This window comes from Gopherus evgoodei, unplaced genomic scaffold (genome assembly GCF_007399415.2).
Source record: "Gopherus evgoodei ecotype Sinaloan lineage unplaced genomic scaffold, rGopEvg1_v1.p scaffold_71_arrow_ctg1, whole genome shotgun sequence".
NCBI lineage: Eukaryota > Metazoa > Chordata > Testudines > Testudinidae > Gopherus > Gopherus evgoodei.
Window position 1 is genome coordinate 436,146 of NW_022060092.1, and position 68,689 is coordinate 504,834.

Consider the following 68,689-nt stretch of genomic DNA (forward strand, 5'->3'; position numbering starts at 1 on the left):
AGCTCTATCAGCTGTCTGCATCAGCTACACAGGGCTGAGCAAGGGCATCCGCAAAACTGGAGCACCCCAACATCACATCCTCGGTCACCTTCAGCATCTAACCCAGGACCAATATGTGTTGCGGACATAGCATCCAAAATTCTGACAGTATTTCAAAATATTACTTGGGGCTGACTTCTGCTGTCAGTTAAAGAAGTGCAGATCTGGAGTTACCCCACTGCAGCCAGGGAGTGACTCCGGATTGACCCCAGGGAGCTGAGATCAGTACCTGATCAATCTGCTCTAGTATTTGGCACTCTTTAGTAAACGTGGTACGCGGTTATTTGACAATATCCAGCAATTTATTTTGTACTCACCATTGTCTCTGGGGTGGCTGTTTTCATCTGAAGATACAAGAAATCGAGAACGAAAGTGTTACGAGCAACTACCCAGCTGGTTTCTTTAACAATTGATCCATCCCCGTAACCCCAAACCTGTCCCCTCCTCCTCAAATTCATCTTCCTAGCTTCCTGGGCCCATCCCCACCTTCCCATACCTCCCAATCCCACCTCAATGTCCGATCCACTCTCTCACCCCTTTCAATCTCATGTCCACCCCCAAATTCACACTCCCAGTACCCCAACTCCTCTGCTGACTCCACATTCCTAGCCCCCCAAACCCTGGCTCCCACATATCCACCTTCTGCCCCCGCTCCCCAAATTACCTGCAGTCAGAGCATTTTGCACATATCTGTGGAAGTCCTGCAGGATGCGGACAGGATCCAAGTGGTGATTGTTGATGCTTTCCTGGGAAGGAAGGGGAAAATCCATCAGATCTTCTCTCTTCCCACGTCACAAGCCATCAAGGATCGAATGTGGGACAAAGCCCCAAATCACAGGGCACAACAAATTAATCCTGCTGGAAGGTTAAAAAGCTGCGAGATTCCTGATTTGGGTGGTAACTAAGAGACCTGCCTGCAGTATTATCAACACCAAGCTTTACAAATCTGGAGCTGGGCCCCCAAAATACGTTAGTACCGCTACTTTTTCTATTTGTTTTTAATTGAAATAGTTCATCTGGAACATCATTGAGGCTGTGGGTCGGGACTGAGGGGAACCAGCTGTGAGGGAGAGCCCAGGGCTGGGCAAGCAGGGGCTGTGGGTTAGGAGTGAGGGGCACCGGCAGAGCTGGGGGGGGGGCAGGACTGGGCTAGCAGGGGCTGCAGGTCAGGAGTGAGGGGCACTGGCAGAGCTGGGGGGGCAGGGCTGGGCTAGCAGGGGCTGCGGGTTAGGAGTGAGGGGCACCAACAGAGCTGGGGGGGGGCAGGACTGGGCTAGCAGGGGCTGCAGGTCAGGAGTGAGGGGCACCGGCAGAGCTGGGGGGGCAGGGCTGGGCAAGCAGGGGCTGCAGGTCAGGAGTGAGGGGCACTGGCAGAGCTGAGGGGGCAGGGCTGGGCTAGCAGGGGCTGCGGGTCGGGAGTGAGAGGCACTGGCAGAGCTGGGGGGGCAGGGCTGGGCTAGCAGGGGCTGCGGGTCGGGAGTGAGGGGCACTGGCAGAGCTGGGGGGGGGCACGGCTGGGCTGGCAGGGGCTGCGGGTCAGGAGTGAGGGGCACCGGCAGAGCTGGGCTAGCAGGGGCTGTAGGTCGGGAGTGAGGGGCACCGGCAGAGCTGAGGGGGCAGGGCTGGGCTAGCAGGGGCTGCGGGTCGGGAGTGAGGGGCACTGGCAGAGCTGGGGGGGGGCACGGCTGGGCTGGCAGGGGCTGCGGGTCGGGAGTGAGGGGCACCGGCAGAGCTGGGGGGGGGGGCAGGGCTGGGCTAGCAGGGGGCTGCGGGGCAGGAGTGAGGGGCACCGGCAGAGTCGGGGGGGCAGGGCTAGGCTAGCAGGGGGCTGCGGGTCGGGAGTGAGGGGCACCGGCAGAGCTGGGGGGGGGCAGGGCTGGGCTGGCAGGGGCTGCGGGTCAGGAGTGAGGGGCACCAGCAGGGCTGGGCTGGCAGGGGCTGTGGGGCTGGAGTGAGGGGCACCGGCAGGGCTGAGGGGGCAGGGCCGGGCTGGCAGGGGCCTGCGGGTCGGGAGTGAGGGGCACCGGCAGAGCTGGGGGGGCAGGGCCGGGCTGGCAGGGGCTGTGGGTCGGGAGTGAGGGGCACCGGCAGAGCTGGGGGGGCAGGGCCGGGCTGGCAGGGGCTGCGGGTCGGGAGTGAGGGGCACCGGCAGAGCTGGGGGGGCTGTGGATCGGGAGTGAGGGGCACCGGCAGAGCTGGGCTAGCAGGGGCTGCGGGTCGGGAGTGAGGGGCACCGGCAGAGCTGGGGGGGCAGAGCTGGGCTGGCAGGGGCTGCGTGTCGGGAGTGAGGGGCACCGGCAGAGCTGGGGGGGCAGGGCCGGGCTGGCAGGGGCTGCGGGTCGGGAGTGAGGGGCACCGGCAGAGCTGGGGGGGCTGTGGATCGGGAGTGAGGGGCACCGGCAGAGCTGGGCTAGCAGGGGCTGCGGGTCGGGAGTGAGGGGCACCGGCAGAGCTGGGGGGGCTGTGGATCGGGAGTGAGGGGCACCGGCAGAGCTGGGCTAGCAGGGGCTGCGGGTCGGGAGTGAGGGGCACCGGCAGAGCTGGGGGGGGCAGGGCTGGGCTGGGCTAGCGGGGGGCTGCGGGTCAGGAGTGAGGGGCACCGGCAGAGCTGGGGGGGCAGGGCCGGGCTGGCAGGGGCTGTGGATTGGGAGTGAGGGGCACCGGCAGAGCTGGGGGGGCAGGGGGACGGGGGCTGAGCCCAGGACCTCGCTCGCAGGGGCGGGCTCACCTTGAATTTGTCTCTCTCCGCTGCCCTGGGCGCATCGCAGTAGGCGGTGGCCCCCTCCGCTCGCAGCGTGTCCCGCTCCAGCACCACTCCGCTCCCGCAGCGGAACACCGGCAGCGCCGCGCCCCGCCCCGCAGATGTAGGTGGGGAGCCGCGTTTCCAGGGCGCTCGGGTCCCGGACCGGCCTGCGGCCCATCAGCCGGAGCTCGGGGGGGAAGCGCAGCGGGATGAGAAAGTGGAAGGCGCTGGCGCGGCTCTGGACGTGCAGCTCCTGCTCGTGGCTCCCCACGGGCCTGGCGTCCTCGGGGTACAGCCACTCGATCAGCTTCGCCACCGCCTTGCTCAGCACCTCGGAGCTGCTCCCGGCGCGCCAGTCTTCGCCTTCGCCCTGCACGAACACGCGGTGCGCGTAAAAGCGCTGCAGGGCGCGTTCCCCGGCCTCAGCCACCACCCCTGCCGCGTCGCGTTCGGGCCCGGCCGCGGCTCCTCCCTCCAGCTCCCGGCAGGCGATCGGCGCTGCAGGCAGCCTCGGGAGCTGGGGGGCGGAGCCCGGCCAACCTGCCGCTGGAGGCGCTGAGGGAGCCCGGGAGGCTCTAGGGTCAGGCCGGTGATCCGGAGGGGAGCCCGGCTGGGCTCTGAGAAGATGGTTTCCCACAGCAGGGTCATCACACCAGCTGCTGTTTTTAATCCGGTTCAGTCTCAGCGGCCTGGTTTCTCAACCGCAATGTCAGCCTCTGAGGAGATCTGCAGGCCCCACACAGGGTTTAGGACAGCAGCTGGGATCCCCCGACATCCCCAGGCCGGGGTCCCAACCCCGAGGAAGCGCACAGGGCTTGGAGCGCTGTTCGAGTGACCCAAAGGCAGCCGTGTTGAACGTGGTGTGTGCTCAGCAAGGGGCGTGACGCCAACGCTTGGGATTTCTATCACACGCATCAACATAAAAGCTCCCAGAGTCCTGGGATTAGGGGAGAATTTCAGTTGTTTTTTAAAGTCATTTTGTATCCTAGGTGGCTGGGAAGAAAATCATGAAAACGTGACCCCAGAACTTTGAAAACTCAGCAGACTGAGAACCAGACCACAACAGGCATTAGAACTGCTGTGCCTCGTGGGGATCCAGGCGAGGGTTAGTGTCCAAACTGGGGTCCCTTAAGCAAGCTCGACCCACAAATACACCTCACATCAGCATGTTATGAGCCCCGGGGCTCAGACTTGGCTCTGCTCCTGCCCAGTCTGGTCTCCCCTGCCCCAGATTGATCTCAGCCAGCGTCCAGCCCCCACTGCCCTTTGGGAAATGACGCTGTCTGGGGCAATGATGGTGACGCCAGCTGGCTAGAGAACGGGAAGTGGGCACAGGCTGGCTTGCAGGCTGAAGGGTTTGCAGACAGTGGGTCCGGGTGGCGAGCTGTGCCCAGGCCGGGTGGAGAGCTGAGAACAGGCCTGCTCGGTACATGGCACAAGCCCACACGCACTGGTAGCACAGGGGCGGGGGCAGGAACACCCATGAGGTGACAGGGACAGGTCACATGTCTCCATGCCAGTGTCAGGCTGTGTCATCTCCATGGGGCAGGCTGTTCTCACGCCGCTCAGACCTCCACACCTCTGCCAGCCTCTCATGCTGCAGGTGGGCCTGGAGAGCCCCTTCCCCCTGCAGCAGGCCCACATCTGGGGGAGGGGTGCTGCCTCACCACCCCCTGCCTCCAGCTGGTCCATGTGATCCACCCACCCCACCCCACAGACCCTGCAGCCTTACCTGGGCACAGCCCCGCGGGGCCGACTTTTCCTGACTGTCTCCCTCCTTGTGCCCTGGAACTCACTCGCTGGCTTTTACAGCCTGGTTCTGTGTTTGAACCCTTCGGTGCTGTCCCCACAAACAGTGCTTCTAAGAGCACCAGAGCTGCTGGCCTGGGGCGGATCCTGGGACATCTGGCCAAGTTTCCTGTCTCTGACGGTGGCCTGGACCAGTGCTGGCTGGAGGACCAGCTCCTTGCTTAGCGTGGGGACCAGTGTTTAATTTGTGCAGGGGCTTGTTTGTTTACACTGGTGGGAGATAATGTGGCCCGCTTCTTATTTACAATGTCACCTAAAAGTGAGAACAGGCGTTCGCATGGTGCTTTTATAGCTGGCGTTGCAAGGTATTTACATGCCGGATATGCTAAAGATTCGTATGCCCCTTCATGCTTCAACCAGCCTTCCAGAGGACATGCGTCCATGCTGATGACACTTGTTTAAAAAAATGCATTAATTGCATTTGTGACTGAGAACTGGGGGAGAATTATATGTCCCCTGCTCTGTTTTACCCGCATTTTGACATATTTCATGTTAAATCAGTCTTGGATGATGACGCAGCACGTGTTGTTTGTTTTAAGAGAACTTTCACTTCAGATTTGACAAAACACAAAGAAGGTACCAATGTGAGATTTCTAAAGATCGCTACAGCACTCGACCCAAGGTCTAACAATCTGCAGTGCCTTCCAAAATCTGAGGGGGACAAGGTGTGGAACATGCTTTCAGAAGTCTTAAAAGAGCAACATTCAGATGTGGAAACTACAGAACTGAACCCCCAGCAAGAAAATCAACCTTCTGCTGGTGGCATCTGACTCAAATGATGGAAATGAACATGCGTCGTTTGCACTGCTCTGGATTGTTATCAAGCAGAACCTGTCATCAACAAGGAAACTGAGGAGGGGATGTGTGGGAAAGGGGTGGGGGTGAGGGTCTGGAAAGGGGTCCAGTGCTTACCTGGAGCTCATAGGCAGGGTGGGCCGGGAGTCTCTGTGTGCTGCTATCCCAGGCACTGCCCCCGCAGCTTCCCATTGGCAGTAGGGGCACTTGGGGTGGGAGCAGTGTGCGTGGACACAGACCTGACCCACCCTGCCCAGGGGCCACAGGGAGGGGCTGGCTGCCACGTGGAGCGAGCAGGCAGGGAGCTGCTCATCTGTGCTGCGTGCCGGTGGGGAGTGGGGTCTATGGGCCATTTTAAATGGCGCAGGGGCTGTGTGGCGGAGGGGGAGCGCCCAGGGGCAGAAGGCGGGGCCAAAAGAGAGACCCGGCCTCTATTGCTGGAGCCAGGCCCAGGCCAGGAATATTCCTGGTGCCCTGGCACCACGGGCTTATAGAACTCGCTGCCCATGGTTACAGGCAAACAAAGCACCTGGGGTTAGCACCGAGGAGTCCACAAGCCATAAGAACTAGACAGAAATAACCCCAGTCACGTCTTTCTAAACATTCCTGATCTACTGCCGCAGCTGGGCCTTCCAGAGAAGTAGTTCTAGGTGTGAGCTGATGCTCTATGATCATACCTGGCTTAAAGCTTCTCACAGTGTAACTGCTCCCTGTTCCCCTCTAGCCCAGAGAACTGCAACAGAGAAAGGGGAAGTTATTTCCCCATTTTAAAAAGTTCTAGCTCTCCCACTGGCTTTTACCGGGGGGACTTTGTTACCCTTTACAGGTAAAGCAAGCAGAGAACAGCCACCAAGAGGGACTTTATAGCTACTGGCTGGCTGGGTGTCCATCAAAGGGAGCTACCCGCCCCCCTTCATTTATCATGGGGCGGGAAGGAGTGCTCAGAAGAGGGGTGGGATCGGCTTAGTGCCCTATTGAGGTGGAGAGACATAACTGTTACCCCCCAGCTCTGGCAATCACCCAAAGCCCAGTACTGGAGCATGTGGGAATTTTTCCATTGAAATGTTTTTCTTGGTCCACGTTTTCCATTTTCTGCAGAAGCCAAAAGCCAGGAAATGGACCGGTTTCCAACCACAACGTTTCTTTGTTTATTTTGCGTTGTCATAAAAAAACTGCAACATTTTGGTGGGAAATTTCAAAAAGAGAAAAACAATTTTTCAACATTTCCACAGGAAAAATAATTGTTTTCCAGCTGGTTCTGCTACTCCCCCCACCCATTTCCTTATTCCACCTTCCCACCTTCCTACGCAGCGTATATAGGTCAGAGCCAGATCCCCTGACTTGGGGCTATATTTAGGGTGACCATCGCTTTAATTCCCCTCCTCTCTCACAGCTGCCCCGTGTCCCCGGGGGAGAGGAGGACAGAGCTGAGGAGCTACAAGGTTACCAGCCTGGACTCAGCATGGGGATGTTGGAAATCTGGGAGAAGGAGGCAGGGATTATGGGAGGGGTCTTGAGTAGAAAGCCTCAGTTTACAGCTGTGTATATGTGACACGCGGTACCTGAAGGTAGCACTCTGTGACCCCCATATTCATTATTCATATGTGGTTGTGATATTTCATTCAAAGCATGCCAGGTACGGTATCTTATGAGAGGTCATGATCTGCTGAAGCCCGTTGTTCTGTCCAGATATGTATGTCATTAGTGTGTATGAAGTTATGAGAGTTAATTTGCTGTATGGTTGTTTCTGAAATATGTTGTAAATTTGAGTCTCTACTGCTAACCACTCCCAGGAGGGTGTTAACCGACCACTAATCAGCAGGGGAGGTGTAATCGAGGGGTTTACAATTCAAGGACGGCTACCCAAGCACCACACAATGGGGACTGTTCAACCCGTGACTCAGCAAAGCCCATCAGGGCATGTCCGGGCAAGTGTCTTCTAGGCACGTGGACCGAGGGTATAACATAGGGGACAGTGGCAGCCTGCCTTGGCCTTTCTCCTCCCCCACATATGCTGGAAGCAACAAGAACAGCGAGAAGATGAAAACTTAAACTGGTCCCAGGCTTGAGAGGGAGGCCTGTGTGTTAAGAACTGTAACATCCAGTGCGGTGAGAAAATCGCTTGATCTAAATACTGCCCAGTGTACTAAGGTTTAAGGTTTATACAGTGCACTTACCTTTTATTTTCTCTGGTAACTATCGCTGACCTTCTGTGCCTACTGCTTATAAATCCTGTCTTTCTGGCGTTCATTAATCTGTTATATTTTACCTAAACCAGTGTGTTTTGCTGGAGGTGCTTGGGAAGTCTCAGCTCAGGTTACAATGGCTAGTTCGTGTCCTCTCCACATTGAGGGAGGGGTGGACTGGGTTAAAAACTTACACTGGTCGGGCTTCTGACCAGGGCGAGACAGTACAGTTCTGGGGTGCAAGGCTGGAAACTGGGGGAATTGGCTGGTGCCTTTCTCCGTGTGATTTGTGAGTGGCCCAGGGACCATTCATGCAATCCAGCTGGGTGTGGGGCTCCACATGCTGACGGCTGCGAGATGACAGTGCCCAGAGGGATTTGCTCCTTGTCACTAGCAAAGCTTTGTGAGAGACAGCCCAGGCTGGAGAGTGAAGAGGGCAAAGTGGTACCCCAGTTCCAGGGGGACCCCGTCACAGTATACATGTCTGCAGCAGTGCAAGGGTTAATCTGAGGAAAGGTCTCAGCAGGCTGCAGATTCCCAGGGATCTGGATGGAGAAACTGAGTTACGACTCAGGATTCTGGGGAATTATGGCAAATATTTTTCTTTATTGAGCAAAGTAAAATAAAATGATCAGAGAAGCACAAGCCCTGGGCTGGAGCTCAGTAGCCAACAGCAGTTTGCAGACAGTGGTATAAAGGGATACAGGAGCGAGCGCATTCTGGATCAGTGTAAACCAAATCCAGTGTCAACTCTGAATCTCCCTGTCCTCGCTCTGACACTGGTTTTGCCTGCAGTGACTCCAGCAGTCACTCCTCATTTGCACTGGGGAGAACGTGGGGAATCAGCCCCGAGGCCCCTGACGGGTAACTCCTGATGTGCATCGGTGCGTGTGAGAGCAGAATTCAGCCCTCCCCACGAGCTTGTCCCTTCATTCGTGCTCTGGGTGGGAGTGTTATGGGAACTTTGCACAGGTGAGAATGACGACACCAGGTGCAATCTGGATTCCACTCTTGGGTTCTCTCCCCAGTGTGGGAGCGGAGTGGGGTCTAGTGGTTGAGGGGGGCAGGCTGGGAGCCAAGGCTCCTGGGGTCCTTCCCTGGCTCTGGAAGTGGTAACCTAGATACTGTGATAATAAGAAACATTTTTTATCCTACTCAAGACAAATGCATTGGAGGAAGGACCTTGGCCAGGGGGTGGGAGAGGTGTTGCTGAAGGGAAAACTCCTCCAATAGCTCTGGGTAGGGGGGTGAATATACTGTACTGAGCGAGTATCACATGGTCTCAGCTCGCTGCTTTTTCACTGCCCCTTCCTAACCCCCCAGCCTGTCTGGGGTACGTCCAGACTACCCGCCCGATCGGCAGGTAGCGATCAATCTGTTGGGGATCGATATGTCACATCTCATCTAGATGTGATATATCGATCCCCGAACGTGCTCCCCTTGACTCCAGATCTCCACCAGGGAGAGCGGCAGAAGTGGAGTCGATGGGGGAGCTGCAGCCGTCAATCTCGCACCGTGAGGACAGGAGGGAAGTCGAAATAAGATACGTCGACTTCAGCTACACTATTCCTGTAGCTGAAGTTGCGTATTTTACATCGACACCCACCCCCCCACCCCCGTGTAGACCAGGCCTGAGCTAAACGTGCCGGCTTTCCCTGGTCGCTGGGTGAGGTTCGTGCGGCTCTCAGAGCAGTGCTATGAAGCTGGCTAGCCAGAGGTATAAGCTGGTAGCCCCAAGGCTGGGACTGCTTTGGTCCCCACCCCCACTAGCGAATCAGCCACTCACAGGATTTTAAGGGGCTGGGTGTTGCTCCCATTGTTGTGCCAGCAGGGGTCGAAGACGGGGTAGACACGGGTGTCATTGAAAGCAGCATGATAGAAGGAGTACAGGGGGATCAAATTACTGGGGTCATCGGCGTTGTAGAAGGTCACTTCCCTGTCTGTGTAATCAAGATAGACCCCGATGGTCTCAGGGTGGAGGCTGCAGTCAAAGGCCATCGGATTGGTGTCAAACGCCCAGTACGGCTTCCCGGCCTTCCGTTGGTCATAGCCGATGAGCCAGTAGCCCTCAGTGCAGACCTCACCAGACCCCGGCCATAAGGATTTCATCTGGATCAATCTGCCCCGTCTCTCCGCTCGCTCCGAGATGACACCCAGGTTCCAGCGCGGCTTCCGGCCCACGAACACCTCCCAGTAGTGCTGCCCCGCGCTGAAGCCCTGATGGGTCACTACACAGTTGGCTGTGTCAAATCGCCTTGGGTCGGAGATGGCGGTCTTCTTAAAACTCCCACATCTCACCTCCTTCCCGTCCGCTAGGATCTCCAGCAGAGGATGGGCCGTGTCTGGGTCCAGGGTTAGAGCCTCCGTCTTCACTGAGAAAGGCAGAGGGGGTTGGGGGAAGGGTTTTATTCTGCACGTTTATGGCTGTTTCCATCACAGCCATCCCCTGATATTGATTTTTGGGATGGCCACAGACGTCTGACCCCTGCTGTGAGCCCAGCCTGTCTCACACTCAGCAGGACTGGGCCGGTCGCGGTCTGGAGGGGAGATCTCCCTGCAAAGCACTGTGAGTGACTCTGCCATTGGCGTCAGCCTGGTGGTGGTAGGGGACGTGTTGCTGCAGGGAGCCCGGCGGGGGGCTCAGTAAGGGGTGCTCTCCCCTGTCAGTCAGTGCTGGCCCCAACACCCCAGTCATGCGGCACTAGAGGGCGCTGAGCTGCTGGCAGTGGGGTGTATATACAGCTGCCCCGGCCCAGAGGTGGCCGCATCTCACTGCCAGCTGACGGATCCCTGTTATAGAATCACAGAATCCTAGAAATGTGCGGCGGGAGGGGACCTCAAGAGGTCACCTAAACCAGCCCTCTGCATGGGGACAGGGACAGGTAACCCTAGACCAGCCCTGATGGGGTTGTCGAGCCTGTTCCTAAAAACGTCCAGTGATGGGCAATGTTCCCTCTCATTTTCTACGTCCATGGGTGGAATTCTATGTGCATCAATATGGAAGTGATGCATGGTGGGGGTGGGGCCAAGGGATTCGGAGTGTGGGAGAGGGCTCAGGGCTGGGGCAGAGGGTTGGAGTGTGGGGACTGAGGGCTCTGGCTGGGGGTGTGGGCTCTGGAGTGGAGCAGGAGATGAGGGGTTTAGGGTGCAGGAGGGGGATCAGGGCTGGGGCAGAGGGTTGGGTGCGGGGGGTGTGGGCTCTGGAGTGGGGCTGGGGATGAGGGGTTCAGGGTGCAGGAGGGGACTCAGGGCTGGAGCAGAGGGTTGGGGTGTGAGGGTGTGTGGGCTCTGGAGTGGGGCTGGGGATGAGGGGTTTAGGAGGGGACTCAGGGCTGGAGCAGAGGGTTGGGGTGCGGGGGGGTGAGAGCTCTGGGGTGGGGCTAGGGATGAGGGGTTTGGAGTGCGAGAGGGGACTCAGGGCTGGGGTGGGGGGCGGGCTCAGGGGGGCAGGGATGAAGGATTCAGGATGCGGGAGGGGGCTCAGGACTGGGGCAGAGGGTTGCAGTGCTGGAGGGGCTGGGGGGGGATGTAGGGTTTGGGGTGCAGGCTGCCCAGGGCTGCCCTGGGGAGAGAGGACTCCCCCCAGCCCTCTCTCGCTGCAGCAGCCTGGGGTGGGGGAGAGGTGCCTTTCCCTGCCTGTGTGGCCCGTGATAACTGGCTGCGCGAACTTAGTTGATGGGGCTCCCACGACCTCCTTTGGTAGCCAGTTCCAGAGCTTAACCCCTCTTAGAGTGAGAAAGTTTCCCCTAATTTCTAACCTAAATTGCCCTCAGTGCCGATTAAGCCCATTACATCTTGTCCCGACTTCTGTGGCCATGGAGAAGAATTGATCCTCGTCCTCTGGAGAACGGCCCGTAACATATCTGAAGACTGTTATCCGGTCCCCGCTCTGTGTTCTCTCCAGACTAAACAGGCCCAGTTATTCTAACCTTGCCTCACAGGTCAGGGGGTTTCTAAACCTCTCATCAGTTTTGCTGCTCCCCTCTGGACTCTCTCCACTTTGCCCACATCTCTCCTACAGCGCGGTGCCCAGGACTGGACACAGCTCTCCAGCCGGGGAGTCCCCAGTGCAGAGTAGAGTGGGACAGTTACCTCCTGTGTCTAACTCGCGCCCCTCCTGTTAACACACAGTTATTCCCAGTCTGGGACATGTTTTGGGGACCCATGGGACGAGAGATCCTAAGGATCATTCTACCCAGTGCGCCGGCCTTTTCAGCAGCCCCCTCTCCCCCTGCCCAGTGACAGCCAGGACAGCACTGAAGGGCTGCAGGGGGGAAACCGAGCCCCTGCCCTCTGTGTCCCATGCTCACCCTGCTTAGCCTGGGAGCACCCACTAGCCCACAGGAGACCCCTGATGATCCTATAGCTGTGACCTCCTGTTGCGGGGGCTGAGGTCTGGCTTCGGTCCCCTTGAGCTCTCCCCTTCTCACGTTCCCCAGCTCCCCCCCTCCTCTCTATCTCCCCCCACTTTCCCCTCCAGCTCCTCCATTCTTGCCCCTGCTCCCCCCTTGGCAGGTTCTGTGCAGGGTCAGACGCCTGGTCTCTGGCTAGTTGTCCTCACTCACCTGGTGTCGCTAAGTCCCCGGGGCCAGTCTTGGTTGCTTTGTTCCTTGGCCACATTTCATGGCTCTGGTGGGAGAGCAGAAGGCAGCTGAGAGTCTCTCCAGGCCCCATTGCTTTATACAAAGAACCTGACCAACACTGGGGCCCTCCATGGAGCAGGACACATCACAGACCCCCCCAGAGCAAGATCGGAAACCCTGGCACTGCACAGACCCCCCTTGACTGAGAATGGCCCCATCAGACTGGGTGCTGCATAGACCTCCTGACCGAGACTGCAGCCCGTTGCAGTGGGCGCTATGCAGCCTGGGCCCCCATTGTGCCTGGTGCTGCCCAGGTACTCAGTGAGAGGCAGTCACCATCCCGAATTGCTGACAGGTAGCAGAAGTGGCAGAGAAAGAGCAGGAGGGGAAACAAAGGATCAGGGAGGGGAACTGACTGGCCAAGGTGACACAAATAGTCAGTAGCAGAGTTCGGAACAGACCCCATGTGTCCTGAGCCCTGGTCTGTTACTTTATACACCAGGCAATGCTGCCTTTGAATGCTTGAAGCCATCTCTGGCTCTGGGAGGGGAGTGGGGTCTAGTGGTTTGAGCGGGGGGGAGGCTGGGAGTCAGGACTACTGGGTTCTATTCTAGTCCAAAAAGTACTGTGTCATGCAATAGTTTTAAGGTGTTTCAGGTACAACCACCACCAACCCAAAAATGACAAAATTAAGGGCAGAGTGGGGAATGGGGTCATGGTTTGGGCTCCGGTGGCTCCCCACTTCTAAGGAGCTTCTGGTGTTCCCGATACAATAGATATGGTCCAGCACGTGGATGCAATGACAAAGTGGTGGGAACCTTCGGACATGCCTTTCTGTTCTCCAGCCTGAGGGACAGGTCACCTCAGACTTTGCATTTCTCTTTAACTGCTAATTCAGTTTATTCTTGCTTATTCTCTTGAGTTAGTATCACCCTTCGTGCTGACCATTGATCAAATTACGACTTTAAAAAACGTGAGTGCGTTGGACGGAATGCTTGTGCCGTGATCCTTTGAGCAAAAAGGAAAAATCTACCTACCGGGACGGCCATGGTTGATTTCAAGTTCCAAGGCTCGTCTCAAGTTGATCCAGCCGATCTGACTGACAAGAACTAAGCTGATCTGGGGATGCTGTTGCCTCTGCTTTATACCTAGCAAACACACCTCCACGTTAGTCACTGATAGATTTAATCATGACAATGTTTATTACAATTACCGTTCGGACATGGGCAGTTAACAAGGTCATACCCTGCCTGGAAGTGAAAAGCCTTCAACCTTGGAGTTATTTAGCCAACGGGTGTTACCAAGTAAGCAACAAGCTCACTCCAGTAATTGTCCAAAATGTTGGCAGCGGGTGGCTTTCCGAGCCTACGCAGAATATCTTTAGGCCAGAATCACTGCCTCAAGGACATAAAGAAATGACGTAAAGGGAACATGGCAGAGTGGCCCATCTCAGCGCTGGCCGCTCCCATACTCCAGGCAAGGAAGATGCTCTCCTGATGGGCAGTGACCTCAGTGAAATGGTGGATCACAATCCCTCAGAGGAGACCCACCATCAGCTATAGGTACTAGGGGCTGATCATTCCTCCTGCACTGAGGAAGCTATTCCACACAGACAGAGCGGACTTCAGGATCTCTGTATGGAGCTGAGATAAGGTTGCAAAGAAAAGACATCTGTTGCCAACTCTGTTTTTTCTTAAAGCCCCAGCGCTTGGAGTCATGTGATCATGGGAGAATCTCACTTTCCTCCCACTGCCTAACTAAAAGCTACATTTCTAGCTGTCTGAGATGTGGAAAAAAATTGAAAAAGTGACACCCCCCCCAAGGCTCAAAATCCAGAAGGCAAATAAAAAGAACCCCAAATTAATTAATTTTACACCACTGCCTGCTGTTATGCCGATCTCATGACATTTTCGCTAGGTACAAGCTGAGTTCACAGCGGGAAATTGTGTTAACTCAACGAGGTGCCACGCCAAGGAGTGAAATAAACACATCCACAATAGCGGCTCTGAGCACGGGGCTTTCAAAGTGCAGGGACTGGCACTAGTGTAAGTTCCGTTTCATAGATTCCAAGTCCCCCTTCCCCCCAGCCCCATGATCATCTAGTCCGAGCTCCTGGATCACACAGGCCAGAGAATAGCTCTCCATTCGTTCCTGGTTGAACTGGAGCAGAGCTTTCAGAAAAACATCCCGTCTTGACTGAAAAACTGCCAGCAAAGGAGACTCCACCCCAGCCCTTGGCAAGTTGTTCCAATGGTTAGTTCCCCTCACTGCTATAACTTGGTGCCTTATTCCCAGTCTGAATTTGTCTAGTTCCAATTTCCACCATTGGAGCTCGTCAGACCTTTCTCTGCCAGACTGAAGAGCCCCGTTATCAAATTCCTGTTCTTCATGCCAGCAATTATAGATGGGGATCAAATCACCCCTTAACCTTAAACTAAATAGATCCAGCTCCTGCAGTCTCTCTCTCTAAGGCAGGTTTCTAACCCTTCAATCCTTCTCGGGGCTCTTCTCTGACCCTGCTCCAGTTTATCACCAGCCCCCTTGAATGGTGGGCACCAGACCTGGACACAGGATTCCAGCAGCCGTCACACCAGGGCCAAATCCATAGGGTGAATCACCTCTCTGCTCCTGCTCGAGACTCCCCTGGTTAGTGGTTAAACCCCACGTGCAGACCCCTGGCACAGAACCATCCTCTCTCTTCCCTTCTCTCTACCCTCGTCTTTCCCCCTCCCTGCCCCCACTCCCTGCAGTGCCTTCGCTTTCACTTTCTCCTTACGGGAAGTCCTGGCATGAGGTGAATCATTAACTCTGGGAGTTCATTTCCCCCTCAGGTCTGATTGTGACACCCTATTGCCGGCATTGGGGTCATTTTCCAGCTCACGGCAAAGGAGATTTGGGCCCAGTGACTTCAGCTGGGTCCCTCCTGATTCACCGTGGTCTGAGACAGGCAGTCATTGCTGAGCTGCAATTCTACGCACCCCACGGGCTCCTCCCTTCTCTTCACTGCCAGTCTTGTGTGGGGTGGACCCCTCGTCCTATCTTCCCTTGCCTCCTTTTGGTCCCTTTCCCCTGCCCCCTATCTAGACCCTGCTCTGTGGTGTGATGCCCCATCCTTCCCTTCCTGGATTCTGCTATCCACACCTCCAGGAACCCCCTCAGTCCTTCAGGGACTCCCCTTGGGACCCTCAATAGCCCCTCAGAGATAAAAATATCTCCCCCATATACTCCCTCAGAGACTCCCAACGCCCCCAGTATCCCCCAACATCCTCCCTCAGAGAAACCCAATATCCTCACCTCAGAGACCCCAAATATCTCTTTCAGAGACCCCCAATAACTGCCTAATATCCCCCCTCAGAGACCCCCAACATCCCCCCACAGAGACCATCAACACCCCCCAAAGTCCCCCAATATCCTCAACATCCTCCCTCACAGAAACCCAATATCCCACTTAGAAACACCAATTTTCTCCTCAGAGACCCCCTGGCATCCCCCCTCAGACACCCCCAACCTCCCCCTTTAGAGACTCCTCGACACCCTCCGAGACCCTCAATATCCCCCAACATCCCCCCTCAAAGACTCCCTGACATCCTCCCAGAGACCTCCAATATCCCCCAACATCCCTCTCAGTGACCTCCAATATCTCCCCAGCATCCCCCCTCAGAGACCCCCCTGTATCCCCCATCAGAGATGCCCCCCGACATACCCCCTCAGAGACCCCCCCCAACATCTCCACTCAGACCCCAAGTATGCCCCACAGAAATCCCCAATATCAACCCAGCATCACCCCCAGAGACCCCCCCCCCAGCCCAGGGCCTGTGGGAGCCGTTACTGCACCTGCCCCCTGCCTTGAGCTTGTTCCCCAATCCCGCCTTTTGCAGCACCAGCACCACGGGGCGGGGACGTTGGGGAGATATTGGGGTCTCTAAGGGGGGATGTCAGAGGGTCTCTGAGGGGTTTTCAGGGATACCTTTGCCCGAGGGAGGGGAGGGACAGGGCATCACAACATAGCTGGGGTGTAGATGGAGGAGGGGAAGAGACCCAAGGGGGGAGGGGCTGTGTCTGCGATTTGGAAGAAAGGGGGGAGTTTGTCCCCACACACTCCCCCCATCTCCCTCCTCTGTCACCCACCGGAGCTGCGTTAATTAATGCTGACTGACACTGGCATTATTTACGAGTCGTTATTAATTAGATTTGTTAGTATTACAATAGCAACTACTGGCCCCAACCTTAGCTGGGTCCCCTTGTGCCAGGTGCTGAACAGACCCCCCTGACTGAGATTGGGGCCCCCCCTTGTGCTGGGCGCTGCACAGACCCTGGCCAAAATGGGGGCCCTTGTTCTCCTCTCACGGTAGCAGCTGGGTCTGAACGACTTTCTCCTTCCTCTGTAGCCAACTCTGAGAGTCCAGCTCCTTGGATGGTTCTGGGCCATCCCAACTTGGCCCGTGGTCTGTGAAGAAGAGAAATCTTGGCCTCCAAACGCTGGATCCGGTCGCAGGAGAACAAGGCTGGAGTTGCACAAGGCTGGAGTTGCAGAGTCCCAAACTGAGGTAGGACCAGGTGGATACGTGGCTAGACTGACTAAGTGGCTGGACCCTCAATTGCACACACAAGCAGTGTCGTTACCTGTGCCCATGGCAGTGTTTTCACTTAGGGTAACCGAACACTTTCCTTAGCTACAGGTGGAAATTGACTGGCCCAGCTCTGGGGCTCTAATTCCACTGCTGGAGCAACACGGGTGTAACTCCCTGTGGGGACACTCCTACCCCAGAACGAGAGCCTTTCCCCAGCTGCGCATACCCGCTTTCAGAGCGACAGAAGCTAAACCCAAAAAAAGCGCTGTTAGAATATCTACATGAGGCCTTTTACTGGTCTAATTAAATCTCTTTAAATTCAAACCTTGGCTTAGACTGAAAAAGGCCTTAACGATCTTAGAACAACCATTTACAAACATGGTAGCTACCTGGAGTAAATAGGCAATAGCAGGGCTGGCTCCAGGCCCCAGCGCACCAGGCATGCCTGCGGAGGGTCCGCCGGACTCACGGGACCGGCGAGCGGCAGAGCGCCCCCTGGCGGCATGTCGCCGTGCTTGGGGCGGTGAAATGGCTAGAGCCGGCCCTGGGCAATAGAGGTACAAATTTCTGGTGTAGACTTGCTGAGTGTATAGCAATTGCTACTTTCATTCACAATAAAATAGTCTTAATTTGATAATCAGCATTCTAACTAGCAGTGATCAGCTGATGCCCAGATTCTATATCCCACCTAATGTTTTTTTTCCCCGTAGCATTCTGGTTAGCCCTAGAAATATCCCATCCTGCTTTGAATCTGGCCTCAGTGCCGTGCAGTGGCAGGGAGTTCTACAGGCCAAGTACATGCTGCACAGGAAAAGCTTACAGGAAGAACAGCAGTCCCTCCTCCCGATCTGTCTTTTCTAGTCCATCCATTTGCGGAGAATGGTGGTGGAGGAAATAGAGTTTCAGGAACACTAGGGGTGACTCAGTTTCCCCACCCATGTGTACAGCTACCCACTAGGGTAAGGTCCTCTCTGGGGCAAGGGCTAGGTGTTGGATGCCTGGACGCAGGTGTAGGTTGGTATGAATGACTGATCAGAGCTCTCTAACATGTGAGTGAAGATTATGGGAGACTCAAGGCCACAGACATGAGAAAAACCTCGGCCATTGGGGCAGCTGCTTCTGCCTCTATAGCCTGTCCTGGGTGTTCCCGCGTCACAGTCCTGCGGAGCAGGAGACAACTAATAAAAGCCCCATGGTGGATTTTCCAACACCCAAATGATTTCCCACAGACCAGCAGCAATCCGACCGTGTGAGTTTCCACAGTGCGATCGCCATTTGTGTCTCCACTGTCAGGGCAGCTCCCGCTCCGGGGTCCCTGTGCAGGAGGGCTGGGGCGAGAGCTCTGCCCAGTCCAGGAACATAACTGGGCAGATCCGAAAGCTCTGCGGCCGCTGCTCATTGGCCCAAGCCTGCATACTGATGTGATGGTGCCAGTCAGGGCTTCTTTCTCAGGCTCAGGGGTGGGGCATCACCGTCTGCAGCTGCTCCGGGGATGCCAACAGCACCCTTGAATTTTTTTCATTGTGTCCCTCAACAAACTGCCCTTGAAGGAATCATCATGTCCCCCTTTGTCAGAGCTCAGCTGAGACATATAGGTCCACAAGCACTCCTGTGCCTCCCACTGTCTCTGTTGGGTCCTGAGTACCTGCAGCAGCAGGAGCCGAAGCTGCCCTTGCTGCTCATCAGCCCCCTTTTTGCACGGGTCCCGACTTTGGAGTCCAGTCCAGGAGGGTATATAAACCCTCAGCAAAACATATTTCTGCATATTGCGGCTCCATTGTCTCTACACGCTTACTGTCTCTCAAACAGTCTTTCAAATTCCCCTTGTATCAGGGTAGCCTCAGACGGTCTCTGAGTCTCCCACTCAGTCCCCTTCCCTCAGGGGTGACTGAATGCCCGTATTCTTCACCATCTGTGATCGGGTTCGACTCACCACTGTGGCGCCTCTTGCTGGCTGTCCAGGGGATTCGCTCTGTTTGCCAGTGTGCCTTCTTCTGGTGATGTCTTGCCACCGGCACTTCTGCTCCTGGACCCATGTCGCTCCAAGGACCAGTGTGTCCTCTCCATGACCCAGCCCTCCAGCTGTGTCACACTCTGTGCTTCCCCCTTCCAGGAGACAGTATCGCAGTCCCTCAGTCCAGTCACTTCCTCAAGGGTGAGTGGGGTCAGGGGGGACCCGGGCCCACCCACTACTGCGGGTCCCGGCCCAGGGACCCTGTAGATGGCTGGCATTTGCTGCATCCATTCCGACTCCTCTGTAGATCTCCCTGGGCCACTTCCCTGCAGCCCCAGCTCCCTCTTTGCCCTTGTCTCAGGGCCTCAGCGTGCAGATCCCTGCAGCCCGCCAGGAGCTGCCTTTAGCTCCCTGGGTCTCTGCCTGCAGCGCTGCTCTGTCCAGAGTGCTTGTTGCCTTCAGCCTGCAAGACGGCCTGTCCTCCCTCCTCAAACTCCAGGGAGTGACTGCAGCTGCCCTGTACTGCAGTTCTTCTTATAAGGGCCTGCCTGGCCCTGATTGGCTGCTCCTCACACCCCCTCTCTGATTGGCTGCCTCCTGTGCAGCCTCCCTAGGGCTCTATTAACCCCTTATGGGCCAGTGTGGGGCAGACACCCCATCGCACACCAATATCACTACTGATGCAATATCACTAGTGATATTTTAAGTGACACTTTAGCAACGTAAACAACAACAGACAAACGCTGCTGCCTATGCCTGCAGTGAGACTGATTTCACATTTCTGTTGAAAAGTTGATGCTAGGTTGCAACGGGGTGATACAAACAACAAACAAAGGAAACTTAAAATAAAGAGCAAACCCATTTTGCAGAACAACCAACATTTTTAATGGAAAATTTCTGTCTAATTTTTTTTAAAGGAAATTTTTGAAAAAATGTAAATATTTTCACCAAAAATTCTGTTTTTCAAAAAAGCCTAAATTTCTGATATTTTAAAAGCTTGTTTAACTGAAATGCTTCCAGTTCCACGCGCACGGCCAGTTAGACAGGCAGAACTGCAGGGTTTCAATGCATATATGAGACAATGGTGTAGGGAGGAGGGGCTTAGATTTATTAGGAACTGGGGAAGCTTTTGGGAGAGGGGGAGCCTATACAGGAAGCATGGGCTCTACCAAAACCAAAACAGAACCAGATTGATGGAGCTTAACATTAAAAAGGTAGAATAGTTTTTAAACTAAGGACTTGGGGAAAGCCGACAGGTGCAGAGGAGCACGTGGTTCGGACAGCCCTTAGGGGAGGATCTATAAATGGAGATTCCTTATGTCCTAATAAGGAGGAGAGGATGGAAAATGATAAAATACAGGGAGGATCTGATGAGAAACAGTCAAATGAAAAAAAGTTCCATTCAATTGCGTCTTGCAATAGGGGACAGCCAAAAAATGACAAGTTTTTAAAATGCTTCTATACCAATGCTAGAAGTCTAACTGATAAGATGGGTGAACTAGAGTGCCTAGTACTAAATGAGGATATTGATATAATGGGCATCACTGAAAACTGGTGGAATGAGGATAATCAATGGGACACAATATCAGGGTACAAAATATATTGGAAGGACAGAACAGGTCATGCTGGTGGGGGAGTGGCACTATATGTGAAAGAAGGTGTAGAATCAAATGAAGCAAAAATTTTAAATGAACTAAACTGTACCATAGAATCTCTATGGATAGTAGTTCCATGCTTGAAAAATCAGAATATAGCAGTAGGGCTGTATTACAGACCACCTGACCAGGATGGTGTTAGTGACTCTGAAATGCTCAGGGAGATTAGAGAAGCTATTAAAATAAAAAACTCAATTATAATAATAAAGGGAGATTTCAGCTATCCCCATAGTGACTGGGTCCATGTCACCTCAGGACGGGGTGCTGAGATAAAGTTTTTTGACACATTAAATGACTGCTTCTTGGAGTAGCTACTCCTGGAACCCACAAGAGGAGAGGCCATTCTTGATTTAGTCCTAAGTGGAGCACAGGATGAGGTCCAAGAGCTGAATATAGCTGGCAGGGAAAACACCACAGCAGCCCAACACTGTAGCATTTAATTTCAGAAAAGGGAACTACACAAAAATGAGGAGGTTAGTGAAACAGAAATTAAAAGATGCGGCACCGAAAGTAAAATCCCTGCAAGCTGCGTGGAAACTTTTTAAAGACACCATAATAAAGGCTCAACTTAAATGTATACCCCTAATTAAAAAACATAGTAAGAGAACCAAAAAAGTGCCACCGTCACTAAACGACAAAGTAAAAGAATCAGTGAGAGGCAAAAAAGGCATTCTTTAAAAGTGGAAGATAAATCCTAATGAGGAAAATAGAAAGAAGCATAAACTCTGGCAAAAGAAGTGGAAAAATATAATTAGAAAGACCAAAAAAGAATTTGAAGAACAGCTAGCCAAAGACTCCAGAAGTCATGGCAATTTTTAAAAAAATACATCAGAAGCAGAAAGGTGCTAAACAACCAGTGGGGCCCCTGGACAATCAAGGTGCTAAAGGAGCACTCAAAGACGATAAAGCCATTGCGGAGAAACTAAATGAATTCTTTGCACCGGTCTTCACAGTTGAGGATGTGAGGGAGATTCCCAAACCTGAGCCATTCATTTTGAGTGACAGATCTGAGGAACTGCCCCAGATCGAGGTGTCATTAGAGGAGGTTTTGGAACAAATTGATAAACTAAACAGCAATAAGCCTCCAGGACCAGATGGTATCAACCAAGTGTTCTGAAGGAACTCAAATGTGAAATTGCAGGACTACTAACTGTCGTCTGTAACCTAGCATTTAAATCAGTTTCTGTACCAAATGACTGGAGGAAGCTAATGTGATGCCGATTTTTAAACAGGGCTGTAGAGATGATCCCGGCAATTACAGGCCAGTAAGCCTGACTTCAGTAATGGGAAAATTGGTTGAAATCATAGTAAAGAACAAAATTATCAGACACATAGATGAACATAATTGTTGGGAAATAGTCAACATGGTTTTTGTAAAGGGAAACCATGCCTCAGCAATCTATTAGAATTCTCTGAGGGGGTCAACAAGCATGCGGACAAAGGAGATCCAGTGGATATAGAGGATTTAGATTTTCAGAAATCCTTTGACAAGGTCCCTCAAAAAAAGGCTCTTATGCAAAGTAAGCTGTCATGGGATAAGAGGGCAGGTTCTCTCATGGATTGGTAACTAGTTAAAAGACAGGAAACAAAGGGCAGGAATAAATGGTCAGTTCAGAATGAGGAGAGGTAAATAGTGGTGTCCCCCCGGGGTCTCTATAGGGCCCAGTCCTATTTAACATATTCATAAACGATCTGGAAAAAGGGGTCAACAGTGAGGTGACAAAATTTGCAGATGGTGCAAAACTACTCAAGATAGTAAAGTCCCAGGCAGACTATGAAGAGCTACAAAAGGATCTCAGAAAACTGTGTGACTAAGCAACAAAATGGCAGATGAAATTTAATGTTGATAAATACAAAGTGATGCACATTGGAAAACATAATCCTAACTATATATATACAATGATGGGGTCTAAATGAGCTGGTACCACTCAGGAAAGATCTTGGAGTCACTATGGATAGTTCTCTGACAACATCCACTCAACGTGCAGTGGCTGTCAAAAAAGCCAACAGCATGTTGGGAATCATTCAGAAAGGGATAGAGAATAAGAAAGAAAATGTCATATTACCTCTATATAAATCCACGGTACACCCACATCTTGAGTACTGTGTGCAGATGTGGCCGCCCCATCTCAAAAAAGATACATTGGACTTGGAAAACATTCAGGAAAGGGCAACAAAAATGATTGGGGTCTGGAACAGCTTCCGTATGAGGGGAAATTAATAAGACTGGGAGTTTTCAGCTTGGAAAAGAGGCGACTAAGGGGGGTTATGATAGACGTCTATAAAATCATGACTGGTGGGAGGAAGTAGATAAGGAAGTGTTATTTACTCCTCATAATACAAGAACTAGGGGCCACCAAATGAAATTAATAGGTAGCAGGTTTAAAACAAACACAGGAAAGTATTTTTACATGCAATGCACAGTCAACCTGTGGAACTCCTTGCCAGGAGGTGTTGTGAAGGCCAAGACTATAACGGCGTTCAAAAGGGAGCCAGATAGATTCATGGAAGATAGGTCCAGGTTGAGCAGGAATGGTGTCCCCAGCCTCTGTTTGCCAGAAGCTGGGAACGGGCGACAAGGGATGGATCACGTGGTGATTCCCTGCTCTGTTCATTCCCTCTGGGGCACCTGGCACTGGTCACTGTTGGCAGACAGGATACTGGGCTTGATGGACCTTTGGGCTGACCCAGTGTGGCCGTTCTTATGTTCTTAAACATTCTAACCAGCTTTAATCTCTCAAATAGGCTTTATAAATGAAGGTCAGTATCATGATCCCTGTTTTATAGAAAGGGAAACTGAGGCACAGAGCGATTCTGTGACTTGCCCAAACTCACCCAGGGAGTTAAAGTCAAAGCCGAGGGAAACCCAAGATCTTTCATTCCTGCACTAGTCACTAGCCAACGCCACTTCCTCACGCCCCGTTATCTCACCTAATGACTATGGTAACACCAATGGAGAAGAACTTACTCGCAGAGAACCAGGAACTTGCAGCTGCAGGTTTGATGGAAGATCTGAAGAGCTGGGGCCCGTATGGATTTCATGTAGATGTTCAGTCTATCTGTGATTATACTGACTGGAACGTCTCAGCCAATAAGAGCGCAGGAATGCTGTACGAAATGCAGATCCCTGCCGTCTCATTGGCTATCACAGAATGAGCCACCCCTCAGTCTCAAGTCACGTAGTCACCAGAAAATATTGAAACCAGCCTGGTGAAGGTTCCATATTTGGTACTTTACAGCCAATACATCTTGACAGCGGTTTTCTTGATGCGTCTTTAGTTCGCTCTGTGGTTATTTAACAAGCAGCTCAGAATGGTTTCCTGGGCCATTTGTTCTGCTTATTCTCATTTACTTTCACTTTCACCTTTACTAATTCTACCCTGACTATAAAATCCTTTTTTAGTTTTTCTCTTTTGATCCAGTCTTTTTCTTTTCTTCTAGAGACTACAGAGGGAAGAACGTAGGGCCAATTTTTTCAAAAGCTTTGGGCAGATGAAGGACCATAGGGCCAGGTTCACACTACAGAGTTAAGTTGACTCAAGCCAGCTTATGTTGACCTAACTATGTCAGTGTCTACACTACAATTTTGCTGCGGCTGATGTAACTCACCCGCTACATTGACTTGATAACTCCACCTCCACGAGTGATGTACAGTTTAGTCGATGTAGCTATGTCAATGCAGTGTCTGTGTAGACACTGTATTACTTACATCGACTTTAGTGGCCTCTGGGAGGTGTCCCACAATGCCCCAGCTTGACCGCTCTGGTCACAGTTTTGATCTCCGCTGCCCAGCAGCCACGTACGCAGGAACGTGCCCCTGCCCTTTAAAGGGCCAAGAAATTTTGAAATTGCATTTCCTGTTCACCTGGCATGGAGAGCTCCACCTAGCCACTCTCGAGCATCCCTAACACTTGCCCAGCTGAGCATGCCGGCTCCACGCGGCAGATGTGCTCCTGGCTGGAGTGCACAGGAGGTGTTGGCGCTCCGGGGCCTGTGAGGAGAAGAGGCTGTGAAGGCACAGCTCCGATCCAGCTGTAGAAACATTGACATCTACAGGCAGAATGCTCGGGACGTGGAGGAGAAGGTACAAGAGGGACCTGCAGCAGTGCTGCATGAAAGCCAAGGAGCTGTGGCAGGTGTACCAGATGGCAGGGGAGGCTAACGATGGCTCTGTGCAGAACGGCAGAGCTGCCACTTTTACAAAGAGACCTCAGCACCACCCTCAAGAGCCCCCTGGATACTTCGGGGGAGCACGAGTCACAGGGCCATGGCGTGAACAGTGAGGAGGAGGTGATGGAAGAAGAGAAGGAGTATGGGAGGCAGGTGCCCGGGGGATCGAGAGGTGCTGTGAGCCAGGACATGTTTTAACTCCTGGGCAGTCCAGCCAGTCCTTATGGTCCAGCACGGGTGAACCTGCTGCAGGGGCAGGAGCCTCTGGTAAATATGCCGCTTGCTTTGAAATCGGCAAGGCTGGAACCCCCCAAGTAGCAGGACACGTCTGTTGATTTACTCTTTGTTACTCATGCTACAAGAGGTAGTGAAACCACCAACAGAGGCAGAGCTGCTCTCTGCTTCTCATTCCCCCTTAGTTAGGCAGCAGGGGCCACGCAGAACCGTTTGTTTGTGCACATGGATGTCCTGTGAATCCTCCTTTGAGATCCTGATGAAACATTCCCAGGGAGGCTGCAATCCTCTGCCAAAGGTTTCTGGGGAGGGGCTGCCTCATTTCTTCGATGACTTCAGCAGGCACCATTTTGCAGCACCCAGGCTAGCAGCCTACAGCCCTAGTGTGCAGCCGGACGCCTACAGGAGCTGCCTCCTTTCAGCCTCAGTTACCCTCAGCTGTGAGAGAGCAGCTAAAATCCCCAGCACCTGTGGGGAATGGTAGCAGGATTTGCTTCCATTGCCCTATCTGTATATACTCACGCCCATGTGCAATCTCCCTCTTGGTTCCCCAACTCTCCTCTTCTCCCATGGGCTGGACTCACCATGGCCAGGCCTTCGGCCATGCTCTACAAATCCCAAGGAGAAGTGAGAATGCAGCGCTTGCAACGGATGTGGATCGAGGGGCGTGAGTTCTGTCTACTGAGTTTCCATTTATCTCATGAATACACTCACAATGGTACCTCTGTGCACTGTGTCTTTGGCAGCTGGAAGTGTGGCCGGGAGGGTCTCTCCATCCACACCAGCTCCTCTGCCAGCTCACCCAGATAAGGAGGAGAAGGAAGAGGATGTGGAACTATACGTTCCAAGGGATCCTGCAAGCCTCTGCTGCTTCAGACACTGAGCACAGTGCTTGGAGGATGACCCTCATGGACAGCCTGGCCAGGGATACAGTGGAGAGGAGAATGGTGCAGGGATGTGCTGCAGGAGATGCCAGCGCTTCTCAGGCAGTGATGAGTCCTGTTCTCGCCTCCCTCTGCAGCCCACAGAGAACTGCATCCCAGGACCTCCCTACACTCACCTCCACCCCACAATCCATGTGGCATCCGGAGCCGCTGCACAACCTCTCCCATTCAGAGTACAGCCACACATACACTGATCTGTGAGAGATATGGGCGGTGTCTGTGTTTGAGGGGGAAAGCACAGTCATTTCCATTTCACAAAGGTTCTTTTCCCCTGTATTTGTAAAGTTTCATTCAGTGATAAATGTGTCTGTTGGCTTTGGTGTAGAAGAGAAGTCAGTTTTTGGAAACTTAATTAATCTGTATTAGTTCACAACGTATGCTGCCTGGGGCTGACACTATTCACAGATAACAGCAACAGGTGAATTTGCAATGTTATATTACGATACGCGGTGCTCGTTACAAGGTTCATACCAGAGTGCAAAAGAGCAGTGCCAGGAAGAGCACGGAACAGCAACACACATTACTGTGGCTCACTCCTCAAATGGTCTTTCAAAGCCCCCCTGAGCCGAACAGCACCATGCTGAGTCTTCTTATTGCCCTGGTATCCGGCTGATCAGAATCAGCATCTTCCACTTCAGCAGAAACTTCGCCCCCTTTGTGTCACAGATATTATGCAGCATGCAGCAGGCAGCTATAACCATTGAGATATATTTTACACTGAGGTCCAATCTCCAGAGATGACAGCGCCAGCGACCTTTTAAATGGCCAGAGGCACATTTAACTGTCATTCTGCAGCTGCTGAGCCTGTAGCTGAAGTGCTCCTTGCTGTGTACGGGGGAGCAAGGGGTAGGCTGGGTCTCCCAGGATCATTATGGGCATTTCAACAACCCTAATGGTAATCCACCACTCTGGAAAGAAAGTCCCTGCTCGCAGCTTTCTGAACAGGCATCATGCACCTTCCCTGACCAGCCCACACTGATGATAGAGCATCCCCAGTTGTCCACCAGTGCTTGCAATGCCATAGAAATGTCACCCTTTCTGTTGATGTTCTCTGGGGCAAGGTGGTCTGGTACTAAAACAGGGCTATGTGTGCCCTCTATCGCCCCGCCACAGTTTGGGAACCCCTTTGCTGCAAAGCCATCCACTATGTCCTGCACATTGCCCAGAGTCACAGTCCGGCACGGCAGGAGGTGTTTAATGGCCCAGTACACTTGCATCACAACAACCGCCATGGTGGATTTCCCAACTCCAAATTGATTCCTAGCTGATCGGTGTCGTCACTTGCTTCTCCACTGTCGGGGCAGCTCTCATATTGGTGTCTCTGTGCCGGAGGGCTGGGGCGAGCTCTGCACACAGATCCAGGAACGTGGCCTTGCGCATCCAAAAGTTCTGCCGCCACTTGTCATCCCAAACGTGCCTTACAATGCGATCTCATCAGCCAGTGCTTCTTTCTCGGGCCCAGAACCGGCACTCTGCTGTCTGCAGCTGCTCTGTGAATGCCACCAACAACTCTGAATTGTTTCTTTCTATGTCCCACAGCAACCTGTCCTCCAAGGAATTGTCACATTCCCCACAGCTCCTCTGGTGGCTCTGCAAATACCACAGGGTCAGGAGCCTCATGCTCACAACTCTAACCCCAATAGTGCAGAGCTGTGCGGGATCCAGGCTTCTCACGCAGATGGAGGACAGCGAGGAGGGACATGCAGCTGTGCAGGGAGTTTTGAAAAGAGGCATGAAACATTATGGGATGCAGATGAAATGATGGGATGGAGAGCACTGCATTATGGAGTGTTAAAATCAGGTTCCTAGTCACCCCATGAAGCATTGTAAAACCTTCTCAAAGCACCTTGTGCTAGATGGTGGCGACTTGCACTGTGGGATAGCTACCCACAGTGCACTGCTCTCTGCACTGATGCAAGCGCTGCTGGTGAGGACGCGCACCGTCGATGCATGGAGCGCACTGTGGACTCACAAAAGCAATTTCGTTACTGTGGCGGGTGTTTGCTGGTGTAACAGGTCAACATAATTTTGTAGTGTAGACATGGCCTAGATCATTCAAATGGGTGCTTGATATAAGAGTAATCAGGTAATTAGTTATTGGTCCAGTTTGTTATGGTTAGCTTCGGCGGTTTAGGCAGATTAAGGGTGTCTGTGTAAGACAGAAGGGGTTGTTTTCTTGCTAGTCAAAACCACAGACCTGGTTTGAGCTAGTGACACTGCTGAGAGGAAATAGGTGAGAGAAGCAGCTAGTCACTGACAAACAAGTGCCCCAAGGCACACAGTGTAAACAGAGTCAGAAGCAGGGAATTTTAGCTTGGAAGGTCTGTTGGTAGCCCAAGATGACAGAACACTGGTTAATATGGTGGGTCCTTGTCATAACATTTTTCCCAGATGTGGACCTTAGCGTCCAAAATATGGGTGTTAGCATGAAAACCTCCAAGCTTAGTTACCAGCTTGGACCTGGTAAAGCTGCCACCACCCAAAAAATTAGAGTGTTTTGGGGCACTCTGGTCCCCCCAGCAACCTTCCCTGGGGACCCCAAGACCCAAATTCCTTGAGTCTTACAACAAGGGGGAATAAACCATTTCTCCCCCCCTTCTCCCTTCCAGGTGTTCCCTCCCTGAGTTCCTGGAGAGATACACAGAGCAATCTCCGTGAATCTACACAGAGGGATTCCACCCTCCCAGTTTCCAGTCCTGGAAATACAAGTACTTCCCCCTTCAGCCAGAGGGTATGCAAAGTCAGGCTTAGTAAATCTAACACAGAGAGATTTTCCCCCTGACTTCTTCCTCCCACCAATTTCCTGGTGAGCTGCAGACTCAATTCCCTGGAGTTCCCACTAAAGAAAAACTCCAACAGGTCTTAAAAAGAAAGCTTTATATAAAAAGAAAGAAAAAAATACATAAAAGTGGTCTCTCTGTATTAAGGTGACAAATACAGGGTCAATTGCTTAAAAGAAATATGAATAAACAGCCTTATTCAAAAAGAATACAATTCAAAACATTCCAGCAACTACACACATGTAAATACAAAAAGAAAACAATATAAACCTTATCGTCTTACTATCTTGTACTTACAACTTGGAAACAGAAGATTAGAAAGCTGGAGATAGAAAAATCACTCTCATAGCCGAGAGGGCACAGACACAAGACAAAGAACAAAGAACTCACACCCAAAACTTCCCTCCACCCAGATTTGAAAAAGTCTTGTTTCCTGATTGGTCCTTTGGTCAGGTGTTTCAGGTTACTGGTGTTACCCCTTTACAGGTGAAAGAGACATTAACCCGTAGCTATCTGTTTATGACAGTCCTCTTCTGGCGCTACTTTAAGTAACCAGATGTTAGTTTATATCAGGGGTCTCAAATTCCATTTACCTTAGGGCCAGTCCTCAAATCCTCTCAGTGGGGCAACAAAGTCACTGAAAATGGTGTTCAGAAAAGAAAACATTTATATTGTATTTTTTATTTTGAATTTCTCAGAAATAATAAAACTGTCATACGACTTGATACAATTCTTCGCCTGCCAGAGAGTTGTTAGTGTTTGCCAGACACCTGGCAACGCATCAGTTCTCAGTGACTGAGTAACTGAAACCTTCAGGATTGCAGCAAGGTGTGTGTCAGAGAGTTGTGTTCGGTATTTTGACTTGTTTATATTCATTATGGAAAAAAGTGATACTGCCTCCATGGCTGACTCTACCCGGCAACTAAGGACGCTGCCTCTGTGGCTGACTCTGCCCAGAAACTGACGACGCTGCCTTTGTGACTGACTCTGCCTGGAAGTAATGAGAGTGTCTCTGTCCCTCTCCCCCAGCCAATGGGAGCTGCAGGGGGCAGCGCCTGCAGCAGACAGAGCCGGCAGCGTGGCTGTATGTGTCTCTCCTCTGTGGGCCGCAGTGGGGAAGGTCTCGGGCAGCAGATGGCCCACGGGCCGGGACTTTGAGACCCCTAGTTTATATCATGTGTTGCTGGGTTAATAGTTATGCTCAACAGCGCACACGAGACATATTACTCTGCCCAAGAGGACCAGCCTTTGGGAAATGAACGTGCTTTTGGCTAAATGTCAATTCAGAGCCTTATTCATAGAAAAGGATCCAAATTTCCAACAGCAGGGAAAAGAGGTTTTAACGGAGCTGCTCAGAGACCGGGGGATTGTTTCTGTGGGATATTTTTGACCTTTTGGCAAAAAAAAATGGGGCTATTTAAGAAGCAGCTCAGGGTTTTACTCTGGGCAGTTTTGTCCTGCTAACTCACATTTGGTTTCACTTTCGCTAATCCTAACCTGCCTATAAAAATCCCCTTTTAATTTTTCCTTCTTGGCCCAGCCTTGTCCTTGCCTCTACACTCTAAAGAGGGAAGAACTTAAGGCCAGAATTTTCAAAAGCTTTGGGCAGGTAAAGTGGTTTTTAATAGAGCTGGTCAGAAATTGGTGGGTTGTTTCTTTGGAATATTTTGACTTTTGGGCAAAAATAATAATAATCTAAAACCGAAATTTCTGAGCTGAAAATCAGAAAGAACGGTCACTTAGCTTACAGCTGGTCCCAGGTGGAGATACGCTGAGTAATCCACTTGGAGCGTCTCTGAGATGAAAGGAGGCGAGGAGAAAGTCTGAAGGGCTGGGTCCTGTCTGGCACAGTCTCAGGGTAACTGCACCTTTGACTTGCTCTGTGGCCTGCTGTAGAAATGCCTGTTCAGGTCTCAGGCCTCCAGCTGTCCCTGCTGTCTGGGCAGGGGCCCATGTCCCACTCCCTTCTGACTGAAGCTTTCGGCTGCAGCCCCCTGTAATTCACTGTGATATCCCCTGCAGCCGGTCTGCCATGAGTTCGGCACCTGTGCTGTAGTTACTCTCCATAGACATGACAAGTGATTTACCAGTGACCCAAACGGTGTCTCCAAAGCAAGCTCACTTATTCAGGATAAAAGCCTCTAGAGAAAAAACAGTGAATGGATTTACAGGGATACTGAATGTACTGGAAATCTGCCATCAGCCCAAAGGGGCCCTGGCAGGCTAAAAGCCCAAATCTTCCTCAGACTTGGGCCACTTGGACCAAAAGTCCTGTCCATTTGCTGAATCAAAAAGAGGCCACAAGGCTGGTGAAACTCAGCCTTTTATAACAAAGGCCTTTAGTCTCTGGAAAATTCAGCCTGATCCAGCACATACAAACCTTTCCAGTGGGTGGTGCTTTTCTGGAGCTGTTAACAATCATAGGGGTAATCACCACCCCATGTTGTTTTTAGTTCCTGGGGGAGCCGTCAACATGTCCCACGGAGCAGAAGATGATCATACAGACCAGCCATAGATTTCTTGGCGTGGTTCCCAAAGATACTACCGGGGGTTGCAATATCTGTCGCACTGTCCGGGTGGTACAGCAGGGTTCTGGAGACATCTCGAGAGTGAAGCTTCTTTCCCCCGGAGAAAGGTGCAGTTTTGGGAAAAATTCAAAGGGAATTCGGAGACCACCTGGGGGATGACCTGCTCTCATCACCACCTTGTCCCCGTGGAATGATGTGTAGAGCAGCCCAGCCGTGAGGGAAGAGCCACAGGGGAGTCAGCCATCTCCAGTGGAGGATACTGCCCGTTGGACTCTGCGGCAGCAGGAGTACTCACAAAGTGCCGGTGGCAGCATGTCTAAGGAAGCTGGGACTTCACGTCTACCTGCCCTTGGATGACTGGCTGCTCACGCACCCCTGTGAACTGAGGTACTTGCTGTGGCCCAGGTGGATGGCTGATAGGAAAGTAGGTGTTCTGCCAGTTGAGAGCCACAGTCCAGCCTTGAGGGAGAGCAACTGGCAGAGGCAAACGCTTCCATCCTGAACCTGAGGCAGTACACGTATTGGTTGAGTTTCCTCAGGTCTAGGATGGCTTGAAGACCCCTTCCCATGCCCTGCTTTCTTCTTTGGAATGAGGAGACACTAGGAGTAAAACCCCTTCCTCTGTTTTCCTGAGCCAGTTCCTCTATGACTCCTAAATGACGCAGCAAGGCCATTTCTGTTTGTAAAAGGCTCCTGAGAGGACGCCTAAAGAGGGATGAAGTGGGGAGGGGGAGCAAGATGAACTGGATGATATGAATATAGCTGTGGGTGACGACACCTAGCACCTCATCTACATCCCACCTGTCTTGTGATGCCCTGTCCCTCTCCTCCCTTGGGCAAAGGTATCCCCCGAAGACACCCCCCAACATGCCCCCTGTAGCCCTTAGGATTAATCTATTGGTATATATAAAATGTCTTTTTGATAAATTTAAGTATGTAATAGGCTTATAGATTTATAGATTTGCAAAAGCTGAAATGCAAGATACCTACAGATCAGGTCAGACATCCTGTATGACGCTAAGACAACCTTTGGTACCCTTACTCAGAAAAGTAATAATAAGACAAAATACCTACGCAGATGTCTGGAGACCTTTAACTGAACCAATAACAGTAAAGTGTGGAAAAAGAGATTTTTTTCCCACAAATCTAACAAGTACACCACAAATGCGTACATAACTGTCATTCATATGCACACACATGTTAGCCTATGAGGCAGGTGTACTCTAACATTTCCGTGGGGGAAAGATGAAATTTGGGCATAGGAGGAAGGATTTCTGAATAATGCTCTATAAAAGGTGAAACAAATCACCATTAGAGAGGCGATACACCCATCTATCTGTTCCTGTCTACTCTTCATCACCTCCACCCCCATCTACGTATCGATGCTACCCATCTACGAAGGCTATTCACAATTCATAGCCCCTAGTATTATTTCTTTTCAAAACTGTAAGTAAAAAGGAATCTAATTTCCCTTCTGCTTCATTCTTATCCTCTAAAGCATCAAGTATATGTAGGGTTAAAACCAAAACGCATACAATAGCTTCCTCTATCAGAGGTGTGAAAAACACCCAAAGTGCTGCTGCACTACACAGAGTGTATTACCATCAATATCTCTCTTAAAGAACCGTGATAGTTTGTAACTTTGTAATCTTGAACTGTTTTAACATTTACTTATTGTTTCATTGATTTTAATAAAAAGGTCTTTATGACTATATCAGTCTCAGTGTAAGCTCCTGTCATATACTCCGAAGTTCCTTTTATAAACTCTGTGAAGCCTGATTCAGGAAGAACTTTATCTTCTGATCAAACACATTGGGGAGCCAAAATTATACTAATTAATATTCAATAATTATTATTAATATTACTAATTAATTATAAATTAATTGATCAAATAAAATTAAATTAAGTGGATACGTTACACCAACTCTACTAACCCACCCCAAATCAGGATACACCCCTCAGAGACCCCCCAATATCTCCTCTCAGAGATGCCCAATATCTCCTCAGAGAGTCCCCAATATCCCCCGAGACCTACAACATCCCCCTCAGAGACCCCCTAATATCCCCCCTGACATCCCCCCTCAGGCATCCTCCAACATACCCTTCAAAGACCCCCAATATCCCCCTCAAAGACCCCCATATCTCCCTTCAGAGATCCCCAACATCCTCCTCAGAGACCCCCGAATCCCCCCTCAGAGACCTCCCAATATCTCCTCAGAGAGCCCCTAATATCCCCCCTCCGAGACCTCCCAACATCCCCCTCAGAGACTCCCCAGTATCCCCCTGGCATCCCCTCTCAGACACCCCCAAAATAGCCTTCAGAGACCTCCAACATGCCCCCTCGGAGACCCCCCAATATCCCCTTCAGAGACCACCCCAATATCTCTCCGACATCCCCCCTTAGACACCCCCAACATACCCTTCAGAGATTCCCAATATCCCCCTCAAAGACCCCCCATATCTCCCTTCAGATACCCCCTAAATATCCCCCCTCAGAGACCCCCGACAGCCCCCTGAGGCCACTCCACCCCAGCCAGTGACAGCTGGGTCCGTTCTCCCGCCCCCGGCTCCCCCCCGCCGGTCACGTGACTGCAGCGCGGGAAGCAGCTCAAGGTGGCAGCGCAGGGCCAGGGAGAGGCAGTAATGGCCCCAACGATTCAGGGGGGAATAATGAGGGTCTCTGAGGGAATCATGTCTGGGGAATGCTGGGGTCACTGAGATGGGATATTGGGCAGTACTTCTTCGAGTGATTGCTCATATCCATTCCAGTTAGGTGTGCGCGCGCCGCGTGCACGTTCGTCGGAGATTTTTACCCTAGCAACACCCGGCGGGTCGGCTGGGCACCCCCTGGAGTGGTGCCGCTATGGCGCTGGATGTGTACCCCTGCCGACCCGTCCACTCCTCAGTTCCTTCTTACCGCCCATGTCGGTCGTTGGAACTGTGGAGCACGGCATAGCTGATCTCCACATCCCTAGCTACTCGTTGTTCTTGGCTCTTTACTGTGTGTATAGTTCGAGTTTTTATAGTTGTAGTTAGTGTTAGTTGTTGTTAGTTGTTGTGTGTATTTATAGTTAGTGTACATAGCTGAGAGGGGATTGGGGATTAGCTCCTTTCCTCCACCCTGGTGCGGGCCCATGCCCAAGGCACCAGGATTCAAACCCTGCTCGGCTGCCAAAAGCCGATGCCAATAGGGGATCCCCACGACTCCTGCCTCAAGTGCCTGGGGGAATCCCACCTGGCAGATAAGTGCCACATCTGCAAGTCCTTTAAACCAAGGACGAAGAAGGAGCAGGACTTTCGATTGAAACAGCTCCTCATGGAGTCGGCACTCAGTCCTGCAGCATCGGTACCCAGCGCCCAGCAGGCTGCCTTGGTACGGAGCGCGCCTTCGGCACCGGATCATCCCGGCACCGAGAAGGACTCTCAGCACCGACCTGTACCAGCACCAACTCCTCGGCACCACTCCCTTTCCCCAACTGGGAAACGACATGCTGCTCCAACCCCAGCCTCCCAGAAGCAGCACTCGTCTAAGACACCGTCGACACCGGCACCGCAGATAGCTGCTCCACCTGGGACGGCACCGTCGATTCCGGTCCCACAAGGGCCGTCGAGTCTGGTGCCAAACAGCTTCCCGGCTCCTGCTGTGGTTGAGCTTGTTCTCCTTCTACGCCGGAGACCTTCTCTACGGCAAGGGAGCTCATTTCGATGACGGAGCCAATGCGTCCTCAACCTGGTAAGGCCTCCATCCATCGATCCACCAGAGAGACATCGTTCCAGATAGCAGTCTCGCAGACGCTCCCGATCACTTCACTCCTGCTCCCAGTACTGCTCTCTATTGCGGTACTGGTCGCACTCGTGGCGCCGTTCAGCATCACGCTCACCGGACAGATACTCCCGGTACCGATCCGGCTCTTGGCACCTATCTCGGTACCGTGTATCCCACAGTCGCTCCAGGCGATGAAGCTCGAGATCCCAGTCGACCTCCCGGCACCACTACGGTAGAAGGTCGCGGTCTTGCTCATGGTACCGCCATAGCTCCCAGTACCGCTCCCCAGTACCGCCCCGGGGTGGAGTGTCCAGAACAGTGCCGTCCTCCCAGGGCCTCTCGGCACCACCGTGGCCTTCGAGACACACTTCAGTATCGTCTCAGGCCAGAAGTGCATCATACCATCCAGAGGGTGACTCTGACATCCCCACCCACTATCCGGAGAGACAAAGCCATGAACAAGGGCCTCATCACTGGTCCTTATGGACACCATGGGCATACCACCAGGCCCAAGGTGCCCCATCGGTGGCTCAGCGCTCGGCCCCCTCAGAGCACCAGGTACCAGAGGCAACAGTGAGCCGCCCTTCCCCTATGGGTACGGATGAGGGTCCAATTCCATCGGTGGGCACAGAGGTTCCACCTGATCCAGCTGATGCTCCTCCTGCACACGACCCACCTCAGGACCAGTTGATCCCGGGCCTCTCCTCCTCTTCCTCACCTGATGAGGCAGTAGCAGGAACATCCTCCTCATGCCCTCCGCCAATCAATATCAGGGCCCATCAAGATCTCTTGAGGCGGGTGGCCCAGAATATGAATTTGCAAATGGAGGAGGTCACTGAAATAGAGGACCCAGTCATGGACATCTTGTCTGCTGACGCACCTACTAGAGTGGCACTCCCGTTCATCTGCACTATATAAGCCAATGCGGACACCATTTGGCAGTCCCCAGCTTCAGTTCCACCTACAGCTAGGGGAGTAGAGAGGAAATATATGGTCCCCTCAAAGGGGTACGAATACCTCTACACCCACCCACCTCCCTGCTCTCTGGTTGTCCAATCGGTGAACAAACGGGAGCGTCATGGCCAGCAAGCATCAGTGCCTAAGGCGAAGGAGGCTAGATGTATGGACCTCCTAGGCCGCAAAATATACTCGGCTGGGGGCCTCCAACTTAGGGTGGCAAATCAACAAGCCCTCCTAAGCCAGTACAATTTTAATACCTGGGTGTTAGTGGGGAAGTTTACGGAGCTTCTTCCCCCAGGAGTCCCATCCGGAGTTTACGGCCCTGCTCGAAGAGGGTAAAAAGGTGGCACGAACCTCCCTCCAGGCCTCTCTGGATGCCGCGGACTCAGCGGCCAGAACTCTGGCAACCAGGGTGAAGATGAGGCGTATCTCCTGGCTCCAGGCTTCAGGCCTTCCCCCTGAATTGCATCAGACCATTCAGGATTTACCCTTCGAGGGACAGGGCCTCTTCTCAGACAAAACTGACCCCAGGTTGCAAAGTCTTAAGGACAATCGTGTTATAATGCGCTCGCTGGGTATGCACACGCCAGTGACCCAACGAAGGACCTTCCGGGCCCAGCCACACCTCCCGTAAAACCAGACTAGGCCACGTCAGGACGCTACCAGAAGGTATGGCAGGGGGAATCGGCGGAGGCAGTCTGGCCCTCAAGGATCCCAAAGTCAAGTGCCTCCTAAACCACCAACGGGGCCTAAGCAAAACTTTTGATGGGACACCCGAGGACAGCCCACCAGTTATCCTACAGGATCCTTCCTTCTCCTTTTTCAACCGCCTCTCCCATTTCCTCCCTGCCTGGTCCCAGCTAACCTCCGATGGTTGGGTCCTTCGCACGGTGGAAAGGGGATACCATCTACAGTTTGTTTCAACCCCTCCCTCCCAGCCTCCCTACCTGTCCCTCTTCAAGGACCCCTCTCACAAGCAATTCCTCTGGCAAAAGGTCCAGGCACTCCTAAAGCTGGGAGTCATGGAGGAGGTGCCAAAAGACATGAGGGGCAAGGGGTTCTATTCCTGCTACTTTTTAATCCCCAAGGCAAAGGGAGGTCTATGACCAATCCTAGACCTGCGAGAACTCAACAAATTCCTAATAAAGTTGAAATTCTGCATGGTATCCTGGGGACCATCATCCCATCCCTGGATCCTGAAGACTGGTATACCACCCTCGATATGAAGGAGGCTTATTTCCACATCGCCATTTATCCACCACACAGAAGGTACCTCCGTTTTGTGGTCAACCACCCACATTTTCAGTTCACAGTTCTTCCCTTTGGCCTTTCTACAGCTCCAAGGGTCTTCACCAAATGCATGGCTGTAGTAGTCGCCTCCCTCCGGCGTCGTCGAGTACACGTCTACCCGTATCTTGACGATTGGCTTATTCGAGGGACTTCTCAGTCACAAGTGTCGGAGCACCTGCGCATCATCAGAGACCTCTTTGGGAGCTTAGCTCTCATGATCAACACAGGAAAGTCTACTCTGACACCCACGCAGACAATAGACTTCATCGGAGCTGTTCTGGACTCCAGTTTGGCCAGAGCCTGCCTCCCCCAGTCTCTTTTTCAAACAATGGCTTTGTTAATTCGCAGTCTTCAATCCTTTCCGACAACGTCGGTGTGGTCTTGCCTCGGCCTAGTAGGTCACATGGCCTCCTGCACCTTCGTGACCAAGTACGCAAGGCTACGCCTCCGTCCCTTCCAAACCTGGCTTGCTTCAATATACCGTCCACACAGAGACAATCTGGATTTGGTGCTCACTATCCCCAAGAAGGTTCTTGACTCCCTCACTTGGTGGTTACACCCCTCTCTGGTCTGCGCAGGGATGCCATTCCACCCACCGCAACCCTCGATAGCCCTAACCACAGACACGTCATCTCTGGGTTGGGGTGTCCATCTCGGGAGCCATCACACTCAAGGCCTCTGGTCGCCCCAAGAGCTGTCCCTGCACATCAACGTGAGGGAGCTGAGAGCAGTCCGTCTAGCTTGCCAGGTGTTTCGGGACCATCTTCAAGGCCGTTGTGTATCAGTGTTCACAGACAACACAACGGCCATGTTTTACATAAACAAGCAGAGCGGAGCGCACTCCTCTCTCCTCTGTCAAGAAGCCATCCACCTCTGGGAATTTTGCATAGCCCACTCTATCGATTTGATAGCGTCTTTTCTCGCAGGAGTCCAGAATGTTCTAGCAGATCACCTCAGCAGGTCTTTCCTGTCTCACGAGTGGTCGATTCGCCCAGACGTTATGCATTCTGTCTTCCGGAGGGGGGTTTTTCCCCAAATAGACCTCTTCGCCTCCCGACAGAACAGGAAATGCCAGGTGTTCTGCTCCTTCCAAGGTCACTCCCCGGGCTCCCTCTTGGACGCATTCCTGATTCAGTGGAAGGGGCATCTACTTTATGCCTTCCCGCCATTTCCGCTCGTCCACAGAGTCCTACTCAAGCTCCGCAGGGACAGAGCCCACCTGATCCTCATTGCTCCAGCATGGCCGAGGCAACACTGGTACACCCTGCTGTTCGACCTCTCCGTGGCAGACCCGATCCCCCTGCCACTCTGGCCGGACCTCATAACACAGGACTTCAGCAGGCTTCACCATCCGGACCTGCAATCCCTTCATCTGATAGCATGGCTGCTCTGTGGTTGAGCCAGTTGGAATTGCATTGTTCCGCCTCGGTACAACGGGTGCTCTTGGGTAGCAGGAAGCCTTCCACGAGGATGACATATCTCGCCAAGTGGAAGCGTTTCTCCCATTGGTGTGCTTAGAGTAACTTAATCCCCGGACAGGTTTCTGTCTCCATTATCCTGGATTACCTATGATCCCTCAAAGAGCAGGGCCTGGCGGTCTCTTCTATAAGGGTGCATCTCGCAACTATCTCAGCCTTCCACCCAGGGGAAAGTGGCAGCTCAATCTTTTCTCACCCCATAGTTTCCAGGTTTCTTAAGGGATTGGAGTGGTTGTACCCTCAAGTCAGGCACCCGGCCCCTACCTGGGATCTCAACCTGGTGCTAGCCGAGCTCATAGGTTTCCCTTTTGAGCCTCTAGCCACCTGCTCACTGCTGTACCTCTCCTGGAAGACAGCCTTCCTTGTCGCTATCACCTCGGCAAGACGAGTATCAGAGCTTTGAGCTTTGACAGTGGATCCCCCGTATACGGTATTCCACAAGGACAAGGTACAGATGTGACCACACCCCATTCCTCCCTAAGGTGGTGTCTGCCTTTCATGTTAATCAAGACATCTTTCTCCCAGTTTTTTTCCCAAAGCCGCATTCATCATGTCGGGAACAACAACTACATACCTTGGATGTCCGCAGGGCATACTTTTATATCGAGAGAACCAAACCCTTCCGATGGTCACCCCAGCTCTTTGTAGCTGTGGCAGACAGGATGAAAGACATGCTGGTCTCTTCCCAACGAATTTCATCTTGGGTGACATCCTGCATCCAAACATGCTATGAATTGGCTCACATTCCAGCTAGCCATCTCACCGCCCATTCTACTCGGGTGCAAGCTTCATCTGCTGCTTTCCTGGCCCATGTCCCCATCCAGGAAATATGTCGCGCTGCTACCTGGTCTTCCATCCACACCTTTGCGTCACACTACACACCGGTCCAGCAGTCCAGAGACGATGCCGCCTTTGGCTCAGCAGTTTTACATTCCGCAACGTCTCGCTCCGACCCCACCGCCTAGGTAAGTCTTGGGAGTCACCTAACTGGAATGGATATGAGCAACACATCTCGAAGAACAACAGTTACAAAGGTGAGTAACCGTCTTTTCTGAGAGGGCTGTTGGGGGGGGTCTCTGAGGGGGGATATTGGGGGAATCTCCAAGGAGGGAGGTTGGGAAGATATTGGGAGTCTCTGATGAGGAATGTGGGGGTTTCTAAGGTCAGATATTGAGGTCTCTGAGGGGGGAGGTTGTGGGTCTCTGAGGAGGGATATTGGGGGTCTCTGATGGGGGATGTCAGGGGGTTCTGAGGTCAGATATTGGGGATCTCTGAAGGGGGACGTTGGGGAGATATTGGGAGTCTTTGATGGGGAACATTGGGGGTTCTTTTAGGAGGGAAGTTGGGGAGATATTGGGGGAGGTTGGGGGTCTCTGAGGGGGAAGGTTTGGAAAATATTGGAGATATCTGAGGGAGAATGTCAGGGGGTTTCTGAGGTCAGCTATTGGGGGTGTCTGAGGCGATGTTGGGGATATATTGGAGGTCTCTGAGGGGAGAGGTTTGGGAGATATTGGGGTCTCTGAGGGGGGAAGTTGGAGCGATGTTGGGGGTCTCTGAGGGGGATACTGGGGTGATTGTGTCAGTACAGTAACCATCTGCCCCAGCCTCACAGCCCACCAGGGCCATTGACTGAGGGACACGGAGATTGGGGCCCTGTTGCACCAGGTGCAGCACAGACACACACACACACCCCGACAGAGCTTGCATCCCCTGTCGCTGCATGTGAACAAACCATGGGAAGAAACACCCTGAGCCCAGGAACAGAGATGGGGGCAGGTAAGCTGGATGGGGCAGTGGGTCGCAGTGGGACTCAGGATTCCTGGGTTCAGTTCCTGGCTCTGCCACAGACTCTCTGTGTGACCTTGATCATGTCACTTGGACTGTCTCTGCAACATGTGGCCATAGGCGCCAACTTCTCCTGGTGCCAGTGGGTGCTTGCACTCCCTGCCCTGCCCGCATTCCAACCCCTTCCCCAAAGTCCCCACCCCAACTTCGCCCCCTACCTGCCGCATTGGACTCCTTCCCCAAATCCCTGCCCCGCCTCCTCCCCTGAGCGCGCTGTGTTCCCGCTTCTCCCTCCCCCACAGCTTGTTAACGCTGCGAAACAGCTGTTTCATGGCGGCAAGCACTGGGAGGAGAAGCAGGGATGTGGCGCACTCAGAGGAGGAGGTTGGCACCCACCAATTTTTCCCCATGAGTGCTCCAGCCCCGCAGTACCCCTGGAGTCGGTGCCTATGCACCCGGCCATTAGCTCCATTCCATGGTAAGGGGGTGGGGTTGGTAGCGGGAGAATTTGAAATCACAGAGCAACTGTGGGGCCCAGTGGAGAGAGCAGTGGACTGAGACTCAGAAATTCACCAACAAAAACCGTTGTGAACGCAGAGTTAGGGTTGCCCGGGGTAGCTTGTGCCCTTCTGGATCATCAAGCTCAGCAACACTCAACCTTTGGGACGTCAGGGAATACAGAGTTATGGTAAATGCAGGGCCGTCCTTAGGATTTATGAGCCCTATGCAGTATTATTAAACTGGTGCCCCTGTGCCTGACGGCAGCCCGGGCTGGCATGTGTATTGTAGCTAAGGGTGGACTTTCGAAGGATTTCTTTAGAAAATGACATGTCTGAAGATCCAAGCATTTAAGGCTAAAGATGAATGCTCACGTTGTGCCTCTAATAATCGGTGCAAGGATTTTTTAGCGCTGTGATTTTATAAGCTCCAGCAACACACTAATGAGATATTTTGAAAGCAAATTTTAACCGAAGGTCCTGTGGACGGACGTATTCTGAGGAAATAGGACAGTGATGCACCGCTGGTTTTGTCGGTACATTCAGAAGCTGACAGTGTATCCCCGGGGGTGGGCACAGGCCTGTGAAATGGCTCATCACCCCTTGACTGGCTCTCTAACAGTTTCAGGGTTGTGCTAACAGGGCTGGTCTCTGGAGGCTGTTTCACTTTTCACTTACTGGCTCCCCTCCCGAGGAACCTCCCCAGGCTGCAGCCGCCAGCTGTGCTGGGAGTCTGCAGGAAGGGGCAGAACAGGGACAGGGAGAGGCAGGGGGTGGATACTAAGACCCAGGGGGTGCCCCAAATTTTTGGGTGCCCTTTGCAGGTGCACATGCTGCATATGTCTAAGGACGGCTCTGGGTAAATGCCCAACACAACCTTAACTCTGCCCCCTCCGACGGGGATGGTGAGTTGTCCAGGCCTGTGGTGCCCGTGCCCCAGGAATATTCAGAGAACGATTCAAAAGAGCCTGGGCAGAGCCGTTGTTACCCACACGCAAACTCCGCAGCTGTGGAGGGCACCAGGGGGTTTGGGCACCACCTGCCCCAACATTTCCTCGTGCCCTATGCAGCTGCTGCGCCAGGGCCAGCCTGAACCCCAGGCAGCTGAGCCCCTTCTCTGCCTCCACTCCACCCCTTCCCCATAGCCCCCACGCCTGCTCTGCCCCCACACCTCTTCCCACCCCTGCTCTGCCCCCACCCCGCCTCTTCCCAGCCCTGCTCCATCCCAGTCCCACCCCCACGCCACCTTTCCCTCACAGAGCCTGACCCCCTCCCCCACCCAAACTGCCTCCCAGAGCCTCCCCCTCTTTCACCCAAACTCCCTCCCAGAGCCCAAACCCTTCCCCATAGCCACCACCCCTGCTCCATCCCCACCCCACCTCTTCCCACCCCTGCTCTGCCCCAGTCCTGCCCCCACTCCACCCCTTCCCCATAGCCCCCACGCCTGCTCTGCCCCCACCCCTCTTCCCACCCCGCCTCTTCCCAGCTCTGCTCCACCCCAGTCCCACCCCCACGCCACCTTTCCCTCACAGAGCCTGACCCCCTCCCCCACCCAAACTGCCTCCCAGAGCCTCCCCCTCCTTCAACCAAACTCCCTCCCACACCCAAACTCCCTCCCAGAGCCCAAACCCTTCCCCATAGCCACCACCCCTGCTCTATCCCCACCCCACCTCTTCCCACCCCTGCTCTGCCCCAGTCCTGCCCCCACTCCACCCCTTCCCCATAGCCCCCACGCCTGCTCTGCCCCCACCCCTCTTCCCACCCCGCCTCTTCCCAGCTCTGCTCCACCCCAGTCCCACCCCCACTCCACCTCTTCCCTCCCAGAGCCTGACCCCCTCCCCCACCCAAACTCCCTCCCAGAGCCCAAACCCTTCCCCATCCTGGCAGGATGTCACAGGCAGTGGCACCTGCATCAACTGTCCACGGGGGAGCCCCTGACAGAGTCCTGGCTGGGAGGGGAGGCCTTGGCACTTCCTTGAGCCCACCGGCCCCAGGCCGAACAGCAGCGGGAAGGGGGGCTGCAGCCTGGAGCCATAGGGGGTGGCGGTCCACAGCACTGCACAGTATCTCCCCACACGCCCTACCTTGGCATCAGGGTCCCAGCCTGGGCACATCCCTGGGGAAGGAAGTGCTGGAATAGGGTTGTGTCCCATTAATTACTCGCTGGGCCCTCTATTGGTGCTGACTCTATTCTGTGTGTAGAGCTGTCGTTAGCATGTAGCTGGGCTGGCATGTTTGTGTGCTGTTTGCAAAGTGTCCGTTCAGAGTCAGGCTGGGAAGAGCCGGTTTAACGCAAGACGGGGTGAGCTGTGTCACCCGGCCTTAGGGAGCAGCCTGTTTTCTTTCTCTCTGTGTTTGGTTATTCTGGGTTATCGCTGTGGAGTCTAAGCAGTAACATTGGGTGATGCTGCAGTCTTCCCACGGTATTTCTGTTCTGATCTAACGTCCCTGTGTGTGCCGGGAACATAACAGAGAAAGCCAGCGACAAGGATGAGATTCAATAAACAAGCAGGAGGGAGAGTAAAGATAAAATGGCTGCATATGACCGGACGCACAGTTTCTAATTTAATAAAAAGAGGAAGATTTTGCAACATGTACTCAGAGACTGGAGCCATATTTGTGTACAGATGTTCAAAGCTATGGAAGATTCTGATAAACTAAGGGCTCTTTTCTTAACGTTGGTGGGGTAAAACCTCATTGACACAGTGCTTAAAAACTTACCTTTTCCACCAAGACCCTGGGGAGCTGGAGCACAGGGACACAGCAGATTATAAAGAGACATTAAGGCCCAGGCCCTCATTGTGCCAGGTGCTGCACATTGTTTATTAGGTGTATTACGGTACTGCCTATTAGCCCCAGTCATGGCCCAGGCCCCCATTGGGCCAGGAACCATACTGTATATTTTAGGTGTAGTACGGTAGTACCCAGTCGGAGTCGAGGACCCCATTGTGCCAGGCATTTGTATGAAATAGAGGCGACGTGAGAGTCCGAGTGACTCCTGACCAGACACCTTCAGAAATCCTCAGCAGGGTGATGTGTCTGGGAGAGCCGGGGGAACGGATCTGCCATGAGTCGGGGGCTCCCCCCGGGCAGGTAGGGGTGAAAACAGGAGAATGTCCAGGAGGCGACATGGATCTCCCCCTGGTTCTCTAGGGAGGGGGCGTGGGGTCGCTGTGAAGAGAAGGGCGGAGCCCATGGGGTGGGTAGAACCACAGCTCAGCAATGACTGCCTGCCTCAGATCAGGAGGGACCCAGCTGAAGTCACTGGGCCCAAATCTCCTTTGCTGTGAGCTGGGAAATGACCCCAATGCCGGCAATAGGGTGTCACAATCAGACCTGAGGGGGAAATGAACTCCCAGAGTTAATGATTCACCTCATGCTGGGACTCCCCGTAAGGAGAAAGTGAAAGCGAAGGCACTGCAGGGAGTGGGGGCAGGGAGGGGGAAAGACAGGGTAGAGAGAAGGGAAGAGAGAGGATGGTTCTGTGCCAGGGGTCTGCACGTGGGGTTTAACCACTAACCAGGGGAGTCTCGAGTAGGAGCAGAGAGGTGATTCACCCTATGGATTTGGCCCTGGTGTGACGGCTGCTGGAATCCTGTGTCCAGGTCTGGTGCCCACCATTCAAGGGGGCTGGTGATAAACTGGAGCAGGGTCAGAGAAGAGCCCCGAGAAGGATTGAAGGGTTAGAAACCTGCCTTAGAGTGAGAGACTGCAGGAGCTGGATCTATTTAGTTTAAGGTTAAGGGGTGATTTGATCCCCATCTATAATTGCTGGCATGAAGAACAGGAATTTGATAACAGGGGGTCTTCAGTCTGGCAGAGAAAGGTCTGACGAGCTCCAATGGTGGAAATTGGAACTAGACAAATTCAGACTGGGAATAAGGCACCAAGTTATAGCAGTGAGGGGAACTAACCATTGGAACAACTTGCCAAGGGCTGGGGTGGAGTCTCCTTCGCTGGCAGTTTTTCAGTCAAGACGGGATGTTTTTCTGAAAGCTCTGCTCCAGTTCAACCAGGAACGAATGGAGAGCTATCCTCTGGCCTGTGTGATCCAGGAGCTCGGACTAGATGATCATGGGGCTGGGGGGAAGGGGGACTTGGAATCTATGAAACGGAACTTACACTAGTGCCAGTCCCTGCTCTTTGAAAGCCCCGTGCTCAGAGCCGCTATTGTGGATGTGTTTATTTCACTCCTTGGCGTGACACCTCGTTGAGTTAACACAATTTCCCACGGTGAACTCAGCTTGTACCTAGCGAAAATGTCATGAGATCGGCATAACAGCAGGCAGTGGTGTAAAATTAATTAATTTGGGGTTCTTTTTATTTGCCTTCTGGATTTTGAGCCTTGGGGGGGTGTCACTTTTTCCATTTTTTTCCACATCTCAGACAGCTAGAAATGTAGCTTTTAGTTAGGCAGTGGGAGGAAAGTGAGATTCTCCCATGATCACATGACTCCAAGCGCTGGGGCTTTAAGAAAAAACAGAGTTGGCAACAGATGTCTTTTCTTTGCAACCTTATCTCAGCTCCATACTGAGATCCTGAAGTCCGCTCTGTCTGTGTGGAATCGCTGCCTCAGTGCAGGAGGAATGATCAGCCCCGAGTACCTATAGCTGATGGTGGGTCTCCTCTGAGGGATTGTGATCCACTGTTTCACTGAGGTCACTGCCCATCAAGAGAGCATCTTCCTTGCCTGGGAGCGGCCAGCGCTGAGATGGGCCACTCTGCCATGTTCCCTTTACGTCGTGTCTGCATGTAACTTCAGGCAGCAACTCAAGATGTTCTATGGCTCTGAGGCCACCAGCTGCCAACATTTCACATGAAACCTGGGTTGATTGTACCAGAACAAACCTAGAGGCTGTTGGTTAATTTTGGAAAATTCCTGCAGGAAGATTCTTGCTTACGTGGTAACAGCCTTTGGCTACAGAACTCCAAGGTTCAATGCTGATGTGATTGTCAGTTCCGGGACTGGGTCTCACCTCGTTACTTGCACATGTGCAAAAGATAATTGTTGTAATGAACTGTTAATGATTAAATCAGGGATTAACGTGGAGATGCGTTTGCCAGGCATGAAATCTCCGCAGATCAGCTTAGTTCTTGTCAGTCAAATCAGCTCAATCAATTTGAGATGAGCCTTGGAATTTGAAATCAACCATGGCCGCCAAAGTGGGTGGAGTTTTCCTGTTTGCTGTAATGATGGCAGCATAAGCATCCCCCCGGCCCCAATCGCTCTCACACCTTTTTTAGAAAGATTCCCCAACCTGGACAGCACTTTTCAGTGGCCACCATCTCCACAAGAAGCTTCGCTCCTGTGCAGCTCTTCCCTGTTCCCTTGAATGTTACGGGGCAGAGGCAGGACGGGTGATCCTCTGGTGTTTGCAGCCCTGCAGGATGAGCCCCGACAAAGGGGGACGTGATGATTCCTTCAAGCTCAGTTTGCTGAGGGACACAACGAAAAAAATTCAAGGGTGCTGGTGGCATCCCTGGAGCAACTGCAGACGGTGATGCACCATCTCTGAGCCTGAGAAACAAGCCCTGACTGGTGCGAAGGCATCAGTATGCAGACTTGGGCCGACGAGCAGCGGCCGCAGAGCTTTCGGCTGTGCCCAGTCACGTTCCCGGACTGGGCAGTGTGCTCACCCCAGCCCTCCCGCACAGGGTCGCTGGAACGAGAGCTGCCCTGACAGCAGATACACCAGTGGTGATCGCCCTGTGGAAATCATGGCCGGATTGCTGCTGGTCCGTGAGAAATCAGTTGGGTGTTGGAAAATCCACCATGGGGCTGTTGTCATGCAGAACCATTCATCGTCTCCTGCTCCGCAGGACTGTGACGCGGGAACACCCAGGACAGGCTACAGAGGCAGAAGCAGCTGCCCCAATGGCCGAGGTTTTCCTGATGTCTGTGCCCTTGAGTCTCCCATAATTTTCACTCACGTGTTAGAGAGCTCTGATCAGTCATTCATACCAACCTACACCTGCGTCCAGGCATCCAACACCTAGCTCTTGCCCCAGAGAAGAACTTACCCTAGTGGGTAGCTGTACCCATGGGAGGGGAAACTGAGTCACCCCTAGTGTTCCTGAAACTCTATTTTCCCCTCTCCACAAATGGATGGAACAGAAAAGACCGATGGGCTGGTGGGGAGGCTGCTGTTTTCTCTCTCTTATGACACCTGAACTAGGGGGCATTGGAGGAAGCCTTTCCTGTGCAGCATGCGCTTGGCCTGGGGAACTCCCTGCCACTGCACACTGCTGAGGCCAGATTCAGTGGATTACAGTGCAAGGCTGGGGGCCTGGACTCCTGGGTTCTATACCCATCACTTCACAATAAGGGCCCTGATCTCAGCAGGGTCCGTTTAGTGCTTTGAGGTTTGTTATTCACTTGCATGTTGGTTACTGCAGCTCAGGGCCGGCACCAGCGCAGGAAGCAGGTGCTTGGGGCGGCCCATGGAAAGAGGTGGCACATCTGGGTCTTCGGCGGGAATTTGGCAGCAGGTCCCTCAGTCCCTCTCCTGCTCTTTGAGCTGCTGCTGAAGAGGAAGAGATGGAGTGATGGACCCGCTGCGGAAGAGTGGGGCGGTGCGATTGCGCTGCCGCGACTTTTGCTTTTCTTCTTTTTTTTTTTTTCACCGCTTGGGGCAGCAGAAAACCTGGAGCCGGCCCTTCTGCCACTACCATTCAGTCTCCCTCAGAGGCCCCTCCTTTAATCGCCACCCCACCTGTCCCCCACGCAATGGAGTCTACGGGCAGCAGGCTGCTCCGTGGTTCCTGTAGACCCCGTGGCTGAGCGAGACCAGATTTCAGAGCCTTTCAGGCCTGTTTCCCCCAGTGGCCTCATCCCTGGTGTCCCGGCGTCGCAGCCTGGCACCAGCCCCCTGGCTGACAGCTGCTGGGTCTCTCAGAATCCAGCCCGTCTCCGCTTCCTGCCGACCCGCGCTGCATTCACATGCTCGGCCCTGCCAGCATTTCCCACGGGGAGGTGTCACCTGCTCAGCTACTGGGCTCCCTTTGGGTTCTGCGGGTCCTCCTTCTCTCTGGGCTGGTTTCGGCTACTCTGCTAACGACCCAGTCTTTCCACCCCGATGGTTATATGGCGCCCGCCCCCCTCACAGCTCCTGCCTCAGCTTTTTAACCACTGCCTAGCCATGCAGAGTCCGGAGGGAAACTGAGGCTTGCAGTGGTGTCGTAGAAATATGACTGAAAAGTGCCATGTGGTCACAGTAGAGTCTGAATATTTTCTCAGCTCTTATTGGCCCACCTCCCCCACGCCTGGAAACGCAGGGCCCAGTGCCCAGGAATCACCCTAAGAATCAATGATTCATGGACGTCAGGAGCAAACACACCCGCTGTTTGCAAAGACACGATCACAAACCCAGACCTGCAGTGTCCCTGCCACGCCTGCACCCTCCTCTGCAAGGCAATTGTGCAACAGCGTCACTGGGGACCCGACTCTGGGACAGGCCACTTCCTCGCCTCGCTGTCACAAACCAGGGGGATGGCAGTCCAAGCTCAGGGCGAAAGGTCAGCCTGAGATCCAGAGCCGTTGGTTCTCAGGCCAGAAGGACCCAGCAGGAAACACCAGCCAGCGAATTTCACCCCGTTCCCCCTTTATTGAACCCAGTGACTTGCATCATCTTCCAGAAAGTTAGTGGGCCTCCTGTCGTGACCTAAAGCCCTCTAGCGACGGAGGGTGAAACACGTCCCCGGGGAGTGTGTCCCAGTCACCTGCCCTGTTAACAATCTGGCGCCCGATTTCCAGCCTGAATAGCTCAGGTTTTAGTGTCCGGCTGTTGGTTCTTGCCCAGCCTTTCTGCGCGAGATCAGAGAGGCCGTTAGTCTGTGGGATTTCCTCCCCGTGCAGGTCCCTCTCCACCACGATCATGCCACCTCTCCGGCGTCCTTCCGCGAACCGAGCTCAGCAAACCCAGCCGCTTCAGTCGCTGATTCGGTTCTGTGGCTCCCCTCTGTCCCTTCCCCAATCTGGCAACATCCTTTATCGACGGGGCACCCCAGAACTGGGTGCAATGTTCCCGCCGTGGCCTTGCCAGCCCGCCAGGGGCCTGGCTACTCTGGAGGGGGATCCGGAGTCTCATGTTTCATGAAGACCGTCAGCTCCAGCCCAAGTTGCTGGTCATCCCAATGCCCTGATCCACCTGCTCCCCTTCCACAGCACCGCCATCCACCCCATCTTCGACCCTGGCTGGCACAACACCAGGCACCCACGGCCCCTCGACCCTGGCTGGCACACCAGGCACCCACGGCCCCTCCAAATCCTGGGACCTGCTGGCCAGCGCTGGCCACATTCGCAGCCTGGTTCATGATCTGGCCATTTCGGGGCGGGGGGGCAATGGTCGGGCACTGCCGCGTCCACAGCTCAGCGGCTGCCCACAACCACCCTTCGGCTCTGACATAATCTCAGTGCCCGGCATGCGGGGACAGTCGGGCGAAAGCCCAGCGGCTTCCCAAACCCTGTTTCCTGGGGCCGGCTCTAGTGGAGAGTCGCTGGCTCAGGCCCAGGTGACTCGTGGGAGACCCATTTTCGGTGGATCGTCACAAGAAAACACATGGAGAACCCAATATTTTTAAGACGGGGCATTTGTCAGGGGAGGGGCTGTATCTCCTGAGCCCCTGGAGTAGCTAAGTGGGCATCTGCACCCCAAATGCTATCCAGTGCCTACTATCAGCCTGGCAGTTTTAGGGTGGGGCAGGATCTACAGACCCCTGAATTACAGAACCCCAACTTATCACCCCAAATTCTAGCCAGTGCCTACTACTGGCCAAGGTTTTGTGGGGGGCAACAATCTGAAATCCTAGGCTAGAGCCCCAAATTCGCACTTTAAAGTCTATTCCGAGCAGAGCAATTTTGGGGGGGCTGTATCTCCAGAACCCCTGGACTAATCAACCCCAAATTTGCACCCCAAATTCCATCTGGCTCCTCCTCCCAACACAGCAATGTTCAGGTCGATCTGACGTGACATGTGGATTTCACAGCTGTTTGACGTGTGACCTTGCTGCAGAATTTGGGAGACGACTGTAAATAGGCTGCAGGTAGGCGTGAGCTGGCTTTGGGGGGATCTGAACCCCACTTTCCTCTCTGTGAAGGGGGCAGGGCAGAGCCCGCAGCCTGGATCTGCTGGGGCCTGTCATGCTTTCAAGCTCCTACACCACACAATAAAATAAACCCGGCCGCCAGTGGCAGGCCCGGCAGCTCCTTAGCCCAAATGCTCTGCGCCGAAGGGAGATCGGAGTAATTGCCCCCGGCCCCCCTATGCGCCAACGAAGCTGCGTGTGTGATCGAAACAGGAGTTCATGGTAGAAATTAATGAACAAAGCAGTTTTGTCTCCGGCTTCTGACAAAGATTTTTTTCTTCTCATTTAAAAACAAAGAAAACCACAGAATAGAAACTGGAACAAAATAATCAGACAAAAAAGACTTTCAGAAATGCAGACATTCCGCTCCCATGGCTGGGACAAGAACCCAGGAGTCCTGGGTCCCAGCCCCCTGCTCTAACCACCAGCCCCCACTCCCCTCCCAGAGCTGGGGAGAGAACCCAGGAGTCCTGGCTCCCAGCCCCCCCGCTCTAACCACCAGCCCCCACTCCCCTCCCAGAGCTGGGGAGAGAACACAGGAGTTCTGGCTCCCAGCCCCTCCCCCCACCACAGTGTCACGACACCCCCTCGGGGTCAGTGGATCCCTGTGTGGCGGGGGGCTCTGGTGGGGCCCCGTTTCCCTGCGGACCCCCAGACACAGTCTCCCCTCCTGGGGTCTCCTCCGGGGTCATGGGCCGATTCCGCTTGAAGAAGCCGAACTGGGGAAGAGAAGAGTGGGGGAGGGGTGTTAGACGGCGGGACGGACGGACAGGCCGGTGTCAGGCCAGCCATAGAGCTGGGGTGGGGACACACACCTTATACAGGAGCCCGACCATCACGGCGAGAAGCAGGACGCCCCCAATGGAGCTGCCGATAATCACCGGGACAGGGTTGAAATGGGAAATTAACTCCACCTCCGTGGTGATCTGAGGAGAGACATGGTTAGGGGAGAGAACCCAGGAGTCCTGGTTCCCATCCCCCACTCCTCTAACCCACTAGACCCCACTCTTCTCCCAGAGCCGGGGAGAGAACCCAGGAGTCCTGGCTCCCAGCCCCCCTGCTCTGACTCACCAGCCCCCACTCCCCTCCCAGAGCCAGGAGAGAACCCAGGCGTCCGGGCTCCCGGTACCTGGCTATACTGGAATTCCTCTGGCTGGATCTGGAAGTATTTGGTCTCGTCGATGCTGACAGCCGCTTCGCTGCGAAGCCGGAGCCTGCGGGCGTCCAGCTGGAGGCCAGACAGACAGAGAGGGGGGTAAGGAGTGGGTACAGCGGGGGGCACCATGGTCCCATTACTCCAGCAGCGGGCGCCCCCCCCCCCACCGGGCATACCTTAGCGCCATCCTCCGGCCTGTACAGATCCCCGGAGAAGTTAAATCTGCGGGATTCTCCACTGGCCAGAGAGGCCACCTGACACCGGACCCGGGTGCAGACAGACGCCCCTAGACACCCACGCTGGGAGCAGAGGGAACCAGAGTCAGACTCCACTGCCTGTCACAAAGTGTGGTGATACAGCCGTTCCTCCCCAGAGGGGCCGCATCCCAGTGCTGGGCTAGGGGTCCATACCCAGAGGTGCCGTGTCCCGGCACTAAGCAAGGGGTCTCCATGTGCCCAACCCCCCCATAGCCAGAGGGGTCGGTGAGGAGTCCCTGTGTGCCCAGCACCCGCATACCCAGAGGGGCCGTGTCCCAGCACCAGGCGAGGGGTCCCCATGTGTCCAGCCCCCCCCCATACCCAAAGAGGCCATATCCCAGCACCAGGCGAGGGGTACCCGTGTGCCCAACCCCCCCCATACCCAGAGAGGCTGTGTCCCAGCACCAGGCGAGGAGTCCCCATGTGTCCAGCCCCCCCATACCCAAACAGGCTATATCCCAGCACCAGGCGAGGGGTACCTCTGTGTCCAATCTCCACCTCATCCCCACCCCAGAGGGGCCACGTTCCAGTGCAGGGTGAGGGGTCCCCGTGTGCTCAGCCCCCATCCCCACCCCAGAGGTGCCACGTCTCAGCACCGAGTGAGGTGTCCCCGTGTGCCCAGTCCCCCCCACCCCAGAGGTGCCGCGTCTCAGCACCGAGTGAGGTGTCCCCATGTGCCCAGCCCCCCCATAACCAGAGGGGCCACGTCCCAGCGCAGGGTGAGGGGTCCCTGTGTGCTCAGCCCCCATCCCCACCCCAGAGGTGCCACGTCCCGGCACTGAGCAATGGGTCCCCGTGTGCCCAGCCCCAGAAGTGGCTGCATCTCAACTGTGATCTTACTGTCACTGGCTCCTTTGGGGTCTGGGCTGCAGTCCCCATTCGGAGCGTCAGGGGCGGGGAGCATGTGAACTCTTGTTCCTGCCAGGGAAGGAGAAGGTTATTCAAGGAGAGAACCCAGGAGTCCTGGCTCCCAACCCCCTAGGCCCCAGTCCCCTCCGTCCCACTCACCCCACCGCTGAGGTTCACGGATACGTCCCAGAGGAAGCCGAGTTCGGCCCGGATGGGGAGTTCAAAGGTCACAGCGACGGGCACAGTGGGGGGCCCCAAATTCTGCACCTGGCACGGGAGGGAAGAGGGACGCAGTTAAAGGAGGGAAAGACAGACGGGACCTCGGTGTGTGTAGATAATCTCTGCAGCGGGTGTGCCCGGTCTCAGCCCGGCTCTGTCACCTGGTAGCGGTGGGCGATGGCTTGGCGCTCCGGCAGCTCCGACGAGACGCTGACGTAGGTGCTCGACTCCAACCTCGGGGAGACGGGGGGGTGTCAGTGTCTGTGCGGACCCCAGCCCCCCATGGAAAGGGGCCTGAGCAGCGGGGGGGGGGGGAGGGGAGGAGGGGAAATCGGGGGGGGTACCCCGTCACGACGACCCCGACCGGGCGCAGAACTGGCAGCTCCTGCGTGGCTGCGTTGTCCGCCAGGGTCCCGTTCTCGTTCCGACTGCAGGAGAAAGAGGGAAAATGATCAGCTCAAGCCCACAGCGGGACCTGCCCCCCACCCCCCCACAGCCCGCCCCATCTGGGCCAGGGGCCTCCCCCCCACAGCTGGCAAACATCTGTGTGCCAAGAGGGAAAGGGGAGCAGAGGCAGAGGGGGGTGGGACGGAGGGGTGGAGGGATGGGGGGATACAGGAGGGACGGACGGGAGTGTGTTCATGGACAGAGGAAGGGATGGGGGATAGAGGATGGACAGGTGTGTGTTGGTGGAAGGAGGGAGGGATGGAGGATAGAGGACGGACAGACGTGTGTTGGTGGACAGAGGGCGGGATGGGGGGAAAGAGGAGGGATGGACAGAGGTGTGTTCGTGGACGGAGGAAGGGCTGAGGGGATGGGGAATAGAGGAGGGATGGACAGGCATGTGTTGGAGGACAGAGGGAGGGATGGGGGGATGGAGAATAAAGGACGGACGGACAGACGTGTGTTGGTGGACGGAGGAAGGGATGGGGGATAGAGGATGGACAGGTGTGTGTTGGTGGACAGAGGGAAGGATGGGGGGGATACAGGAGGGATGGACGAGCATGTGTTGTGGACGGAAGGAGGGATGGGGGGATGGAGGATAGAGGACGGATGGACATGTGTTGGTGGACAGAGGGAGGGATGGGGGGATAGAGGAGGGATGGACAGACGTGTGTTTGTGGATGGAGGAAGGGCTGGGAGGATGGGGAATAGAGGAGGGATGGACAGGCGTGTTGGAGGACAGAGGGAGGGATGAGGGGATGGAGGATAGAGGACGGACGGACAGACGTGTGTTGGTGGACGGAGGAAGGGATGGGGGATAGAGGAGGGATGGACGGGCATGAGTTGGTGGACAGAGGGAGGGATGGGGGGATACAGGAGAGATGGACGAGCATGTGTTGGTGGACAAAAGGAGGGATTGGGGGATGGAGGATAGAGGACGGATGGACATGTGTTGGTGGACAGAGGGAGGGATGGGGGATAGAGGAGGGATGGACGGGCGTGTGTTGGTGGACGGAGGAAGGGCTGGGGGGATACAGGAGGGATTGATGAGCATGTGTTGGTGGGCGGAGGGAGGGATGGAGGATTGAGGACGGACAGGCGTGTGTTGGTGGACAGAGGGAGGGATGGGGGGATAGAGGAGGGATGGACGGGCGTGTGTGGTGGACAGAGGGAGGGATGGGGGATAGAGGAGGGATGGACAGGCGTGTGTTGGTGGACAGAGGGAGAGATGGGGGATAGAGGAGGGATGACGGGCGTGTGTTGGTGGACAGAGGGAGGGCTGGGGGATGGAGGATTGAGGACCGACAGGCATGTGTTGGTGGACAGAGGGAGGGGTAGGGGGATGGGGAATAGAGGAGGGATGAACGGGCGTGTGTTGGTGGACAGAGGGAGGGCTGGGGGATGGAGGATTGAGGACCGACAGGCGTGTGTGGTGGACAGAGGGAGGGATGGGGGATAGAGGAGGGATGGACGGGCGTGTGTGGTGGACAGAGGGAGGGATGGGGGATAGAGGAGGGATGACGGGCGTGTGTTGGTGGACGGAGGGAGGGATGGGGGATAGAGGAGGGATGACGGGCGTGTGTTGGTGGACGGAGGGAGGGATGGGGGATAGAGGAGGGATGACGGGCGCGTGTTGGTGGACGGAGGAAGGGCTGGCGTGTGATGCTGCATGGAACATGTCAGAGATGTATCGTGTGATTATCAGGATTGTATCGCTGTGAGGAATCTGCCCAGAGATGCCATGTCCGGTGTCAACAAAATGTCACCACTTGCCAAGTATGATCAGCTTGTTTCTATGGTTCTATCACCTGTGCGTGGTGAGTTACAGGTAGGGGGGTAGATCTGTATTTCCAACCCTGTGCTGAGCATCTGGGTGACACCCCCGACCGATTGGCAGCAGCACGGCCTGGCCTGCTCCATGGCCCATCAAGGGGCGTCAGCTGCGCCATGGACCCATGGCGAGAGGCCGAGGGACGCACCTGGGAGCCAGCAGCACATGTAGGGACAGGCCTGTGCACAGGGGGCTGCGCGGCTTCTCCAGGCCCACGTGCTGTGAGCTCGGGTTTGGGACAGAGGACGTACGAGCCACATGGCAAAGGAGAGAAAAATGCAGCTGCAGCTTCTCTATGTTGTCTCCAGTCCTGCTTCTCTCCGCGCCGGAGTCCCTGCTCTGCCAATGAAGCTCTGAGCATGGGACGGACTGGCCCAGCCCAGCCGTGGGTGACTCCGGAGGGACTTTCAAGCCAGCAACCTCCCCAGCGCTGCTAAGAACCTGATCTCTGGACATGGAAATCGCTGAATGTCTCTGGGGGCCTCACCAATTCACATCGCTCTGCCTGGGCTCTCCCTCTAACAAACCGTTAGTGCTGGACACTGAAGGACTGGCCGGCAGGTTGGTATTTTGGTAAGAGCCAAACTACTATTGGCCTGGCAACGTGGCTGGCCCTTCGGGGTCGGAAGAACATTTTGTAGAGTGAGCAGAGTGTTTAGATAACTTCTCCCTGGACTGGACCTGGTGCTGGCTGGGACCAGAGAACTGGAATGAGGTAAAAGAGGGGGCGGGAGGTGACTGCTTTTTTCAGCTTCTCAGTAACCAGTGGGGAGGATCAGGGAGCACCGGGGGTAACGTGTTGGGGAGTTTCACTTCAGTGTTACCCACCAGCCTTGGGAGGATCTGCTCTCCCTGCTGCAGCCTGCCCTGCCCTTGGCATTCCCAGTATGGGCTGCCCAGGCACCCCGGACACACAAGAGATGGATGGACGTGTGTTACGGATGGACGGTGCATTGGGGTTAGATGGATGGACGGACATGGGTCAGGGATGGATGGACAGACATCTTACGGCTGCATGGTGTATTGGGGTTAGATGGACTGATGGACGTGTGTTGGGGATGGATGGATGGACGTGTGTTGGGGATGGATGGATGGACGTGTGTTATGGATGGGCATGCATTGGGGATGGATGGATGGATGGATGGGATGGCAGGGGAGATGGATGGATGGATGGATGGATGGATGGATGGATGGCAGGGGAGATGGATGGATGGATGGAGGGACGGCAGGGGAGATGGATGGATGGATGGACAGCAGGGGAGGGGATGGACGGATGGCAGGGGAGGGGAGATGGATGGATGGATGAATGGCAGGGGAGGGGAGATGGATGGATGACAGACGGACAGCAGGGGAGATGGATGGATGGATGGATGGATGGTAGGGGAGATGGATGGATGAGATGCATGGGATGGACGGACGGACAGCAGGGGAGATGGATGGATGGACGGACGGACGGCAGGGGAGATGGATGGATGGATGGACGGACGGCAGGGGAGATGGATGGATGGGATGCATGGGGAGATGGATGGATGGATGGATGGGTGGCAGGGGAGATGGATGGATGGGATGCATGGGGAGATGGATGGACAGACGGACAGCAGAGGAGATGGACGGATGGATGGACAGATGGACGGCAGGGGAGATGGATGGATGGATGGACAGACGGATGGCAGGGGAGATGGATGGATGGATAGATGGACGGATGGCAGGGGAGATGGATGGATGGATAGATGGACGGACTGACAGCAGGGGAGATGGATGGATGGCAGTGGAGATGGATGAATGGGATGCATGGGGAGATGGATGGACAGACGGACAGCAGGGGAGACGGACGGATGGATGGACAGATGGACGGCAGAGGAGATGGATGGATGGACGGACGGCAGGGGAGATGGATGGATGGACAGATGGACGGATGGATGGCAGAAGAGATGGATGGACGGATGAATGGATGGCAGGGGAGATGGATGGCTGGATGGCAGGGGAGATGGATGGATGGACAGACGGCAGGGGAGATGGATGGATGGGATGGATGGACGGCAGGGGAGGGGAGATGGATGGATCGATGGATGGACGGACAGATGGCAGGGGAGATGGATGGATGGATGGATGGCAGGGGAGATGGATGGATGGATGGATGGATGGATGGATGGATGGACGGATGGATGGCAGGGGAGATGGATGGATGGATGGATGGATGGACGGATGGATGGACGGCAGGGGAGATGGATAGATGGATGGATGGACGGACGGCAGGGGAGATGGATGGATGGAGGATGGATGGCAGGGGAGATGGATGGATGGACAGATGGCAGGGGAGATGGATGGATGGATGGATGGGACAGATGGCAGAAGAGATGGACGGATGGCAGAAGAGATGGATGGATGGACGGATGGATGGATGGATGGACGGCAGGGGAGATGGATGGATGGATGGCGGGGAGATGGATGTACGGATGGATGGATGGACGGACGGCAGAAGAGATGGATGTATAGACGGATGGATGGATGGACGGACGGCAGGGGAGATGGATGGATGGATGGATGGCGGGGAGATGGAGAGTGGAAGGGTGTGTGTGGGGACACCCCTTTGCCTTGGCTTTCCTGTCCATCCCCCCTGGATGCACTGTGGGGTCCTTTCCCTTGCTCTCCCCCCGCAGCCAGGAACGCACCAGTCAGCTCGGAGAGTGAAGGAGGCTGGATCATCCTCCCAGCCAGCGACAGAGGAGACGTGGAAAGAGAAACAGAGGAAAACCTGCAGGAGGAGACCAGAGTAGGGTGAGACTCAACACGGGGTGCTGAGACCGGGTGTGCTCAGGGCACGGACCCTCCCCCCGTTACCTTCGTTCTCCCCCGCAGGGCCGGGGGGCTGAGCTGGCAGGAGCTGTTGAGTTCGGACAGATGCCCAGGAGCACGGGACGCGTCGCAAACCAGAGAGACCGGCCAGTGGGACTGGGGACATGGGAGAACAGGGACTAGTTAGTGACAGTGCCCCTCACTCCCGAGCCACAGCCCCTGCCAGCCCAGCCCTGCCCCCCCAGCTCTGCCGGTGCCCCTCACTCCTGACCTGCAGCCCCTGTTAGCCCAGCCCTGCCCCCCAGCTCTGCCGGTGCCCCTCGCTCCCGACCCGCAGCCCCTGCCAGCCCAGCCCTGCCCCCCCAGCTCTGCCGGTGCCCCTCACTCCCGACCCGCAGCCCCTGCTAGTCCAGCCCTGCCCCCCCCCGCTCTGCCGGATCCCCTCACTCCCGACCCGCAGCCCCTGCCAGCCCAGCCCTGCCCCCCCAGCTCTGCCGGTGCCCCTCAGTCCCGACCCGCAGCCCCTGCTAGCCCAGCCCTGCCCCCTCAGCTCTGCCGGTGACTCTCAGTCCCAACCCGCAGCCCCTGCCGGCCCAGCCCTGCCCCCCCGGCTCTACCGGTGCCCCTCACTCCCGACCCGCAGCCCCTGCCAGCCCAGCGCTGCCCCCCCAGCTCTGCCGGTGCCCCTCACTCCTGACCTGCAGCCCCTGTTAGCCCAGCCCTGCCCCCCAGCTCTGCCGGTGCCCCTCGCTCCCGACCCGCAGCCCCTGCCAGCCCAGACCTGCCCCCCCAGCTCTGCCGGTGCCCCTCACTCCCGACACGCAGCCCCTGCTAGCCCAGCCCTGCCCCCCCAGCTCTGCCGGTGCCCCTCACTCCCGACCCGCAGCCCCTGCTAGCCCAGCCCTGCCCCCCCCCGCTCTGCCGGTGCCCCTCACTCCCGACCCGCAGCCCCTGCTAGCCCAGCCCTGCCCCTCCCCGCTCTGCCGGTGCCCCTCACTCCCGACCCGCAGCCCCTGCCAGCCCAGCCCTGCCCCCCCAGCTCTGCCGGTGCCCCTCACTCCCGACCCGCAGCCCCTGCCAGCCCAGCCCTGCCCCCCCAGCTCTGCCGGTGCCCCTCACTCCCGACCCGCAGCCCCTGCTAGCCCAGCCCTGCCCCCCCTGCTCTGCCGGTGCCCCTCACTCCCGACCCGCAGCCCCCCGATACCTGCAGGACTGAGCCCCCCCGGAAGGACAGCCCTGGGGGGTACTGGATCGTCAGCACCGGCCCATCAGCCGTTTCGCCCGTGTTCTCCAGCTGCGCCGTCAGGTTGAGTGGGAAATGGAGTCTCAGTCTGAGACCTGGGGACCTGGAAAGCACAAACTGCGTCCAGCCCGGCCTCGTCCAGCGGGGGGCACTGGGGGGGCAGGGCGCTGGCGGGGGGGGTCACTCACCCCGAGAAGTTGAAGGAGACGCGCAGGTCCGCCACACACACCTCGTCCGGCCCACAGTTCTTCTCAAAGGGAACCTGCGAGGCCAAGAGATCCCAGAGTAGCCAGACGGGACCCAGGCGTCCGGGTCACTCACCCGGGGGCTCCACCCGCTGGGACTGGGACCCGGGCGTCCGGGTCACTCACCCGGGGGCTCCACCCGCTGGGACTGGGACCCAGGCGTCCGGGTCACTCACCCGGGGGCTCCACCCGCTGGGACTGGGACCCAGGCGTCCGGGTCACTCACCCGGGGGCTCCACCCGCTGGGACTGGGACCCAGGCGTCCGGGTCAGTGCCCAGGCCGTGGGAGGGGAAAAGACCCAGGCATCCGAGTGCATGCTGCGGGAGGGGGAAAGGATCGAGGCGTCCGGGCAGCAGGCTGGGGAGGGGAAGGGACCCAGGCGTCCGGGCGGCAGGCTGGGGAGGGGAAGGGACCCAGGCGTCCGGGGGTACCTGTATGCGGGTGGTGGTGTTGGTGTTGGGGAGCAGCAGAGGGGTCAGACCCCGCGTGCCCGGGATCGGCTCCCCTTGGACCGAGAAATTCACCTGGAGCTCCACCGGCGTCAGGAAATCCTCCAGGCAGGGCTGAGGGGAGGGGTAAATACTGTGAGCTTCCCCCTAGTAGTGCCCCCAGCCAGGGACGCCTCACCCGGTGCTGCGAGCTTCCCCCCAGCAGTGCCCCCAGCCAGGGACTCCCCCACGCGGTGATGCGAGCTTCCACCCAGCAGTGCCCCCAGCCAGGGACTCCCCCACGCGGTGCTGCGAGCTTCCACCCAGCAGTGCCCCCAGCCAGGGACTCGCCACCTGGTGCTGTGAGCTTCCACCCAGCAGTGCCCCCAGCCAGGGACTCCCCCACGCAGTGCTGTGAGCTTCCACACAGCAGTGCCCCCAGCCAGGGACTCCCCCACGCAGTGCTGCGAGCTTCCACCCAGCAGTGCCCTCAGCCAGGGACTCCCCCACACAGTGCTGTGAGCTTCCACCCAGCAGTGCCCTGGGGGCTGGGAGCGGGGTCCTACCAGGACGTGCAGGGCTTTGGTGGTGCAGGCTGGCCCGGAGCCGACCCGTATGGTCTCAACGAGCCGCGAGGTCCCGTCGTGCAGCGCCAGGCGCGGGTTTGATTTCCCAGCATCCACCTGGAGCATGAAGGAGACGCGGGCGCGAAGCGGGGCTGCGGGAGAGCGAGGGAACGAAAGGGACAAATGAACAAGGGAACGCGCCAGAGGGCGACGGGGACGAATGGGCGTCGGGGGGTCTCACCTGGCCCCCCCAGGCTGATCTGGCTGAGGTTGAAGCACAGGGTCAGGGCGACCTGCCTGGACCCCCCACTGGCCCCCCCTGTGCAGCCGGCATCGTCCAGGGGGATCTGGGTCGGATCCAGTGCCAGGGAGCAGGAGACGTTGATCACCGGACGGGACCTGCCGGAAGAGACACGCAGACAGTGAGAGATCGGGACCCCCCCAGCAGCATCCCCAATTCCAGCCCCCCTTCCCCAGCGCTGCGAGCTTCCCTGCAGCAGTGCCCTCTGCTGCCCTCTGTCCTACCTGAGCAGCACGGCCCGGCCCAGGGCCCCAACGGCCACGTCCGTGAGTCCGTCCCCGCTGAGATCCAGCAGCCCCTGGACGGACTGACCGAAAAACCGGAGGGTGGGAGAAAGAGACTGGGCGGAGATACGCTGGGGGGAGGGGGGAGAGAGAAATGGGACCGTGCCCCTCACTCCCGACCCGCAGCCCCTGATAGCCCAGCCCCCACCCCCAGCTCTGCCGGTGCCCCTCACCCCCGACCCGCAGCCCCTGCCAGCCCAGCCCTGCCCCCCCAGCTCTGCCGGTGCCCCTCACTCCCGACCCGCAGCCCCCTGCTAGCCCATCCCTGTCAGTGCCCCTCACTCCCGACCCGCAGCCCCCTGCTAGCCCATCCCTGCCCCCCCAGCTCTGCCGGTGCCCCTCACTCCCGACCAGCAGCCCCTGATAGCCCAGCCCCCACCCCCAGCTCTGCCGGTGCCCCTCACCCCCGACCCGCAGCCCCTGCCAGCCCAGCCCTGCCCCCCCAGCTCTGCCGGTGCCCCTCACTCCCGACCCGCAGCCCCCTGCTAGCCCATCCCTGCCCCCCCAGCTCTGCCAGTGCCCCTCACTCCCGACCCGCAGCCCCCTGCTAGCCCATCCCTGCCCCCCCAGCTCTGCCGGTGCCCCTCACTCCCAACCCGCAGCCCCTGCCAGCCCAGCCCTGCCCGTGCCCCTCACTCCCGACCCGCAGCCCCTGCCAGCCCAGCCCTGCCCCCCCAGCTCTGCCGGTGCCCCTCACTCCCGACCCGCAGCCCCTGCCAGCCCAGACCTGCCCCCCCAGCTCTGCTGGTGCCCCTCACTCCCGACCAGCAGCCCCCTGCTAGCCCAGCCCTGCCCGTGCCCCTCACTCCCGACCCGCAGCCCCCTGCCAGCCCAGCCCTGCCCCCCCAGCTCTGCCGGTGCCCCTCACTCCCGACCCGCAGCCCCTGCTAGCCCAGCCCTGCCCCCCCAGCTCTGCCGGTACCCCTCACTCCCGACCCGCAGCCCCCTGCTAGCCCATCCCTGCCCCCCCAGCTCTGCCGGTACCCCTCACTCCCGACCCGCAGCCCCCTGCCAGCCCAGCCCTGCCCCCCCAGCTCTGCCGGTGCCCCTCACTCCCGACCCGCAGCCCCTGCTAGCCCAGCCCTGCCCCCCCAGCTCTGCCGTTGCCCCTCACTCCCGACCAGCAGCCCCTGATAGCCCAGCCCCCACCCCCAGCTCTGCCGGTGCCCCTCACTCCCGACCCGCAGCCCCTGCTACCCCAGCCCTACCCCCCCAGCTCTGCCGGTGCCCCTCACTCCCGACCCGCAGCCCCTGATAGCCCAGCCCCCACCCCCAGCTCTGCCGGTGCCCCTCACTCCCGACCCGCAGCCCCTGCTACCCCAGCCCTGCCCCCCCAGCTCTGCCGGTGCCCCTCACTCCCGACCCGCAGCCCCTGCCAGCCCAGCCCTGCCCCCGCCCAGCTCTGCCGGTGCCCCTCACTCCCGACCCGCAGCCCCTGCCAGCCCAGCCCTGCCCCCCCCCAGCTCTGCCGGTGCCCCTCACTCCCGACCTGCAGCCCCTGCCAGCCCAGCCCCCACCCCCAGCTCTGCCGGTGCCCCTCACTCCCGACCCGCAGCCCCCAGGGGTCTCACCTGGCTGTGGGGGTCTCTCAGGGTCAGTCTCCCCAGCTGCCCCAGGAAGATGTAAAGGGCCCCCCGACCCTCATCCTCCATGGGGGCCCCAATGGCCACGTCTCCTGCTCTGTCCCCGTTCACGTCCCCCAGGGGCCCCAGCGCTGCCCCAAACCGGCCCAGCCCATCCCCCGGGGTCCCCCACAGCGTTTGGGTGCAGTTCAGGGATCCCTAGAGCAGAGAGGCCAGATCAGAGCCCAGCCCCCGTCTCCCCCCAGCACAGCCCCCCCGCCCCATCCCCAGCCCCCCCGTCTCTCCCCAGCCCAGTCCGCCCCACTTCCCCCCAGCCTGGTGCCCCCTGTCCCACCCATAAACCCCCATCTCCCCCCAGCCCGCTCCCCTCTGCCCCACCCGCAGCCCCCATCTCCCCCCAGCCCGGTCCCCTCTGCCCCACCCCCAGACCTCCATCTCCCCACAGCCCGGTCCCCTCTGCCCCACCCCCAGACCTCCATCTGCCCCCAGCCCGGTCCCCCTCCTCTCTACCCATCCCCCTCCCAATCCCTCTGCTCACCCCCAAGCCCCACCCCCATCACCCCTGGGCTCACCCCATCTTGCAGGGCACAGACCCGGACCAGGCCGCCCCGGCTGCGGTGCTGGTGGCCGGGGGCCCCGATCAGAACCAGGTCTGTGTCGCCATCGCTGTCCAGGTCCAGGGTGCAGAGCTCAGCCCCGAAGGAGGAACCCACCTGGGGGGGAGGGACAGACAGACGGATGGATGGATGCAGGCTGCTGAGGGGCTGGACAGACAGGTGGGGGGAGGACAGATGAGGGGCTGGGGGCAGAGCCAGAGGGAGGAATTGGGGCTGGGAGGCGCTGGGAGGCGCTGGGGGCCTGGACAGATGGGTCGGGGAAAGGGTTATGGATGGACAGGTGGACAGAGGTGTGAGGAGAGGGACAGAGTGAAGGACGGGGAGGGCTGGGGGGACGGACAGACAGGGCAGCTGGGGGGGGCAGCCAGATGCGGGAAGGGACAGACAGGTGGGGGGTGCAAGTGGACAGATGGACGGGGAAGCAAGGGGACAGACAGGTGTGGGGGACAGATGGACAGGGAAGTGGGGGGGACAGACGGATGGGGTCGGGGGATGGGATTCTCACCTGCTCTCCCAGGACACTGTCTCCGACCCGCCCCCCGTGACGCTGGAAGACTCCGACGCTCCCGACGTGCCCAAACCGGGGGGCTCCAGCCACATACAGGATGCGGCCCCCCTGGCGGGCCAAGGCCAGGGCATAGCCTGCGGGGGGGAGGGAGTTAGCATGGGGGGCTGGAGGGAGGGGGCAGGTGAGGGAGGAGGAGACAGGGGGATCACTCACCCAGGTACGAGCCCTTGGCCTCCTGCCCCAGTGAGGACTCGTTGAAGAAGGCCGTGAGGGGAGGGTCTCCCGACCACTCCTCCAGCCCCCCCGCCCAGTCGTAGGCCCCCACTGCCCCCACCACAACGGCCTCCTAGGGGCAGAAGAAGAGAGACAGAGAGAGGGCAGTGAGGGACCCAGGCGTCCTAGCCCGTCCCCCACCCCCGCTGCCAGTAACCCACCAATTCACCCCCATCAGGCCAGTGTTAACTAACGACCCACGTGACTATAAATGAGGTGAAGCCTTCGGCATATGAATAAGCTAAAATAACGATTAATGAGGGGAAATATTCAGACTATTAATGAGCCAAAATAATTATTCATTACTGACTACTTCATTCCTGGCTTTCCCCCTCAGCAAGTTCGCAGATGACACTAAACTGGGAGGAGTGGTAGATACGCTGGAGGGTAGGGACAGGATACAGAGGGACCTAGACAAATTAGAGGATTGGGCCAAAAGAAACCTGATGAGGTTCAACAAGGACAAGTGCAGAGTCCTGCACTTAGGATGGAAGAATCCCATGAACAGCTACAGACTAGGGCTCGACTGGCTAGGCAGCAGTTCTGCAGAAAAGGACCTGGGGGTTACAGTGGATGAGAAGCTGGATATGAGTCGACAGTGTGCCCTTGTTGCCAAGAAGGCTAATGGCATTTTGGGCTGTATAAGTAGGGGCATTGCCAGCAGATTGAGGGATGTGATCATTTCCCCTCTATTTGACATTGATGAGGCCTCGTCTGGAGTACTGTGTCCAGCTTTGGGCCCCACACTACAAGAAGGATGTGGAAAAATTGGAAAAAGTCCAGTGGAGGGCAACAAAAATGATTAGGGGGCTGGAGCACATGACTTCTGAGGAGAGGCTGAGGGAACTGGGATTGTCTAGTCTGCAGAAGAGAAGAATTGGGGGGATTCGATAGCTGCTTTCAATTACCTGAAAGGGGGCTCCAAAGAGGATGGAGCTTGGCTGTTCTCGGTGGTGGCAGATGACAGAACAAGGAGCAATGGTCTCAAGTTGCAGTGGGGGAGGTTTAGGTTGGATATTAGAAAAAGCTTTTTCCCTAGGAGGGTGGTGAAGCACTGGAATGGGTTCCCTAGGGAGGTGGTGGAATCTCCTTCCTTAGAGGTTTTTAAGGCCCAGCCTGACAAAGCCCTGGCTGGGATGATTTAGTTGGAGTTGGTCCTGCTTTGAGCAGGGGGTTGGACTAGATCCCTCCTGAGGTCCCTTCCAACCCTGATATTCTGTGATTCCATGAGTCTATATGGTCTAACCCTCACCACACTAACCCCCATCCGGCCCCCCGACGACTGGGCCATCACCACAAACTCATGCACAGAAGACCTCTGAAAACCACGCCGAGGGGAGCGGGGAAGGAGGAGAAAGACCAAGCTATGAGCAAAGCTGGGCACCCGAGGAGACGCGGCGGATCGGAATCAGAGGCTCTTGCATTGGCGATGATGGGCACTCAGCAGGGGTTTGTCAGAGACCCTCTAGGTAAAGGGAGGTCAGATTCACAGGGCAAAAGTGATTTGCTGTAGGGGGTTGGGCAGGTGACCTAGATTTCTGGCACTGGAGGGGAAGTCGACAGCACAAGAACATGGGGTGGAAAAAGTTTGTGGCTGGACGAGGTGGTTCCCTCAGGTGGATCTAAAGGACCAGTTGTCCACAGAGAGATGAGCAGAGGATGGTGCAGAACGGGCGACTGGGTGTGCAAACCACCAGTGATGGAGATGAAGGAGGAGGAGGAGGAAGAAAAGTATATTCATCGCCACGAGTGAACGGGAATGGGGAGCGCCTCTGCACCAGGAAATATCTCACTGAGCTGTTCCTATCCACAGGGAAAGCCTGTGACGCTTGGGCATCTGCTCTCCGGCCTGGTGACGATGTTCTCCAGATGGTCAAACAGCTGGACGCTCCGTGACAGGGAACGAAACGAGGTGGCGATCGGCCGCCCAATGCAAGAGGAACTGAGGGGGTGAGGTCGGTAGGGACGTGTCTGGCGGAGACCGGAGAGACACATGGGCCCTCGCAATGATCACGGATGGAGCGTGAGGCCACAGACTCGGCAGATGGACCGGACGTTGGGAGACCCTAGAGAGACCGACTGGCACAAAGGGCCTACGGCCGCGAGCTTTGGGGGAAAAAAAGCTGTAAAAGAAGTCGGCTCAGCCCAGGTTAGCAGGACTGTCACCGTGATCAAACTCTTCCCAGGCAGGAGAAACCCGGCCCTACTAATGGAAAAACTCCTGACCCTGGTGCCGGGACATTCGTCTCCCCATCGCCGGGTTCAGCTGCCCAGCCAGCCGGGAGAGTAACGACGGGGTTAGTGTGAATCCTGAACTGCTACTGGCGGTTAGGACAAGTCTAGCCTGGATGGCGCTTTATTAAAGCACGGGCTGAGCAGGAATCAGGGGCTGCTGGTAGAACTATGAGGGCGAACAGACTAATTAACGTTAATGAGCACAGCAAGAATTGCCCTGTTCATAGCAGGGTGGCTGGCGCCCCCTTGTGGTGGGACTCTGTATTACACATGGTCCGACTACAGCCCCCGGGGGGGCTCTCTGCCCCTCCCCCCCGGCTGGAGCTCGAGCCCATGGGGCGGGCCAGCCCCCCAGGGTGCACGGGGGGGTTTCTACCCACCGGGGTGAGCAGGGCGCTGAATCCACCTTGCGACAGCTCCAGCTGGAACGAGCTGGCGTTGGAAACCTGGGCCGTCCCTGGGGGCAGGAAAAGAGGGGGTGAGACCCAGGCGGGGCATGGGACCCAGGCGTCCGGGTAGGGGCGCTCCCCCCGCCCCAGCACTCCCAGACACCAGGACGGGGAATGGGACCCAGGCGTCCGGGTAGGGGTGCTCCCCCACAGCACTCCCACACACCGGGATGAGAAATGGGACCCAAGTGTCCAGGTAGGGGCGCTCCCCCCGCAGCACTCCCAGACACTGGGACGGGGAATGGGACCCAGGCGTCCGGGTAGGGGCGCTCCACCCGCCCCCGCACTCCCAGACACCAGGATGGGGAATGAGACCCAGGCGTCTGGGTAGGGGCGCTCCACCCACCCCAGCACTCCCAGACACTGGGACGGGGAATGGGACCCAGGCGTCCGGGTAGGGGCGCTCCCCCCGCCCCAGCACTCCCAGACACCAGGACGGGGAATGGGACCCAGGCGTCCGGGTAGGGGCGCTCCACCCGCCCCAGCACTCCCAGACACCGAGATGGAGAATGGGACCCAGGCGTCTGGGTAGGGGCGCTCCACCCACCCCAGCACTCCCAGACACCAGGATGGAGAATGGGACCCAGGCGTCCGGGTAGGGGCGCTCCACCCACCCCAGCACTCACAGACACCAGGACGGGGAATGGGACCCAGGCCTTCTGGTAGGGGTGCTCCCCCCCAGCACTCCCACACACCGGGATGAGAAATGGGACCCAAGTGTCCAGGTAGGGGCGCTCCCCTCTCAGCACTCCCAGACACTGGGACGGGGAATGGGACCCAGGCATCTAGGTAGGGGTGCTCCACACCCCAGCACTCCCAGACACTGTGACAGGGAATGGGACCCAGACATCCGGGTAGGGGTGCTCCCCACCCCGGCATTCCCAGACACCAGGACGGAGAATGGGACCCAGGCATCCGGGATGGAGGAGGATCCGTGGTCCCTGCACCTTCAATAGCAAAGATCTTCTCGCGAAGCTGCTCCTGGATGGTGCTGAGGGCAGAGAAGCTCCCGACCTGGAAGACGTTCTCAGCCCGCGAGGCGATGGTGAGCAGCTCCTGGTGTGCCTCGGCTGTGGAGAACGCCTTGCCCACCTGGAACCAGGGGAGAGGGGTGAGAGACCTCCAGGAATGGGCTCCAGACCCCCTGGAAACCCACAGTCCCTTCACACTAATACGGAAACCCCCATGGTCCTCCAGAGCCCCCCACCATACTCCAGAACCAACTGGAATCTCCTAGGACCCACAGAACCCCACAGACCCAGCACCCACACCCAGAACCTCCACAGCATCCTCCAGAGCCACCCAGAACCTCCCACAAATCCCCAGAACCACTCAGGTACCAACATGTCCTTCCAGATCCATTTGATACCCCCTCCCTGAACCTCCTCATCCACCAGAGCCCTCCAGAATACTTCCAGACCCCCCGCCCCGCTCCGAGCTCTGCCTCGGCCTATCCAAACCCCAATCCAGAATCCCATACATCCCTCCCGGGACTCTTCGGGAATCTCCCGAGAGCCTTATTTCTGGTCCAGAGCCTTTAAGGAACCCGTAGATCCTGCAGGAACCCACAACCTTTGAGGGACCACTCACAACCTAAAAACACTGACTGTCTCCAGGACATCCTAGCATCCTCCAGAACCTCTCAGAGCCTGGAACCTTTAGAACCTCCAGAACCTTTTGGGAACCTGCATGCCACTGAACATATTCCAGATCCTCCTGGAACCCAAAACCTGCAAAGAGCCTCCAGAACCTTTGGGAAACCAGAACTTTTAAAATACCCACAGACAACAGAAACATTAAGTGCCCTCCAGAACATCAGAGGACCCAGAACCTTCAGTGAATTCCCAAAGCTCGTTAGCATCTTCCAGAACCTCTCAGAAACCTCCAGAACCTCCCATGAACCTCTGAAACCTCCAGAACCTCACTGAACCACCCAGAACCTCTCAGGAACCTCCCAAACCTCTCAGGAACCAATCAGAACCTCACTGAACCACCCAGAACCTCTCAGAAACCTCCAGAACCTCACTGAATCACCCAGAACCTCTCAGGAACCAATCAGAACCTCACGGAACCACCCAGAACCTCTCAGGAACCTCCAGAATCTCTCTGGAACCAATCAGAAAGAACCTCATAGAACCTCTAGATTCTACCAGAATCTCTCACAGAACCTCCTAAATCCTCCCAGAACCTCTCCGACACTAGAACCTTTAAAGAAACTCTCAGTTCCCCAACCCATTAAGGACCCTCCAGAACAGCTTAAAACCTGAAACCTTTAAGGTCTCCCCAGAACTCATGGGAACCCCAATTGTTCAAGGAGCCTCCAGACCCTATAATGCTGGGGGAACCCTGAGACCACGGCAGGGACTCTCCAACCCCCTGGCCGGCTCTCCCTGCCGTACCCCGATGGCGTAGCGGACCAGCCCCGCGTTGTTGGCCACCCGGATGGCCTTGTGGAAGATTTCACTGTCCTCAGTGGACTGCCCATCGGTCAGGACGATCAGCAGCTTCTTGGCGTGGGGCCGGGCGCCGTTCTTGGGGGCGAAGGTTTGTTCT

General features: G+C 56.1%; 3 protein-coding genes across 9 annotated transcripts in view; all 3 read right to left on the reverse strand.

The window, feature by feature from the left end:
• Positions 1–841: 841 nt before the first annotated feature.
• Positions 842–5,578, reverse strand: LOC115643794. Its single transcript, XM_030547788.1, has 3 exons — positions 5,504–5,578; positions 2,768–3,299; positions 842–894 (listed from the first exon to the last, which is right to left on the reverse strand). The coding sequence occupies exons 1-3, from the start codon at positions 5,576–5,578 to the stop codon at positions 872–874; spliced, it is 630 nt and encodes a 209-aa protein (XP_030403648.1). The 3' UTR covers positions 842–871.
• A 3,551-nt stretch (positions 5,579–9,129) lies between these two features.
• On the reverse strand, positions 9,130–23,492 carry LOC115643805 (tripartite motif-containing protein 72-like). Of its 6 annotated transcripts, XM_030547819.1 has the most exons (5): positions 23,304–23,492; positions 17,547–18,832; positions 13,193–13,303; positions 12,138–12,201; positions 9,130–9,944 (listed from the first exon to the last, which is right to left on the reverse strand). In XM_030547819.1, the coding sequence occupies exons 3-5, from the start codon at positions 13,202–13,204 to the stop codon at positions 9,355–9,357; spliced, it is 666 nt and encodes a 221-aa protein (XP_030403679.1). In that variant the 5' UTR covers positions 13,205–13,303; positions 17,547–18,832; positions 23,304–23,492; the 3' UTR covers positions 9,130–9,354. The 6 variants fall into 6 exon arrangements, with proteins under 6 accessions (XP_030403679.1, XP_030403675.1, XP_030403677.1 ...); XM_030547815.1 differs by lacking the exon at positions 17,547–18,832; XM_030547817.1 differs by lacking the exon at positions 23,304–23,492 and having other exon boundaries at positions 18,660–19,168.
• A 26,868-nt stretch (positions 23,493–50,360) lies between these two features.
• LOC115643804 (integrin alpha-X-like) overlaps positions 50,361–68,689 on the reverse strand; it is a 24,015-nt gene continuing 5,686 nt past the window's right edge. The window contains exons 8-30 of one of the 2 annotated variants that reach the window (XM_030547813.1): positions 68,536–68,689; positions 67,084–67,228; positions 66,068–66,144; positions 63,393–63,525; positions 63,177–63,313; positions 62,627–62,767; positions 62,043–62,252; positions 60,412–60,542; positions 60,128–60,285; positions 59,887–60,038; positions 59,324–59,455; positions 58,835–58,908; positions 58,608–58,749; positions 57,449–57,559; positions 57,280–57,362; positions 52,677–52,760; positions 52,494–52,566; positions 52,273–52,380; positions 52,105–52,182; positions 51,184–51,306; positions 50,981–51,079; positions 50,667–50,777; positions 50,361–50,570 (exon numbers count right to left, since the gene is read on the reverse strand). In XM_030547813.1, the coding sequence (XP_030403673.1) occupies positions 50,427–50,570; positions 50,667–50,777; positions 50,981–51,079; positions 51,184–51,306; positions 52,105–52,182; positions 52,273–52,380; positions 52,494–52,566; positions 52,677–52,760; positions 57,280–57,362; positions 57,449–57,559; positions 58,608–58,749; positions 58,835–58,908; positions 59,324–59,455; positions 59,887–60,038; positions 60,128–60,285; positions 60,412–60,542; positions 62,043–62,252; positions 62,627–62,767; positions 63,177–63,313; positions 63,393–63,525; positions 66,068–66,144; positions 67,084–67,228; positions 68,536–68,689 (2,800 nt within the window). In that variant the 3' untranslated portion in view covers positions 50,361–50,426. The remainder of the gene's footprint in view (positions 50,571–50,666; positions 50,778–50,980; positions 51,080–51,183; positions 51,307–52,104; positions 52,183–52,272; positions 52,381–52,493; positions 52,567–52,676; positions 52,761–57,279; positions 57,363–57,448; positions 57,560–58,607; positions 58,750–58,834; positions 58,909–59,323; positions 59,456–59,886; positions 60,039–60,127; positions 60,286–60,411; positions 60,543–62,042; positions 62,253–62,626; positions 62,768–63,176; positions 63,314–63,392; positions 63,526–66,067; positions 66,145–67,083; positions 67,229–68,535) is intronic. The other variant, XM_030547814.1, reaches the window with a different exon arrangement.

What these genes read in the sequence shown, in the direction of transcription:
- LOC115643794 (XM_030547788.1), bottom strand. Translation starts at nt 5,578, where the DNA reads ATGGGAAGCTGCGGGGGCAGTGCCTGGGATAGCAGCACACAGAGACTC. An exon ending in ACCCTGCCTATGAGCTCCAG is followed by an intron (nt 3,300 to 5,503) that starts GTAAGCACTGGA and finishes TCCGCCCCCCAG; the next exon opens with CTCCCGAGGCTGCCTGCAGC. An exon ending in CGGAGAGAGACAAATTCAAG is followed by an intron (nt 895 to 2,767) that starts GTGAGCCCGCCC and finishes ACCTTCCAGCAG; the next exon opens with GATTAATTTGTTGTGCCCTG.
- LOC115643805 (XM_030547815.1), bottom strand. An exon ending in CGGGGACTTAGCGACACCAG is followed by an intron (nt 9,945 to 12,137) that starts GTGAGTGAGGAC and finishes TGCCTTTCTCAG; the next exon opens with TGAAGACGGAGGCTCTAACC.